Source organism: Orcinus orca, chromosome 16 (assembly GCF_937001465.1).
Source record: "Orcinus orca chromosome 16, mOrcOrc1.1, whole genome shotgun sequence".
NCBI lineage: Eukaryota > Metazoa > Chordata > Mammalia > Artiodactyla > Delphinidae > Orcinus > Orcinus orca.
Window position 1 is genome coordinate 22017228 of NC_064574.1, and position 71509 is coordinate 22088736.

A 71509-nucleotide genomic window follows, 5' to 3' on the forward strand; every position below is an offset into this window, starting at 1 on the left:
AAGACCTGGTATCGGGGAGCTCACTTAAACATCATGTTTCCCCTGCAAGAAGAGAAGGTCACTGAGGAAGAAAACCATGTCTTTTCTGTCTTTTTTCTTCCTACTATTTATGAAGTGGACAATGATCATCAAAGCTTTTGTTGGCTTAACCTGCATTTCCATCTCCCTCCTTCTGGTTTCTTCGAGAAGTTCTCCCCACTCCATGCAGTCCTGGTAGAGCTACCACTATGTGTTCCCACCTGAGGGGTGGGCACAAAATCTATTCTGGCCAATCAGATTATCCTTGTTATCCTGACCATAGTGATTGGTTCAGGAATAGACATGTGACCCAAGCAAGGCCAATCAGGATCTTCCCTAGATTTAGTATATAGATGTAGGGGGAAAAACTTGTTGTCATTGTACTAGGACCTGAGTAAGCCTGGAGATCCTGGAGGCCTTCTTCCTTGGCCACAGGGAAAAAAACCACCAGAAGAATGATGACAGAGCTCTGGCACCAGTTCTCACTTTTAAGACCCTAAATCCCTTTTTTATTTAAGCTAGGTTGAGTTGAAGTTCTGTCATTTACAATCAAGAGTCCTTGGTGGGTAAGGCCAATTTCATCCAGGGGAGGCCATGGGTTATGTTACTGTGCCCTTCAGCCTCCCTGATCTGAGTCGCTCTTGGCCCCCAGCCCTCACAATCATCTCTGTGCCACCCCCTACTGTCACCATCAGAGAAGAGGAGCAAACCACTCCTTTCCAGCCCAGACTTATGCAGCTCAGTGTTGTGTTAGTTGCAGCCTCTGAGAAACAGAAGCCAGAGACAGAGTTAGAAGTGCAAGAGATTCATTGGGGGTGATGCTTCTGAGGAGGATAAAGGGGAGAGGGAGCAGGGAGAGTCAAGGAAGAGCCTTCAAACCATGCCACAGGTTCGACATCTGTGAAAGGAAAGGGGGAGGAAAGGAGGATTGGGTAGAAAGAACTTCAGCCTGTGCTAGAGCACTGAGGACATCTCAGCCAGCCCGATGGGGGCTCTGGCACAGGCTGCTTATAGAAGAGTCCCATATCAGGCAGAAGGGGCAACCCTTGTACACAGTGTGCTCAACCAGGGGCTGCCCAGGAAGCACGTGGCCTCAGCCACAAGCTGTATCCTGAGTCATCCACAGCTTTCTGTTGAAGGGACATGTGAGAGGCACACTCCATGGCTGATACAATACCTTGGAACTTACTCATTTTAATAAGGGTGTGTAGGGGGCAAGATTCAAACCCAAGCCTTCTGTCTGCAGAGCCTGTGTCTTCTCCAGTGTCAATCTTCCGCGTACATTAGGGACCACAAGGTAAATAAGCCTTGTCTGTAATGCCAGCTCATATTGATTGGTAGCAGCTGCCTGGGCTCTGTGTTGAGGAGGATTCTGAGGCGGCTTTTAGGTTCAGCAGGAAGTTCCATGATTGATTAATGATGTCTACTGTGGGTAGGAGAGGGGTGAATGTACACACGTGTGCCAAGTATTTGCTATCCTGATAGCAGGAACAAATAAGTATTTATTGAATGAATAAATTCTGAACCCCATGACTTTTTTTTTTTTTTTTGCGGTATGTGGGCCTCTCACTGTTGTGGCCTCTCCCGTTGTGGAGCACAGGCTCCGGACGCGCAGGCTCAGCAGCCGTGGCTCACGGACCCAGCCGCTCCGCAGCATGTGGGATCTTCCCGGACCGGGGCACAAACCCGTGTCCCCTGCATCGGCAGGCGGACTCTCAACCACTGTGCCACCAGGGAAGCACACCCCCCCCCATGACATTTTTTAAAAATTAGGCAACTGTCTTCCCCCAAGTAAGACTGTCCCCTGATGAGATGTCCTGGCATCTGGCCCTGGGAATCTCAGAATCATAGTTAAGAGATGCCACTTGCCAGGGACCTATTATACGCCAGGCACTGTGTGAAGCCCTTTCAATGTATTATCTCATTGGATTCTCACCAAAATCTCATGAGGAGAGGATTATAACCTCCATTTTATGCTGAGGATACTGTGGCCTCAATCTGTGCAAGGCTACTCAGCACATCGATAGCAGAGCCCGTTTCCACATCCCTTCCCGGTTTTCTCCACTCTACCATACGTAAGACCGGCGATGGATTTTGTTATTTCTCCAAATTCAGTGTAGCAATTGGAGCAAGATTCAGTTATTCATTTACCAAAGAGAGAGGAAATGAATACTTGAATAGTCCTTGGAAAATCCTTTGGAAATTTCCTGAGAGATGAACCAAATCCAATCCAGCAGTTAAGTCCATGTATTTAGAGGCTGATTTCAAAACCATTCGTCCCTACCACAAACACCACCATTTTATGTGTTGTATATTAATTCTGCTGTGTACCAGACACAGTGCAAAGCACCTTACACTCATTAATTTACTTCATCCCCACCATGATCCTATGAGGAAGTAAATATTATTCTCTCTGGCTTACAAAGGATGAAGCTGAGGCTCAGGAAGGTGAACTTTTTTGAGGTCACACACAATACGAGGCCAAGGGTGTACGGATATGTATGTGTGTGTACAGTTTTGGTTGGATGTGGAATTGAGCCATCTAAGTAGAAAGTATTTTTGGAAGAACATGTGATAGTAATAAAGTTGCAAAGAATGTCAAGAGACCCAAGGAATGGACTTTATAATGAGAACTTGTGGTTTATATGCAATTTCAGATCCATTCCCACCCTTCATATGCAACCTAATTTCCTTTTGGATGACCAGCTGTTCCTGATATGTTCAGGGTTAGTGGAACCTTGGGCACATGGCCCAATGAGCATCTCTCTTTTAAGTCTTCGAACCTGTCAAGGAGAGACGCATAGCTTGGGATTCATTGTGGTAGCACAGGAAGGTAGTTTGTTCCATCATTTCTAGAAATGGATAGCCTTGTTCAATTTTGGACTCCACAGTTAACTCCTATCCAACTTTAGGCAAGCTACATAACCTCCCTGTACCTCAGTTTTTTTTCTTCATCTGCAAAATGAGGACAATAATAGAATCTTCATCATAACTCTGTATTACACACTTAGAGAAGTACCTGACACAAGGAAAGTTCTACTTTGGTGTGTTTGTCTGTCTTGATGTAATTCCATCGGTCATCAAGGGTTTACAACTCATTCCTGCCAATGAGACTCCTGGAGCCTCTCACTTATCTTGCGTCTTTCAGAGGATGGACCCGAGCCTTCTCACTGATTCTGTGAGCACCCGATACTCCACCAGTCCTTCATTTCTCTGCCTAACTAACTCACAGTCAGTCCTGCTGCCTGCAAACCCAGAACACTAGATGTCATGTCAATTCTGTCTCGCTGCAAAGCTGGAAATCTAGAACCTCCAAGTTACGATCCCCCCAACTCCCAGCGGAATTCTGCACCTGACATCGACAAGTCTGTTCTCTCGAAAACTCGGGTCTGGAGTAGTGATACCAAAACCATCCAGACCGGCTCCTGCAGGTTGGAGACGGTTTATTTGATTTCTGAATACATACCATCGACGGATTCCCCCAGGCTGAATGGCACGGTGGAGCTAGTGGGGATTCTTAGTCCCGAATTAACAATGAACAAATGGAGGTCCAGGGATGCGAAGGGACTTGTTAAAAGTTACATAGCAAGATGGAATGGCTCCTAGCTCGGGTTCTATCTGCTAAAAGACTGGTTAACCTGTGTGGGTTGGGAGATGGGCTGTGAATGTTGCTTGGACTCTGAACTTAAACCCTTACTACTATACTCTGTTTTCAGTTCTTCACTTACTCCCAATTTTTTTTAAGCTTAGTACCACCTCAGGGCCTTTGTACATGCTTTTTTTTTTTTTTTTTTTTTTGCCTGGAACTCTGATTCTCCCCCCTACCCCATCCCTCACTCTTCACCTAATTCCTTCCTCCTTTAGATCTAGGCTTCTCTCCTCCTTCCTAGACCACCAGCTCTAGACTGAGGCCCCTACTGTGCCCAATGCTAACATTTGTCTGTTTCCTTATTAGCAGTTCCCACACTCAGGTATTACTTTTTTCTGTTTTTCTGTTTCTTGCCAATCTTCCCCACTAGGTTGTACATTACCTGAGGGCAGGGGCTCTGTCTTGCCCTGGCTCAGTGCTTGGTACAATGTTTGATAAAGTAATGGGTGAATCCGAGAGTCATCCAACCAGAAATAACTTTAGTTATCGTCTAGTTTCCCAGTCTCCCTCCAAAGCTGAGGCCTAGCAGGGAACAATGGCTTGGCCACAATCACACAGCCAGTCGCTATTTGAAAGAAACAAGACCAGAACTCACAAACAGCCTCCATCATCTCTAAGCCACGAGTTGGGTGGTCATGGTGGGGTGTAGGTGGGCTTCACAGGGGAAGGGCGCTGGGACATATGCTTACTCCTCGCCACCAAATCTAAGAGGCAGGTACTATCATCACCATCATCACCATCCCCATCATCATCAGCATCCCCATCTTACAGATGAGGAAACTGAGACTTATGAGAGTTCGCGACTTGCTGGAATGCCCCAACGGGCAAATGCATGAGGAAGAGATTCGACCCCTGTTCTGAATCCGAAGTCAGTACGCGCTTCACCCAGTGTCTGGACTGCGCTGGAGCCTCGCTCTGTAAAATGGGCGCTTCCCGGGGATGGGCGGGCTGCGAGACAAGGGAGGCGGGAGCGCGGGGAAGGAGAGAGGAGCAGCGCCGGCTCGAGTTCCCCTTGGCAGCCGCGCGTCCCTGGGCAGGGAGGGGGCGTCTGGTTCTCATCACACGCCGCGGCGGGTGGGGTGGGGGAAAGGCGCCGGCTCCGAGGGGCGGCCATTGGCCGCCGCCGGGTCCCACGAGGGGAGCAGCCCCCGCCCCGCCCGCCCCGCCCCTGCGGCCGCCCTCGGTGATGGCCCGGCCGGCGCCGCCCACGGCTCTTCCAGTCTCTCCCTGTCCCCAGTCTCGGTCTCCGTGCGTCTCTCCCGCACCCCTTCTCTCTCACTCTCACAGTCTCCCCAGCTCCCTTCGGAGATGAGGCAGGGGTCGGCGCCCAGGGCCAGCCCGCTCCGCCCGCTCCAGGGCTAGGCGGGGGGGCCGGGGGCTGCACCGGACAGACCGACGCGCGGACCGGACCCAGTGAGCCGTCGCCCAGGAAAGGAGCAGCCGCCGCCGCCGCCGCCGCCACCGCTTGTACCCCGTCACCATGGTAACGCCTGCCAAGGCCTGGACCACCTTGCTCTGTCCCCTTTTGATGGGGCACAGCCCTCGAGGGGATGTCCAGGGCAGACCCCCTACCTTTGACACTGAGACAACCCTCAGTTCCTGACTAGGGGTCTGTGCTTAACTGCCTCCACCAGCAGGGGAAGGGTGGAGGGTGCAGGAATCCATCTCTGGCAACGATGTCCTCGCCATCTGTCCACGCGTGAAGTGGATGGAATAAGATTGGATGTCTGGTAAACTTTGATACGGCCCCATCCCATAGCACAGATCGGAGCTGGAAACCTACCTCTGGGCCTTGGACAAACTTGGGGTGGTGATGCATTTCAGACTTGGGGCTGAGGGTCAGATATGCCCACTGTTGCCACACGAGTTTGGATGGAGTTGGGGGTTAAAGTCCCCTCTCAGCCCAGTCAGGCAGCACAGGGCAAGGAGGGTTAGGGTACAGAGTGGAGAGGAGGGAATTGCTCACCAAAACTTGGGGTGGTGTTGATCCTTTAGACTCAGGGCAACAGTGTCAGATCTGCACATTGGCCCGGCATGAGGTGCTCCCATGGGAATTGGGTGGGGAGGTAGGCCTAGGGGAGGGGGAGGACAGAAGGCAATACCCCACACCGTGTCTTCCTGGGCTGGCACCTCAAGAAGGTTGCGGTGTTGTGTGTTTGTGTTTGTGTCAATATCTGGTAACAGAAAATGAAAGAAAAGCCTGTTAGCAGGGAATCTCAGCCCAGCTCCAGCCAGGCCGAGGAGCCCCAGGCCGGTTCACGGGAGCAATAGGGATTTGGAAAAGGGCTGTGGGGACAGGTCATGGCTTTAGCCCCTTGACTGTGATCGACCAGGTTGAATTTGTGTCGGTTGAACTTGTGCACACGCAGAATTCTCTACAGACATGTTCACACGTACACACAGAGAGCATCCAAACACTCACCCGGCTGAATACACGTGCCCTCTCACACACGAGCCGTGTCCACCTGCTCTCCCAGATCGCTGGAATATGAGCATACGCCTGCATACATACTACAGACATACTACAACACCAGGCTCCTAAATCCGTGTACTGCAGGGCAGGTGTACACACACGTCACTCTTGGAGCTCTTTGGCAGTAATCATAAGCTAATGGTTATTCACCTCTCACCACAGGCAAGGCGCTGAGCTGGGCAATTTACACGCGGGAGATCACGTAACTCACACCTGCTCTAACAGTAAACTTGCTGGTGTCTCCACCCAACAGATGGAGACCCAAGGCTCTGGGAACTTAACTGACTGCCCAAGGTCACTCTGCCAGGAAGTGGCAGTTAGGACAGCCTGAATTCTGAGCCTGACTCGGCTGTCACGGCCACCCCAGAGCCACCTGCACCAAGTAGTGTTTGCCAAACTTTGCCTGGCTTCAGACTTAACCCAATTATTAGTTTTCGAATCCAGAAATTCCTCGCTGAACCCCAGACCCCTCAGATCAAGGGTCAGGCACTGGGTGGCTCCTCTCAAAGGGTGAACAATTCTTTTCTGAATGGGAGTGAGACAAGTTTTCCTCCCACCTTTGTCTTTAAATATATTAAAGGTAGTCACCTGCCCATCTCTCTGGCATCACCTCTATACTCCAGCCACTCTGACTTTGGTTCAGAGCCTCTTGTGTTTCGTGCTCCCTCCTGCCACAGGGCCTTTGCACATCCTGTTCCTGCTAAGTGGAGCACCTTCCCCTAATGAATTCCTATTCATCCTGTGAATCTCCACCCAAATGTCACCTCCTCAGGAAAGCCTTTCCCGATTCCCCTGACTTTCACTCTAGCATGCTGTATATCTTTCCTTCGTGGTACCCATCACAGTTGTAATGTTTGTGGGGCAATTTGATTAATGGCTATTTAGTGTTCTGGGGCAGCCCAAGGTCAGAACATCTTATGACAGGGATGTAGGGTTTATCCCATCCCACATTTCTGAAGTTTCAGTATCGTCATAACAAATTTTGCATATCCACTTACTGGATGAGGTATTATAAAAAAATTATAAAATTTACTACTTATTATTTGCTTAATATTTTTCTTTAAATCAACTTACTTTATAAACTGAAAAATATATTTAAATAGGAAATTTTATATCATGACCATGAAAAATCAGTATTCATTGTCATAAATAGAAAGTAACTGTAAAAATACATACAATGAAGGCAAATATATGTTAGAAAATTCTGGCTCGATCAAGTTGGCCATGGATGATTCTAAGCCTGAGGACGATTTTCTTTTTCTTAAAAGGAGTAATAACTAAGTGTCTGAGAGGTGTTCAAGATATACTGGCACTGGGGCTTCCCTGGTGGCGCAGTGGTTGAGAGTCCGCCTGCCGATGCAGGGGACACAGGTTCATGCCCCGGTCCGGGAAGATCCCACATGCCGCAGAGCGGCTGGGCCCGTGAGCCATGGCCGCTGAGCCTGCGCGTCCGGAGCCTGTGCTCCGCAACGGGAGAGGCCACAACAGTGAGAGGCCCGCGTACCGCAAAAAAAAAAAAAAAGAAAAAGAAAGAAAAAAAGATATACTGGCCCTGAACTTTCTCTTTGGTGTCATCAAGAGGACTGGGAGAGAATTGGAGTAACTTTCTTACTGTGATTTCACGTCAAGTTCGTGTCCTCCCCACATCGTCTTGTGGGCTACCTGTGATCCCATCTCATGCTTTGAGAAAAACTGATTGAGTCCAATTCATTTCATTCAACATTGCCAAAGTACTTACCTCATGGTGGTCCCCCAAAGTACCTACTGTGTGCCAGGCCCCGTGTAAGGATCAGGGCCTGGAGATGAGTCAGCCCTGCTCCCTGCCTGGGGGGCTTGCAGTCGCTGGTGAAGGCAGACCATCCACTGAGAATTCTGTGCTGTATGATGGGTAGTGGGAGTCCGTCCCTTTGCCTAGAAGCACATGTATCGTGAAAAAGAGATGCGGGTCGAGCAGGGCTCTGAAGGGTGGGAAAGAGCTCACCCAGTCTGGGGAGGGGTGAGTGGGAGTTCAGGCAGTGCTTCCCAAAGTGAGGAACCCACCATGGGTCCTAGGAGGGGAGACTTTTGCTGGCGCTTAGATGAACATTTTTTATATAGCTTTTCATCTTAATGGGTGCTAGGAAGTGATTTAAACAGCACAGCCACATGATAATAAATACAAATAAATTTAAGTTGAAAATGAAGTGACAAAAAGACTAACATGAAGTAAATAGTTAATATTAAGGAAACAATAAATTAGGTTAGGTGAACAGCGAGAAAAACTCATGAATGCGACGCATGGGTCTTTGGGAAGCCCCGAGCTACAGTGTTGTGTGTATTAGACGTAGGAAGGGTGTGCTGGGTGTAGATTGATGGGCCACTGATGCCAGGCTGAGTTGCTCAGGCAATGGGGAGCCACTCAAGATCGTTGAGCAGTAGAGGGTCACGGTTGGATCTGTGTGTTAGAAAGGCTATTGTTGTGGCCAAAGGGGAGCCTGGCCTGGTGGCAGGGAGCCTGGGGAAGAGGCAGAGGAACTGGGAGTTATGTGGGCAGGTTCATACTCCAGCTCTACCATTTACTTGGGCTCAGTTTCTTAACCTGTAAAATGGGAATAAATATACCCCTCCCATAGAGTTGTTGGGAAGATGAAATAAAAGAATGTACAAAAGGTTCTTAGGATAAGGCATGCCACAGAAGCCTTGCTCAGTAAGAAGCTCTAGTAAAATTGTTATTATCCTTATGTGGTTTAGGTGGGGGATGGTGAACCCCAGGGCAGAGGCAAAAGGGATAAGAGGGAAAGGAACAAACACAAAACTAAGGCCCAAAGAGGTGAACTGACTTGCTCAAGGTCACACAGATGATACATAACAAAGCTGGACTTGAATGTGGGTCTTCTAATGCCCACTTGCTTCTCAGTTCACTGCGTCTGGGTTGTTTTTCCAGTTTCTGAAAGGTTTTATTAAGGAGCCAGTTCTCACTCATACTTCCACCCACACAAAAAAGGATTTAAAGCAGGAGAAGCCTTAGTTGGATGTGAGCAATAACTTCCTGGCAGCCAGAGCAACAGAACGCTGGGTTTAGACTCTCCAGCCTGGAGAAGTTCAAGAGGAGGCCCCCGGTAGTTGAGCCTTGTGGTCACAGCTTGACACCCACTGGGCTGCATCTGGCTTACAGATGTGTTTGGTTTGGCCAACCTTTAAAATTTGGGGAGGTTTTACTAAAATTTCAATAGACCTGGCAATGCTGGGCAAAGGCAACTCTCGGCTGGAGCTGATGAGATGCGGTGTGTGCCCCAGGCCCCACCACTCCCTATTGTTTCCCTGACACTGAGGCCGACTGTCAGGGGCCACTTACCAAGGGGCTAGAGGGGTTATTTTCTCACACTTGGACCAACTCCGTCTTCCATGTCAACTCTCAGGCCCCTGTAGGCATTTGTATTTGTGGCTGCTGGTTGAGACCCTCCCTGGACCTGAGTAGGGAAATGGATGAGACAGACCTTTGTAAACTTTCTCACCAACGGTGGGTTAACTGATCCCATTTGGGAACCATCCCAGTTCCAAACCTTCCTGAACCTGATTGTACCTTGAATTCTAGAAAGGCCCCACTTGGAAGGGCCCTTAGAGATAGATAAGCCCAATGGTCCCATTTTACAGATGGGGAAACTGAGGCTAAGATAACTCAGTGAGTCAAGGGTGGAATCTCACCTTTCCCAGGCGTTTCTGCCACGGAGGAGAGCAGGGGTTGAAGGTAGTAGCCCTAGGACACTGCCTACCTCAGCTTTTCTCAGTTCTCTCTCTTCCCAAGCTAGGAGGTGTCGATGCTAAGTGATGCTAAAATCTTTGCCTGTTGGAGTAAATGGATAAATCTGGACCTTTAAGAAGAGTTCAGCCCACCTCTCAGAAGGCCCAACTAACAACATCTGGTGAGACCATTTAAAAAGGGAACCAGACTTAAAAACACACACACACAATCACACTTTTATATCCCCACCCCCAATTATAAGAGCCCTACAGTCTGGTAACAGAACGTTTGGAAAATCCAGCAACTATGAGGAAAATTAAAACTGTGACTTACGAGGCCCCCGTCCCTCACAGCCCTCAGGGGTAACTGCAGTTAACACTTTATTTCATGGCCTCTCGGCTTACACACACTTTTACACAGTGGAGATCACACTGCATGGGAATTTTTTTTTCAATTCCAATGGTCAGAAGAGTAGTTACTGCTGGACTGGGGGCTTGGCCTGGGAGGGGGCTTCTTTCTGGGGTGGTGGAAATCTTGTCTGTCCATCCGGGTAGTGGTTCCAACGGTACATACAGAGGTAAAAATGCATCAACCTATGCACTTCATACTTGTTTATTTTACTTGATAAGACTTAAGATGGCAATAATAATAGAGGCTTATTGCAAAGACATTGATCAGAAATTTACAAACACCTGTACTCCGACTCCTCCCCTGCCCAGACAGGACTGCTGGGAACAGACACTCTTCTGTGCCCTTTGGCACCATACAAGGTTCCTTGGGTCAGTCCAGAAGGTCTGTGAGCATCGTATAGGTGCCAGCCCCCTTGGTGGGCTCCATCTCTGGCCCTGAGTCGCAGGGGAGGGGGCTGAAGGGCTTCAGACTGGCTCTGGCCTGTGACACCCACTTCTTTCTCAGCTTCACACCATCTCCTGCCTCAGCTCCTGTCGAGGAACAGTTAAAGGCCCGGCTGGGCTGCGCTCATGGGGGAGGAATGGAAACATGTCGATTAAGTTTCACGGAAATCATTTTGAGGGGCCCACGTCTGGCCGATGGTGTTTGGGTTCCTGTGGTCCCGGGCTGGGCTGCCCGTTTGATTTTGAGTGGAGAGTAGCCAGCTTTCCTCCCTGCAGCCGCCTGGGCCTCGTCACCGTGTGCTTCCCCCAATACTTGGACCGCTTATGAGCCCCTGGGGCTCAGGCCTGTAGCAGGTAATGCTCTGGCCAAGAGCTCGGAGTCCCGTTGACTTGGAACGTTCTTCCTTTTTACTGGCTGCCCCTTATATGGTTACAGTGTGCGGCCAGCTGAGCCAGTATGCGAAAGCCAAGGCGTTCCAGGCTGCAAGCCTTGGTCTGTGAGAGGTAAACATCATTATTGGGCCCCACTTGAAACAGTGCAGGATAGACAGCTGGGAAGGCCGCCTCCAAGGCTGGTGGCTGGTGGTGGCCCCAAGGCAGACACCCAGGGACAGAGGCAGAGGGTAGACTTGACCCGTCCAGACCTGCGTTGGGATCCTGGCTCTGTCTTTCTCCCCTTCTCTGTGATCTTGGACCAGATAAAGAGTCTTAGTTTCTTTATCTGTAGAATGGGATGTTCCTACTTTGCCCCTAGGATGGTTGTGTGGCCAAGAAGGAGAATGTGAGTAGAGGGCCTGGTGAATAGCAGACACCCCGAAACTGTCATTATTATGGGGGTCACCCTTGTGTCTGGGCTTACCAATGACGGTGCCAGGACCCTCTTTCCTTCAGAACGGGGGCTGTAGACATTCCTTCATTCCTTCATTCATATATTCATTCTATAGATAGCGATGCAGGGCCTACTGGTGCTCAGCTCTGTGTGGCTGCCGGGGACACAGCAGTGACACCAACATTTGTCTAAATGCCCTGGGCCAGCGTCTCCGATTTTACAGCCGCCTGGCATTAGAATCTTTCTGGGATGGAGTCAGGCTCTCTTCCTCTCCCTCCAAGTCTTTATTTTATTTCCCTGTCTCCAGGGGCCTCATTTATAAAACGTGATTTTTCTGTTCTAAGTAAGCTCCCTTTATGCCGGATTCTTGTTTATTCTCATCTTCCTTTACATCCTTCAGCGATAGATAGACTCAGAACTTGCAGCCAGTCTGGGGCAACCAGAATGGCTTTCATCAGGCTTTTTTAAGAGTCGAAAATCACAACCCTTGGATCCTAGCACCACACCTGGTTGGGACCCTCTGGCCTTGTCCCACTTGCCTATTTTATAGATGGAAAAGGTGTGGTTCAGAGAGGGACACTTTATTTATCCCTCCACATCACTGAGCACCTATATCGTGCCAGGCACTGAAAACCCTAGAAGAATAGGAGTCCCTGCCGGCTGTGTTAGTTTCCATTGCTGCTGAAATTAATGACCACAAATGTAGTAGCTTACAGCAGCGTGAATGTGTCATCTTGCAGCTCTATAGATCAGCTGTCCAACGTGGGCCTCGCTGGGCTCAAATCAAGGTGCCGATGGGCTGCCTTCTTTTCTGGAGGCTCTCAGTGAGAACCTGTTTGCCTTTCCCAGCTTCCAGGAGTCGCCCACATTCCTTGGCTTTGCCTCCATTTTCAAAGCCAGCAGCATTGCCTCTCTCTGATGCTTCTTCCACAGTCACCTTTCCTTCTGACTCTCACCCCTTCTGCATTCTCTTCTCCTTTTGAGGACACTTGTGATTGGATTGGACTCACTTGGATAATCCAGAATCATCTCCCTACTTTAAGGCCAGCTGACTAGCCACTTTTATTCCATCTGCAACCTTAATTCCTCTTTGCCATGTAAGGTTCCAGAGATTAGGATGTGGGCATTGGGCGGGGGGGAGCATTATTCTGCTTACCACTCCTGTCCTCAGGGAGCCCGGGGTCCACCGAGGGAGACAAAAATCAGCGTGGGATTTGCCATGGGAGCCCAGAAATGAGGACACCTGACCCAGCTAGGGTGGGAGTGGGAGATCAGAGAAAGTCTCCTAGAAGAGACGAGGGGTGACCTGATCTAGCAGAATGAGGAGTTAGCCTGGTGGGAATGGAAGTAGAAGGCGTCCCTGGAGGAAGGAACAGCATGTGCAAAGTCCTGGAGGCAAGGGAGGGAACGTGTGTGTCATAGTGGCAGAAGCCTAGGGAGAGCAGTGAGGCTGGAGGTGTGGCCAGGTGCTTTCTGAAGGCAGTGTGGAACCTCTGAGCAGGAGACTGACAAGGCCAGATTTGCATTTGAGAAAGATCACCCTGGGGTCCTGGTGGAGAAATGCTGGAGAGGAGGGAGACTAGAGAAGGGAAAACAGTGAGGAGGTGATTCGGTGGAAGAGGTGATGGGGGCCTGGATCTGGGCGGGGCAGGCGAACGGAGCAGAGAGAGTGGGCTGGTGAGCTGATGGAGGGGAGAAGACTGTATAGGATGTGGTGAGGGTTGTCTGTGGGCAGGGGAGGCAGGAGGAAGGGGCGGGATGATGAACAGATTTCTGGTTTAGGAGTCTGACTGGATGGGGAGGCAATCACTAAGGTAGGGATGTGGGGGGAAGGGTAAGCTTAGGAGGGTATTGAGTTAGATTTATGTATTGATGGTCTGTGCCCCGTAAACATCTAGAGGAGGCATCCTGGATGGATGAAGATGGAGCTCGCATCAATCGTATCAACTTGTATCAGTTAGTTACTGCTGTGTAATAAACCACCCCAACTGAGTGGTATAAAACAGCAATCACTCATGATCACTCATGTGTCTGCATGTGGACTGGGACTTGTCTCATCTAAGCTGGGCTTCGCTGGTAGCTCAGCTTCAAACTGCAGGTGTGTAGGTCTGCAGGTCAGCCAGGTGGCGACATTTGGGGATGCTGACCTCTCCTTTCCCTCTGGCCCTGACCTGGGTGCCTTCCCCTGTTCCTCTACTCCACCTTGGATCAGCAGATGACATTTGAGCAAAGATCTGCAGGAGGTGAGGGAGTGAGGATGTCTTAAGGAGGAGTATTCTAGGCAGAGGGAGCAGCCAGTGCAAAGGCCCTGAGATGGGATTGTGCCTGGTATGTTTGAAGAAAAGGAAAGAAGGCCAATGTGGCTGAAGGGGGTGTGTGAGTGGGAGGGTGTCGCAGAGGAGTTCAGAGTTAGCAGGAGCCTTAGTTATCTGAGGTCAGGAAGGTCAGAGGAAGTGGCCCCTACCCTTATTATTATCGCTACTGTCACTTTTCATCCTCTCCTCCTGTCCCCCACAGGACCCCCCCTCCTTGGATGCCGCCATCCAGCATGCCCTGGCGGGCCTCTATCCCCCTTTTGAGGCCACAGCACCCACCATCCTGGGTCAGGTGTTCCGTCTCCTGGATTCTGACTTCCGGGGCGATGGACTGAACTTCCTCCTGGATTTCCTGATCCCTGCCAAGCGCCTGTGTGAACAAGTGCGCGAAGCAGCCTGTGTAAGTCAGAGGGATGTGGGACCAGGGGACAAGCTCTCCCAGAAGGCCAGGGGCTGGAGGTGAGCAGAGAAGGAGGTGGGCTGGCGAGTGTGTTGTTGAAGGGCATGAACTGGGGACGTGGGATGGCTTTCAGGTGTCATTGCTTTCTCCAAAAAACACTTCAGCCCCACAAATGGACAGGAAGGTCACTTGGCCCTTTACGCTCTGACATCTAGGAGTCAATCACGTTTGCGCTTTGACTAACAGGGAGGGAGGCCAGCCTTGTGGTTCTCTGGCCCCCAGGAGCTGGCACTGTGGGCATCACCTGGCTGTATTGGCTGAAGTGCTGCAGCTCCAATGGAAATAGTAGAGAATGTCCTAGACCTTCCCTGGAGCCCTTGTGGCATCAGGACTCTCACTTTCTTCCCTGGAGACTCCTTCAACCCAGATCTCAGGGAGGCCTCTCCTGAGGCAAAGGGAAAAGAAAAGTGTTTTAGGCAGGACTCACTCGCTGCAAATGACAGATCCTTACTCAGACCAGGACAGGGTGATTCGGACCAAGGCCCGAGATGTTCTGCTGATCAAACTCCTCCAGGACTCTTTCTGTCTCTTGTCTCTGCTTCTACTGCTTGCCAGAATCATGCTTACAGGCTAGGTGTTTCCCAAGGCTGGAGCCCAGGGCAGCACTAGGATCAAAATCCTACTCTGGAGAGGAAAATGAACTCCTCCCCATCGGCTGCAGATAGAAAAATCACAAGGAAGGATCCTGATTGGCCAGGCTCGGCTCCTGTGTCCCTGCTTGGACCAATCACTGTGGCAAGAGGAATGGGGTACCAGGATTGGCCAGGCTTGGATCCTGTGTCCATGCTTGGACCAATTATTGCAGCCAGAGGAATGGGATACCAGGATTGGCCACGCTTGAGTCATACGCCTACCTCTAAGCTCAGAGGGTGGAGACTGTTTTAAGAAAGGGTGGGGAGAGGCCTTTGGAGACCAAAGCCTCAGATGTCCACTGCTAGAACTCACCCACACCCTTCACAGAGTTGCTGACTCTGCCCTACTCTTCTGTTATTCAGTGCCCACCCCTACTGCCCCAGCGTCAAGAATCGCTAACAGCATCTTAGGTCCTACTAGCCTTTCCTGAGTTGCTCATGCCTGTCGGGGACCTGGCACATCAGGAGGACAGATAAGCAGAGGGACCGTGTGCGTCATTTCAGTGATAGAAAGAAATTGAATGTAGCAGCTAAAAGTTCAGGCTTAGGAGCCAGAATTAGAGATGGTTGGAACTGGAAGGAAATAGATCATTCATTTAAGCTACTTAGCACAGTGCCTGACACACAGAAATAGCTCCATACACATTTGCTGTTCTTTTAGGAGAAGGAAGAGTCTCACTGAAACATTGCAGCCAATTTCCACATATCCATGTTGACATCATTTAAGCCATATCCTCCCCATCCTTATTTCTTCTCCCTGACAAGCTGTACAACTGCCTGCTTCCTTTATTTCGCCATTAAAACTGCATTTGCACTGTCTCTTTCCCCATTTCTTCTAGGGACAAGGGTCACAACATTTAGATTTCTTTATTTCCAATTATCTTTAACTTTAATCGTAATTATAGGTGAATTCGTGTCGTCTCAGAGCAGGGGGTAGTAGCGTGGGATTCATGTATGCCCTCAGGAGTCAGATGCCCCAAGTTCAAATCCAGTCTCCATCACTATGAAGTTGGGGGATCTATGTCACCTCTCTGAGCTTCAGTTTTCTTATGTAGGAAGTGGGAATGTTAATAACACAGGATGTATGTACCTCACTGAGATGATACACACAGCTTAGCCCAGAGCCTGGCATGAAGTAATTGCTCAGTAGCTGCTGGCTGTTACTTTCCCACTGTCTCCTTTCTCCCTCTGAAATAAGAATGGGCCAGCCTCAAAGTCTGCCTTTATAACCACCAGCACCCAGACAGACAGCCACCATCAATGAGGTCTGGAGGGACTAAGGACAGATACAGCCGACTCCAAATGTGAAAGTCTAGGCACAAGTCCTGCTTTCGCTACTTTTCAGCTGTGTGACCATGAGGCAATTCTTTAGCCTCGGTTTCCTCATCTGTAAAGTTGAGGAACTTTCCTGAACTGCCTGCACCACTGAGTTACTGAGTGTCAAATAAGATGATCGTAACAGTCATTTCTATGGTGCTTTGCTATTTGCAAAATACCTCTGGACTGTTTCATCTCGTTCACTGAGAAGGTGACGGAAAGGATGTTGTAAACAGCAGAAGGCTATGTGGAAAGGCTGGAGTAACACAGACTCGTGGGGTTTATGGATATGAAGCTTCTTGGAGACAGCCGAATCTGCAGTGTAACTGAAATGAACTGTTTTATCAACATGGTAGGTACAAGTATGGTCAGATCACATTATTTCCCCAATTAATAATTCCAGGAAGCACCTGCTTAATTAACAGGAAGTTTAGTGTCACCCCCTGGAGGTCTCCTATATACACATGCAAATTATATGAGATTATCCAGGGCTTATTCAATCTGTAGGAATCAGATCAGACTCTTCCAAAAGTCAGGTAGAGAAAGACCTGTTGGCAGTCTGGTGGAGCTGTCGTTTCTGTTGTTGCCACGTGGTGTCACTGTTGAACACTGGGTCTGCACAGCCCTGACAGCCCCCTGGAGAGGCCCCAGGATGACTTGCTGTGTCTACCTGTGTAGAGAATTGCTGGCACCCTCTGTTTAAATTTTTTTTATTGTTTAGCCTCACCTGCCGTGTTGTTAACTGCTAATGGGAAATAAATAAATAATAAACAAACAGATAAATATTCTGGGTCTGACTTTCAGACCCAGAAGAGCAGAATGATTTTTCAGGGCCATCCAGCAAGTTTGTGGCAGGGTCAGATTTCCTAACTTCTCACTTAGTAGTGTTTCTACTTCACTCTGTAATCTCTCTACTTTACAAATTAGAGAATGGAATAAAGGCAGTACGTAACGTTTTTTAAAGATTGAAAATCCTACAGTTTTTCAAAAGGTAAATATTGTCAAAGGGAGAGGGAAATAATATTTATTGAACGTCTACTTATTATATGTTATGCATTGTGTTGGTTTTTAAAAAAACATAAATGTATTTATAATCTAACTTGATCCTCATACCAACCCAATAATACCACTATGTATCATTATTCCTATTTGCAAATAGGGAAATTGAGACTCAAAGAAGTTAAGTCATTTGCACAGATTAGTGATTCAGACCTTGGAAGCCATGTCTCCCTGGCCCTAAAGGGGAGGGTTTAGCTTGAGCTGGCTTGAGAGAAGTTTTGATAGGTGGAGAGGAGAAGGGAGCCAGCAGGACGATCCTCGTGGGAAAGGTGCTTGCTAACTGGCGCCTGGCACTCAGAGCTTTTCTCCTTTGGCCCAGTAGGCTAGCAAGTATTTTCAAGGTCAGGGCCAGGACTAAGGTGAGCAAGAGGCGTGGGAGACACAACATTGAAGGAGGCGCTGCCTCTTGGGGCTGTGTGACTTGCAGGATGCTGAGAGTGGAGCCTCCTTGGATGCTGTGTCCTAGGCACCTTTCTTGCCTCACCTGAGTCCCCGACCCGTTCAGGGTTCCTTCTGGGAGAGGGAAGGAAGCAAACCCGTGGGCGGGGTTTTCAGGGCCAGGTTCTCTGATGCCAGCCCCTTCTCTTTGCAGACCCCCTACTCACACCACCTCTTCCTGCATGAAGGCTGGCCTCTGTGCCTGCGGGATGAGGTTGTGGTCCACCTGGCATCCCTCAATCCCCTCTTATTGCGCCAAGGTGACTTCTACCTCCAAGTTGAGCCCCGGGAGGAGCAGTCCGTCTGCATCATGATCAAGTGCCTCTCTGTGGACCTCCACACAGTGGACATGAAGCCTGTTCCTGAGTCATCCTACCCTATACTTTTCACCCAAGCCTGGCTGGAGGCCATCAACAGTGACCTTGAGGGCAGTCCCCTACACAACTGCCTGGTAGCTTCAGAAGACGGGATTGCCCCTGTGCCCTGGACCAAAATAACCAGCCCAGAGTTTGTGGATGACAGACCCCACGCAGTAAATGTCCTCTCCCCAGCCTGGAGATCCCTTCAATTAGAGGCACTGGATTTGAACAGCCCCCAAGAGCTGCACCAGGCCAGGTCCCCAGGCAGCCAGGTGCTGCTTGCCCAGAGTTTGGCCAAGGGCAAGGGCAGGACACATGGGGACAAGTATCCAGGACTCATCAAAGTGGAGCAAGCTGGGCCTGGGGAGGTGGGCTTCGGGGTGGACGAAGTGGCCAGCCAGGACTTGGAGGGAGATTATGTGGCTCTCCTGGACTTTTCCCAAGAGAACCAAGGAGGGTCTCCCAGTAAGGAGGTGGAGACATCCAGTGGGTTTCCTTTTGGCGCACAGGAGGAGCTATCTGGAACTAAGGAAATCCCTTTCTCTCAAAGGATACTGCCTCTCTCAGGGGCCAATGGGGGGCCTTCCTTGGAAAAATGGACTTGTGAGAAGCCAGCAAGTTCGGGGGAGAAACCCTGTGTTTGCGACTTGAGGAGAAAGGTTAATCATAAAGTTCCCACCCAAGACTCAGAACACCAGCCCCAAGAGCCCTACCTCAGCGTCCTTGTAAACCCACTGCATGGTGCCTCTGGCCTCGGGCCAGGTGTCTCAGAAGAGTCAGCTCCCTCCAAGACACAGGGACCTCTGGGAGACTCAGAGAATATAGTCCAGCTCAATCCGGGACCAAAACAAGCAACCTCTGCCCAGCTGCGCCCAGCTTCCCCTCCTGCTTCTCCAGCCCCTGCAACCAAGATGGAAGAGAGGACCCAACAGGAAAATGCGAGACTTCCCAAGCCTGTGGCCAGGCCCTGTCAAAACACTTCCCCCACTCCTGGGCTCAAATTCTCTTTCTTAAAGTGGCAGAGGCAAGGCCCTGTGACTCAGGAGAAAGCCTCGTTCCAGCATGACGGGCCCTGGAAAGTCTTGTGTTCACTCTACTCTCCCAAACCCAACCGAGGCAAGTGCTTGGGGAAAGGTAAGTTGCCCACTCACTCAGCTGGACAGGGGAACTGTTCTCTGCATGTGATCAGGTGACAAGGTGGCACAGGCTGTCAGGGGCAGAGACCCACCTGGGCTGGCTCAGTCTCAGGGATTTAGAGCATGGGGTGGCATGTCAAAAGGCTTGAGGTCTCATGGGCCTGGAATTGAGCAAGGTTCTGTGATTGTGTTGAGATGGCCTGAGTCTACACCCCAACTTGGCCACGCACTGGCTGGGTGACCTTGATCGAGGACATAACCTCTCTAAGTCCAGGTGTCCCTGTCTATACAATGGGGATCTGTCTGCCTCCTCAAGTTGTTTTGAGGGTCAAAGACACACCAGAATTAAGGAGCTTAGCACAATGCCTGCCCCATAGAAGGAGATCAATATTGTAAGCTGTTACTATTAGAATGTGAAAAAGAAAACATTTTCCCTGGGAAAATCCATCTTCTGCTTAACACTCTTTGTTGTTTTTTTTCTCCAGCTGGAACAACTCAGACCAAAACATCTGGCCCAGACGCTGACTCAGACCCACTGACCGAGGAAAAGGCTGGCTTCCCAGAAGCTTCTGAAGGCCCTGCAGAAAAAGGCCCCGCTCTGAAGGAGGAGCCCCCAGGGCCCGAGCCCAGGTTTGGGGCTCTGAGCATGGACATCTTCCATTCCAGGATAGCATGCCTGCCAGGTCCTCAGGGATTGTAGGGGCAAGTGGAGGTGGAGGGGAGAGAGCTGTGGGGATGGGGAATGGGGCTGGGGTCCCTGAGTACCCTCAGATGCGGGTGGGTATAGGGGAGGCAGGGAAAGTCCTAGAGGCCTGTGTGCTGGATCAAGCCTCCCTGGGACTCAGATTCCATAAGTTTCCAATGAAGGAGGTTAAAGCAGTTTCTAGCAATCCATCCATCCATCCATCCTTCCATCCTACTTTCAGCGAGGCCATCAAGGTGGATGGCCATCTTAGGTCAGGTTCCCTAGAAGCAGAGCCTAAGACAGGGATCCGTGAAAAAGTGATTTATTTTACTGAGGGTTGCTCTCAGGGGAAGGGGAGTAAGGGAAGCAAGGCAGGGCAAGGGAGGAGCTAAGCCTGCATGTGGCCTGATTCCCCGGGGCGGGGGATGGGGGATGGGGGGGCGGTTCCTGGAGCATGAATTCCATCACAGAGATGGTTCCATCTTAAGGTTCAGGGGCTGACTTTCGTACCCCTGGATCTGTCAGTCATCAACAGCAGCCTGATCCTGGGATGGGGATGCAGGTGAGCCCATGATCCAGTTCAGCCGAGGGCAATTCTTCAGACAAGGGGGCACCTCTAAGCCAATTTACAGCCAATAATTACAGTCTCTGGGGGATGGGTGCTCTGGCCTGATGAAGGGGTCCGGTTGGGCATTAACATCATCCAATACTGAGAGCATTATCACTCCTGTTTAATATTTATTCATCTTTGCAATTAATATTTATTGAGCACCACTGTGTGCCACGCCCTGGGCTTAGCACTGAGGATTCAGCAGGGAACAAAGCCTGCCCTCAGGAAGCCTATATTCTAGTGGTGGAGAAAATTCAACAGGTTATTACAATACAGTGTAAAGAAATTGTGACTGTGGGGCAGTACAGGGGGCTGTGGGAGGACAGATGAGGCCCCTGGCCCAGGCTTGGGGTGGAGGAAGTAATGTGAAGCTCAGTCCTGTAGTATGAGTAGGTGTTATCCGTGTAAAGTGGTGGGAATGGTGTTCCAAGCTGAGGGAACAGCATGTGCAAAGTCCTGGCAGCAAGAGAAACCACTGTGCTTTCTGGGAACTGACTGTTCTGCAATTCTCTTTTACTTCATAGACTTCTAAATCTCTGCAGGACACGTCTGTGGGGACATTGCTCTGTCATTTCGAAGCTCCTGGGGAGCATCGTCTGTCATCTTCTTGGTCATCATTGTTGAAGCTCATGCTGTTTATTCCCATATTAATGTACACAGAATCTCACGATCCTTTTAGGGCTGTCATGTTACAGGAGCTCAGGTTTTATACGTCAAAGTCCCTGTTCTTAGAGGCTGGAGACCTTCATTCCAGTTCCAGCTCTACCCCTAGCTCCCTGTGTGACCTTGGAAGAGTCACTTGCCGTCTCTGAGCCTCATGCTCCTCCTTGTGTAAGAGGAGAAGGAGAGGAAGCAGATTGGACTTGACTCGCTGTCACTCTTTCCACAATTACTCTCTTGTAATTTGTTTGGCTTGCAACATATACTGATGGGTCCCAAGTGCCCGAACAGTGCCTGGCACATAGTCGCTGCTCAAAAATATCGGAGTGAATGAACATTCTCCACATGGACGTTCTTTCCATTCCCTTCCTCGACCTCCTCTTCATCAGCGATCTTGTCCTCATTACCCCAGCTACTCCTCCCACGGCCGTCCCCCATAACTCACTGCTCCCTCCCTCATTACAATGTCTCTCTTCCCAGATCGCACATTACCTCAATTTTAATAGCCCTTTTGTCCCCCAGAACTCTCAACCCATTGATCCAACCACCCTTTCACTGTCCCTCCCCACCCTCCATCATGTCCCCACTTCCTTTTAAACACTCTTATCTCCCTTGCCTTTCTCTTCTGCCTTCGTACTTTCCTGGAGAAATCCCAACCTCAGTTAAATCCAACTCTCTGCCTGCTTTCCCGCCTTGCACCTTTACAGCTGAACGAAGCCAGAAAGTCCGCATAACCACACCGACTGGTTGCCCATTTGATTCCTGATCACTGGCCTCCAGTGGGTACCACTGGTGCCCATGGATCCTGTTACTCTTCCAGAGTCTTGAAAGGTGCCCCCACTGTCCTTCCTGAATGACGATTTCACACCTGCTCCCTCCTCTGACCTTCACCACCATCTCCCTCAGCCTTACTCTCAGCTGATGACCTTCCTTCTTGTTTCACTGAGCAAGTAGAAACAATCAAAAGGAAGTCCACAAACTCCTGCCACCCCATTTAGCTACCTACCTGCATCGGTACCCACCCCCTCAGCATCCTATTCCAGATACAGGGAACAATCCCTCCAGTGGTGCACTACACCTCCCCACCTACTCAAAGACATCCCTCTGGCAAGATTCTCCTCTCTTCTCTACATAATCACCTTTCCTCCTCTCCATTGGACCATTTCCATCAGCACAGGAGCATGCCCAGCTTGGAATGACCCATTCTAGGCCCCTATTCTCATCTTTCTTTTACATCAAAACCCCACATAGGAGTTGTCTGTGCTCCGTGTCTCAGTACCTCCTCTCCTCTTAGTCTCTCTTCAACTCACTCTAATCAGAGTATTTGCTCCACCTTGACATTGGAGCAGGTCTTTTCAAGGTCACCAATGACTTCCATGTTTCTAGATCCAATCGTCAATTCTCAGTCCTCATCATCCTTGACCCATCAGCAGCATTTGACACAGATGACTGCTCCCTCCTTACTGAAAGGCCTTCTCAACTTGTCTTTCAATCTTTACTCTCACCTGGGTTTCTTCCTATTTCACCGGCCACAGCTTCTCAGCCTCCTTTGCTGCCTCCTCCTCATGTCTCAACCTGGAAACCTTGGAGGCTCCCCAAAGTTCAGTCCTTGGACCCCTTCTCCTCTCCCCCAGACTCACTTCCTTGGCGATCTCATCCCATCTCACTGGTGAATATTTGTTTTAAGTGTTGTCTCTACACTGATAACCCCCACATTTATTTTTCCAGCCTGGACTCTGCCCATGAACTCCATACTCATCTATCCATCCGTGTACTTGATGTTTCTACTTAGATGTCTAACAGGCATCTCTAACTTAACATGACCAAAGATGGACTCCTGATTTCACACCCCCCTGTACCCTTCCCAGCCTTGTAATCTTTCCTAGAACACTAGATCCTGGAGGATTTTCTCTTACACCCTACATCCAATTTGTTAGCAAGTCCTGTCAACTCTTCCATCAAATTATATACAGAATTTGATGACTTCACACCACCCAGGGCCAAACCAGCATAGTTGCTTGCCTATTACAGTAGTATCCTCACTGGTCTCTTTGCTTCCATTGGAGTTTCCTTGTAGCGGAAACAGTCCCCAAAGTCTGTGCTCCAAGATCAAGATCTGCTCCAGGCCAGTCCGTGTGAAGCAGGCATCCCAGGCTCCCTATTAGGATCTTTCCCTCACCTCCTTGCCTCCTTTCTTCTCCTCAGGTCTCTTCAGCTCCAAACTTTCCACAAAGATCTGTTCTCCGGAAAGAGACTAATCAGCACTAAGGTGTGAATGACTGCTCCCATTCTGAGGGTGGGAGTTACATATTCCTTTCCAATTGTGGTCATAGCAAATTACCAGAAACTCAGTGGCTTTAAAAAACATAAATGTAATATCTTACAGCTCTATAGGTTAGAAAGCCCAGATCTCGCTGGGCTGAGATCAAGGTGTCAGTGGACTGTGTTCTTTTCTGGATACTCTAGGGGAGAATCCATACCTTGTCTTTTCCAGCTTTTAGAAGCTGCCTACCTTCCTTGGCTTGTGGTCCCTTCCTTCACCTTCACATCCAGCAACAGCACATCCCTCTGACCCTTCATCTATCTTGATATCTTTCTCGGACTGGCTGAAGCCAGGAAAGGGCCTCTACTTTTAAGGATCATGTGATTCGATTGGGCCCACTTAGATAATCTAGGCCTAGATTATCTCCCCCATCTCAAGGTCCTACCTTAGTGACATCTGCGAAGTCCCTTTGCCAGGTAAGCTAGCACATCCATGGCTCTGGGGATTCCAGAATGGACATCTCTGGAGCCATGAGTCTGCCAACCACAGGCACAGAGCCTCTGGAGAGGGCTTTTCACAAAAAGCCCCTGATGCAGAAGAGAGGGAACAGGGTCCCAGGGGTTGAGACCTCACCCTGAGCTTTCAGTTGCTCTGTACATATCTTTAAAATCTTTGTCTTTAAAATTTCTATACATTATTATAATTCTTATAATTAAGAATTATATTTACACTTTCATATAAAAATGTATATTTCAATATTTTAAAATTGCTTGCCAGTTAAATTACTAGCATTCCCCCCACCCCAAGACTTGGAGGGAGTGCTTTAGAAGGTACAACAAGTTTTTCAGTGCCTTTGGGTAACACCACCCACCACCTCCCAACCTGCTGTCTCCATTTCTTCCTGAGATCATAACCCAATGTGAACAGCGCAGCTTCCAGCCAGGCTCTGAGGCGCTAACGATGGTATTCCTGGCACCAGCTGTCAGACGGGGTAGCATCTGGGGCAAGGGGGCCTTCCAGGTGTAAGCAGATCAGGTGGACAGCTGTCCATCACTGCAGTGCACTCAGACGGCATCTTGCGTGCTCAGCCGGCCCTGGCTGTGTGCAGAGCCCTGTGCCAGGCAGAGCTTGGCGGGGGGACCAGACACTTGAACTGGTCACTGTGTCCCAGTATGGAATGTCCTGAGTGCTTGAACCCTTTGCTACTCTAAGTGTGGTCTGGGGATCAGATACATCAGCATCACATGGAGCTAGAGAGAGATGAAGAATCTCAGGCTTGCTGGACCACAGTGTGCATTGTAGCAAGATCCCTAGCACAACAAAGTTTGAGAGGCCCCACTCTGACCATTTATTCATTGGTCAATTCCTGACATTGATTATTGGCTCCTGTCCTGTGCTGAGCACTGGGATATAAAGAGTTTGAGCCAGTGAACACCCTTAAGGAGCCCTCAGTCTTGCAGGATCTAAAAGAGGCCTAGGTTTGCTGGGGGAACCTGGGGTGGGAGAAAGGTCTCTCTAGAGGGCAGGGAGGATGTCTTCCTGGAGGAGGTGGCATCTCAGCTGGACTTTGAAAGCTGGGGAGAGTTTCACCAGATGGAGAGGGGACAGGGAAGGGAACCTCTGGCAGAAGGAACAGTGTGAACAAAGGTGGGGAGGTGGGAAAGGGTCAGGCTAATTTACGCAGTGACAGATGACCCATTCCAGCTGAGCCATTGGTGACAAGGAGAGACATAGTGTATTAGTCTGCTAGAGCCGCCCTAACAAAGTGTCATAGACTGGCGGGCTTAAACAACAGGAATTTATTTTTTCACAGTTCTGGAGGCTAGAGGTCCAAGATCAAGGTGTTGGCAGGGCTGGTTTCTTCTGAGCCTCTCTCCTTGGCTTGTAGATGGCCATCTTCTCCCTGTGTCCTCACATGGTCTTCCCAATGTGTGTCTGTGTCCAAATTTCCTCTTCTTATAAGGACACCAGTCATATTAGATTAGGGCCCACCCTAATGGCCTCATTTTAACGTAATCACCTCTTTAAAGACCTTATCTCCAAATGCAGTCACATTTTGAGGTATTAGGGGGTTAAGATTTCGATATATGAATTTGGGGGGAGAAGACACAATTCAGGTCAAAACCCAAAGTATATGAAATGAGGCTGGAAGAGTGTGCAGATCCTGGGGAGACTTAAGTGCCAGGTTGAGAAATCTGTGCTTTCTGCATGAGGCCATGAGGAGCCATGGAAGGTTCTAGAGCAGGGGAGTAGCACCACTGGAACTGTGATTGAGCTCCAATACAGCAGACAAAAGCTCATCTCTCGGTGTGGTCCAGGGTCAAGGGCTGAATCAGGCATGACCCCCACCTTAACTGGCAAGTTGGGTACTGTGGCAGACGGGGAAGCTGCTTCCTCTCTCCAGGCCTCAGTCTCCTCATCAATCAAATGGGCCCAGGGACATAATGCAGCATTTCCTGACCTGAGGGACCCAATGGCTCTGAGAGGATTTCAGAGGAATATGTGCAAACATCTCTAACTTTGCAAGTTATGTAATTTTTTTCATGGTTTAATTATTTCACTTTTTAAAAACTTTCTTTTATGAATAATTTCAAACATAGAGAAAAGTAGCGACTATAGGATAATGAAAACCCACATACCCATTACTCAGATTTAATAAATCTTAACATTTTGGCATGTTTCATCTTTTTTTTTCCCTGAAGTATTTTAAAGTAAATTACAGATCTTCATAGTTTACCTGTAAATATTTTAATGTGCATCTCTTAACTACAAGGACATTTTGCCTAATAACCACAGTGTCGTTAAGCACACCTAAAAAAATTAAAAATAATTCCTAATACTACTCAATACCCAGCTCATATTCAAATTTCCCATATTGTCCCCAACAAAAAGTTTTCCTTTTGGAATTTAGTATAAATGAATATTAGGAAAAATCAAACCCATGATATCAAGAGGATATAAAAATATATATATACATATATATGCACATATATGTACAAATATATTTGTGTGTATATACAAATGTATATATTAATGTATATATTTTTGCATAAAATGTATATACAAATGTAGATTTTTTAATTTTTAAATTTTAACATTTTCAAACATGTGAAAGAAAGAATGCTCTAGATGGCTTCACCCCTGTGTAAGGCAGCACTTGTGAAGGTGGTTAAGTTTGTCCAAGGCTTCATGAGCTACATAGGGTCTCACACACTTACACACTGTGGAGGGTTGTACCCACATGCAGTAGATCCTGCTCATCGCAGGGTGGCCTTGAATGAGGTGACTCTGGGGGGCAGGGCTCCGAGCCCAGGGTGCAGGACAGGCTCAGTTTCCAGAAGCCTGGGACTCTTTCCCCCTGTACTTCCCCTTCCCCGCAGCGTAGACAGGCTGTGCTGACCCCCTGGGACTCAGACTCTTGACCCCTGTGGGGAACACGGAGCACCCTGTCCTGATTCCTGGAACAGGAAATAGTCGGTGGAGAACTCATGGCTGGAAGTCAGCAAGAATAAATAGTGAGCTGGCAGCCACGGGCTGCACACGGGGGGCTGAGATGAGGACAGAAATGATGATCGTTCTAACAACTGCTTTTTATTAGGCCCTTGCCCTGTGTCAAGCGCTTCTCAGGAACTGTTTCATTTAGTCTTCAAAATACCTTCATAAGTTCAGTATTGTATCCTCCCCACTTAACAGATGACGAAACTGAGACTCAGAGACACACTGACTTGCCTAAGGGCACACAGCCAGTCAGTGTGTCCCTTAAACATGGGTTTAAGCTGGGACTTAAACCCATGTCTGTGTGACCCCAAAGCTCATTCCGTGAGCTTCGTTTCCCAGGGTGCCCAGTACAGAGGGTGACCAGAGGAGGGTGAGGCTGCCTCTGCATGGAGGAGTGTTTCAGGGATGACTTTTCTGAGGAAGTGGCTTTTGAGCTGGGTCTTGAGGGATGAATAAGAGTTCAGAGTTCACAGGGGGAGGAGAGAAAGGGTATTCCAGGCAGAGGGACCAGTACAGGCAAAGGCTTGGAGGCCACAGAGCAGGTTCCCGTAGAGGGGCTCCACCAAAATTCTCAGTGTTTGTGCTTTCTCCTGTAGGAGGTCGAGACAGGGCAGGGCGGCCCCTGCTTCTGGTGTCAACCACCAAGGGGCCCTGGGAGGCACCATGGTGCACGGCCTCAGAGGTCACCAAGCTGTTCTCCTACCTGTGCACCATCCCCAGGTAAGGGGCTGGGCTAGCCTGACCACCCCATCCCCCCTCGACCTCTCAGTCCAGAGCCCAGCACCAGGTAGCAGATGGAGAGATCCTTCCAGCCAGTCATCTGTTTCCAGAGCTGGTCCTGAGCCAGATGCTGGGGGGAAAGCAGGACAGACTTGGTCCCTGCCATCAGGGCGTTCACAGGCTGGTGGGGGAGGTGGATGGTGTGCAAGAAACAGACATGGACAAGCAGCTCTCAGGGGTGTTAATGTGGTGAAGAAAACAGGGATGTTGTAGATCAGTGGTTCTCAAAGTCAACAGGCATCAGAATCATCCAGAGGTCTGTAAAAACAGATGGCTGGGCCCTACCCCCAGAGTTTTTCTGATTCACTAAGTCTGGATAAGGACTGAGAACATGTATTTCTAACAAGTTTCCTGATGCTGATGCTGCTGGGCTGAGGACACATTTTGAGAGCCACTGTTGTAGAGTGAGAAGAGGGTGGGGGGGGCAACTAATTTCAATTGAGAAATCAGGGAAGGCTTCTCTGAGGAGGTGATAATTGAGCTGGCATATGAATTATAAATATTTTTGAACAAATGAAGGAAAAGGTGAATGGATGAATGAATGAATAAGTGAGAGAGTAAAAGAATGAATGAGTGATGAGTGACCAGGCTGATTTCTAACACCTCGCCTTCCCTCCACCCCCCCCATTCGGACTTCATGTTTCACTGGCTGGGGAAGAGGCACCATCTTTCCTCTGAGTCCCAGCCCCCAGCCAGAGCGGTCTCAGAGGTGGTGTTTGCTTGGGACTGTGGCTATAGATCCCAACCTAGAGGTTCTGCTGCTGGGGTAGGGGGTGGAGGGACTGATGGAACCCTTTGGAACCTTCTCCACCCCATAGGAGCCATCACCACCACCTGCTGGTCACTGAGATTTTTCTTCTTGTCCAAAGTGGAGTGGCTTTTCTGGTCTGAGGAGGAGATGGAAACCCCCATTCTGTGCTAAGTGTCATGGTAGACAGAATGCTGGAATCCCACCAACTTGCTGTGTTACCTGTAGGAGGTAACCTCCCCTCTCTGAGGCTTCCCTGAAAAAGGGGGATGACTAAGTGGGCTCTGAGGACCAAGCGTGGTCACAAGAGGTGGGGGTGAGGTGCAGCGTGAACTGTGCATGGGGTTCTCGTATGCTGGGCTGGCTTCTCCACTCCATTGCTGGGCACCTGCCCTGGGCCAGACTTCATGCTGGGCCATGCTAGGGACCCAGATACTCCTATATTGGGCCTTGACCTCTAGGGGCATCCAGGCTGGTAGTGGAGGTAGGTGGGGAAATAAACCTCTCTCCCAGCATGGGCACAGCGAGAGGCAGGTGAGGTGTGGAGCACGAAGTCGGAGCCCTGGCCTCACCTCCGAGAGCCTCCTCTCACTGTCTGCTATAGCACCGCCGTGTACCTCAGTTTCCCCCCCAGGATAGGGATGACAGCAGACATTGACATGCCTGTTACTCTGCGCAGTCCCTGAGTACTTTACAGTAATGAATCCATCAGTCCTCAGCACAGCCTCCTGAGGCCCGCACGATTATTATCCTCCCAGACAGGTGAAACAGCGTGCCCGGGTGACTGCCATAGCTCCACCCCCGCACTGGCCACCTCTGGTTTCGTCTGTGAACTGGGTGGTTGTAAGGCTTGAAGGCCGTTGGGGGTTATTTTCCCAACTTGGCTGAATGGTCAGGGCACTTGGAAGCATAGACTCCCTGGCTCCACCCCCAGCCTGCTGGACAGATTTCTTGGGGGGGGTGGAGTGGGGGTGGGGGTGAGGAATTGGTATTTTAACAAGTCCTGCAATTGGGCCACTTTGGAAAATCCTAAGGTAATCACTGAAAAGTGCACTGTGAACCCATGAGGGTGTTTTGGCTGCAAGTAACTAATTCCAATTCAAAATGTCTTACCTGCTAAGGAAATGTATCAGTCTATATCTCTGCCTTATGTCTCTTTGTAAGAACTTTTTTACGGAGAGGATATCTTTCCCAAAAGCCCCCAGCAAACATCCCCTCACAGCTCATTGGCCAGAAAATGTCACATGTTCCCTATCTAAACCAATCATTGGCCAGGGGAATTGGGTCTACTGTGGGCCTCAACCAATCAGAAACCAGCCCCTGGCAGAGGGGGGACGTGATTATATGGAGGGAATTGGATTCTTGAACAAAGTGAACCTTCTGCCCACACAAAAGGGGTGGATGAAGGTTAGGTGACTCCTACTGCAACTGGGATAGTAACTTATAGTTCATGATTATTAGGGTGTAAGAGAGAGCTGTGTGAGGTACTGTGGGAGTGCCGAAGAGGGAATAACGGACTCTGCCTGGAGAAGAATCATGGAGGGCTTCCTGGAAGTGGTGTGTGTCAGGGGCACAGGGAGGCACTGGAACTTTGTCCCATGGGATGAAGAGTTCACCAGTAAATCCAGGCTTCTAGCAGCCAGTTTCCCTCACCTTCCACTAGGTCCTTCCCCCTCGAGGGCCCTAGTTCATCCAGCAAGACTGTCAATTCTGTTTACCACCCACAGGCCTGAAGATAAAACCAAGGGGCTGGCGGTCGTGATTGATGCCAGGAAACAGCCCCCACATCCTGGTCTGGTCAGTGCCTTGCAGGCCACCCAGGTGAGTGGGAGGCGGACAGCCTCAGCCTCGCAAGTCTTGCGAGCACCGGGGGCCTTAGGATATTCACAGATCCTGAGAGGCTCAGAGCTGAGACCAGGAACCCAGGTAGGGAGTCTTAGCTGCACATAACAGAAACCCCAGCCCAGCCACGCTTAAAGACAAAGGTCATTCATTGGTTTATCTGACTCGACTGTCCGGGAGTTAAACCCAACTTCAAGTATGGCTTGATTCAGGGGCTCAAATATTGCCACCAAGATCGGGTTTCTATCTCCCTATTTCTGGCCCCATTCTCCTGGGAGAGTGCCCTTCTCAGCCAGGTCCCCCTCTTGGTGGCAGTGTGGTTCCCTGCAGCTCTAACTTCATATGGGCTTTCATTTAAGTCCGGTAGGAAAGAGTGATTCTTTTCCCAGAAGTCTCAGTTTCTTTGTGTCTCCTTAGCCCAGATTCGCTCAGCTGTCCATCCATCAGCCGATCTCTGTGTCAGGGGAATGTGACATACTGATTGGCTTAGGCTTAGCCAATGAACTGAGAATGGGGGAGGGAAGAGATTGCTAACTCACCAGCATGGGCAGCAGCGTAAATGGAAGTTTGGCATATGCTCACCTCATGACCTCCACGCCCAAGTCCTTCTCCCTTTACAGATGGGGAAACTGAGACCCAGAGTGGGTGGGGCACCTGGGAAGTTTGCAGTCCAGCTTGGACCTGCTGTTCTCTTGACTTCCAGTGACTCCCAATAAGTCATTTGACTCACCCTCCAAATACGGATCCAAGCCCTCCATACCGCATAAGGGTCCCAGCCATGGGGGACCCTCACCCCATCCCTGTGGCCCATTTGCCTACGTCTTAGCCGGGAGGCTCAGTGAAAGCCTAGGCGGATCAGCTCTGAAATGATTCTCTCCAACAGACTCTGGTCCCAACCTCCATCCGTGCTGTGCTCTTCCTGGGGGAGCAGGAGGCCGCTCTCCAGCTGGAGGCATCTGACATCCAGGTGAGGGCTGCGGCGGAGGGTAGGTGGGCTGGAGCTGAGCTGGGGTGAAGAATGGCAGAATTCACAAGCTAGGAGAGGCCCTGAAATAATCAAGGGTAGGTCCATTAGATACGAGTCCAGGATGCTACAACTCTACTGCCCAGCCCCCATGGCAAGCATTGCCAAATCAGCCCCAGAATTATTTCTCCCTGGCAACCCTAGCAGCTCCCGGTGGGCACGACCACGTGATTGAGAGCTGCGCGCAGCATGAAACCCACTTGAAAGCTTCATCTTGTCAACCCCTCCTCCCTTCTTCTCAGATGGGGAAACTGAGGTCCAAGGCCATACAGCAAGCTAGAGGGGCCGTTTCCACACCTCACCTTGCCCTTCCTGTATCTCTCTCCCTAGTTTCTCTCAGCATCTCCAACTTAGATGCTAAGTTGATTCAGGGCTTCACGGGAAAGAACACTGCAGCTCCCTTTAATCACTGCCATGTACCACGGTCACGAGCGTGGGCACCCTGCCCTCTGCCCTGTTTCAGGAAATTATTTTATTTTATTTATTTATATATATATTTTTTGCGGTACGCGGGCCTCTCACTGTTGTGGCCTCTCCCGTTGCGGAGCACAGGCTCCGGACACGCAGGCTCAGCGGCCATGGCTCATGGGCGCAGCCGCTCCGCGGCACGTGGGATCTTCCCGGACTGGGGCACGAACCCATGTCCGCTGCATCGGCAGGCGGACTCTCAACCACTGCACCACCAGGGAAGCCCCAGGAAATGATTCTAAAGGTCTCCTTCTACCTCCTGGTTAACAAAGAGGCACATTGTAAACTAGAGATGTACTTTTCAAGCTTTTAGGTGCCTATGAATTTCTTGGGGATTGTCCAAGTGCAGGTTCTGATTAAGTAGCTCTGGATGGGAGCTGGGATTCTGCATTCTAACGTGTTCCTAAGTCATGCTGGTGCTGCTGGTCCGTGGACCACACTTTAAATACCAGGCATGAAAAATGGGCTCCAAAACGCCACAGAATTCTCCCCATCCCAAGCTTAGGTATCTGGAGCCATTCATAGCATAAAGCCTCAAGCATCACTGCCTGGGGAGATGCAGTCACCTAGTCCCTGCTCCACGTCTTAGGGGATACTGTTAGGATTTGGTGACCTTTCTCAACAACCCCAAGAAGATAGTACCTTGATGGGTCTCCAGAGAACAGTACAATGATTACAAAGAAGTTACAAGACATGGGCCAGCTTCAGTCTATTTGTTTGATTGCCTGGACACCTGTGCTGGGAAGGAGCCCAGCTCAGAAGGAAGGAGTTCCGTCATTGATTAATGTCTGCCTCGGGCACAGGCTAGGACAGTGGCAGTACGAATCCTGTTTATTTGCCATTTCTTACCCAGGGTGTGGTTCTCAATTTTGATTTGTCAGAGTTTCCGGAGAAGATTCCTTGCCCAGAAACCATCTCTTAAAGCCAAGGCCAGTCTTACCCATGGGAAGTGCAGTGGTGCTGGGGCGTGGGTCTGGGCAGGACCTTCTCAAGCATCTGTCTCTACATTGAGTCCCCTGGTCCTTCTGACTTGCTTCTTTGTCTGCAGGTAGAGGTGCTGACCTCACTGAAGGCCCTCAGCCGCCACGTGGACCCCAGCCAGCTGCCCATGGCCCTGGAAGGCCCCTTCCCCTACTGCCACGGTGAATGGGTGCAATTCTTCCAGGTATCTACCATCACAGCCTTCACCCCCCACCCTCACCCCTTCTGTTTCTCCCTTCACCGTCCTGCCCCATGGATCCACTGAACTTATCAGGTTCAAAGACAGTCATTCAACAAGTGTTTACAATGAGGGTGCAGAGTGGAGTGACTAAGAGCTCAAGCTCTGGGGCCAGGAGTCCTGGGTTTCAATCCCAGCTCTGCTGTGTGACCTTGGGTAAGTTACACACCTTCTTGGAGCCCTCTTCCTCAGTGACGAAATGGGGCTGATGTGAGGCTTGAGTTCATGTGTGTAAAGAGCTTAGAAGAGTGTCTGGCACATGCTAAGAGTGATGTTAGTGTTAACTGCAAATACATTTACAGACATCTGCTTTGTGGACACACAAAACTCGGGAAGCTTGGGGTCTGGTGAGGGAGGCAGATGTGCTCCCTTCTGTAAGAGGGAGGAAGTAAGGAAACTTCCAGGGCTGGGCTCCTTTCCTGTGTGACCTCAATCCTTCCTCACCGCAACCCTGCGAGGGGGCACCTCATGCCCAGTTTAACACATGAGGATGCATAGGATGGGCACAACTTCCACAGTCACACACAGGAGCTTATGGGCTTAAACCGCACCAGGACCAGTGCCCATAGTTGCCCGCCCAGGGCTTTCTCTAGACCAGGGCAGCCCGACTGCGGCACTATTCACATTTGGGGTCAGATAATTCTTTTCTGGGGGAGCTGTTTGTGCACTGTCATGTGATTAGCACCATCCTTGGCCCCTACCCACTCTGACAACAGCATCCTCCAAATTATGACAACCAAAAGTGTCTCCAGACATTGCCAAATGTCCCCTGGGGTACGCAACCATCACGCATGGAGAACCACTGGTCTATAGTCTAACGCGGCTGTTTGCTTATTTGCTTTCGGCCTGGTCCTCTTCTTTTTAAGATTGGGTCTATTTTTGAATAGACCCTGTGTTCAAAATTCAAATGGTACAAAAGGGTATATACTGAAAAAAATCTCTTTTCCTATTTGTCCCACAGGCCCCCAGTTCCCCTCTCCAGAGGCCTCCAATTAATCCAGGGGCCTTTGAACTATATTTTTGCTTTAAAACCTTCCCTTTAAATGAAATCTTACCTATAGAGCCAGCATATAAAACTGGTAATGATGATGAATATCGGTGCTATTCTAAGTGCCTGGCACAAATAAACCCATTTAGTCCTCCCGTAAGCCTCTAAGGCAGGAAATGGGGAAATGATCCCATTTTGCAGAAGAGGAAGTAGAGGCACAAAGAGGTTAAGAAACTTGCCCAAGGCCTCAGAGATAGTAAGTGGTGGAGCTGGGCTGAAGTGGGACCCGGAGAGGATGTCCTCTACCCCTGCCCTCTCACCCCCTCCTACCATTCCCTCTCCCACAGGCCTGGGAGTAGGTCAGGCCTGTCTTCTCTTTTTCTCTCTCATTCCCAGCATGAGTGGTTCTCAAACTGTGGTCCCTGGACCAGCAGCATCAGGGCCACCTGGGAACCTGTTAGAAATGCACACTCTCAGGCCCCACCCCAGAGAAACTAAACCAGAAACTCAGGAGGAAGGCTCAGCAGCCTGCTTTATAACTGACTTTCCAGGGGATTCTGATGCAGCTAAAGTTTGAGAACCACCACCCGCGTGTCCTCCTGGTGGGAGGAGGGGAGAGGCACCCTCTCCACTGGCCCAGGCTAACATCCCCACTCTGGCCTCCTTTCCTGCAGAAGCTGGACCCTTTCCTTGCTGACCTCCGCCAGGCCTCCTCGCTGCTAAAGGCTTCCATCAGGGAGTTTGAGAAGGGTGACCCCCCTGGAGGGGTGCAGGTGAGACAAGAGCCTGAGGTGGGGAAACCACACCACATCCCTTATTTCATGGACCAAGGGCTCAGTGAAGGGGCTTTGTTTTCATTCATTCATTCAACCGATATTTACTGGGCAGTCACCATGTGTCACGGCCTGGAGACCCAGCCTGGGGCAAATCGACTTGTCCCTGCCCTCGTGGGGCTCATGGTACAGTGCGAAAGGTCATAATTTAAAAAATAAACAGAAATGGACATGTCATTACAAGTGATGCTGAATGCTGTGAAAGTAAGATTGAGAAAAATGGGGAAGGAGGGTATAGAAGTTGAGCCTTGAAGGATGGGACGGAGCCATGGGACTTGGTCTGTGCTTGGTCTGTTCAGGAAGAGCAAGGAGGCCAGTGTGGAACAGAGTGGGGGAGGGGAGGATAGAACGAGAGGATCTTCTGGATCCACGGGGCTGTATCAGGGAGGAGTTGGGTTGGGATTTGATTCTAAATGGGCAGAGAAGCCGCTGGAGAGTTCTAAGCAGCGGCACTGGGATGATCAGATTGGCACTTTGAGATCCATCCGGTTTTCATTCAGAGAACAGACTGCAGGGGGGGCCAGAGTGCCACAGAGAGATCAGTAAAGAGGCTGGGATGGGCGTCCCAGCAAGAGATGATGGTGCTTGGACCAGTGAGGTTGCCACGGTGATGAGAGGAAGCTCGGCTTGAGGAGATGTTTTAGAGATAGAAAGGAGAGACTTTCTGTAGAAACTTGAACGCCAAACTAGGGGAGTCAGGCGTGATTGGGGTGTGGGGAGCCCTGGAAGGTTATAGAAGGAAAGTGGGGATTGAGCCGCAGGCTACCTCCCTACCCTGGCAGGAGGCCTCCAGGTGTCTGAGCAAGTCCAAGGAGCTGATGGAGGCTGTGCTGAGGGACCCAGGCCTGTTGGGCCTCCAGCGGGAAGGCGGAGCCACCCTGGCCAGGCTGCGACAGGAAGGCAGCAGGCTGAACTTCAACCCAGACATCAGGTACGGACACCAGGCTTTTCCTTCCCTGCCCCATCCTATTCCCCAGACTAGGACTCGGGGCTGGGGTCACTTCGCTGAGAGGACACATAGGGTGGGCTCTGAAGATGCCCAGGATGGGGTGTTTGCCAGGCCCATATCCTGGACTGAGGCCTGATCACGGGCCCCCAGCCTATACCTTGGCAAGTCCCTTCTCTGCGGCCCCTCCTCAGTCCAGGCATCAGAGGACAGCACCCCCATTTCTGGTCACTGTCATGGACCAGGGATGCTCTCTGACCCAGACACTGGGCTGAGCCCCTTTAAGAGCCCACCTCTTATTCCTCAAAAGACCATGTGAGGCTCACATCCTCCTGTCTGGCTGATAAATACCTGAGGCTAAGCGAAGGGAAGTAACAGCCGGACCAGCTGAGCACTAACCCCTGCACTGCCCTACCCTTCGTGGCAGAGGCCAGGGGAACCTCGTGCTGTGCCAGGGTCACAGAACCACAGAGCAAGAAATACGCATTCCTAGAAAGAACCAATTTTCTTAAATTTAAGAGTGGGGTGGAGGAGAGGTGCAAGTCAGGAATTAAATCAGCCGGTAGTTGTATATATTTTATCTCTGTTAGAATGAACACTACTACAAAGTTTGCGTAATCCAAGAACATTTTATTTATTTAACCTCCTCCTCTCAACAGCACTTAGTGTGAACACAGCATTGTTCTGAGGGCTTTAAGAATATTAATGTGGTTAATTCCCACCCACGAAGGGGCTCCGAGTATTACCCTCATTTTACAGTGGAGGAGCCTGAGGTTCAGAGAGAGGTTAAGTGACTTGCCCAGGGCCACACAGCTGGGATGTGGTGGGGCTGAGACTTGAACCCAGGCAGCCTAGCCCAGAATCTTGAACACACCACCCTGACCTCTGCCCACAGAGATTCATGCTGATGTGAGCGCTGGGCGGCAGTGGACCTTGGTGCTCGGTGTGGAGTTATCCTCACTGCCCCTCACACAGCCTGGTGGGGCTGGCACTGCCTTTCCCAGTATGCCCCTGCCTCACTGACTGGGCCCCCAAGCCCTTTTGGTCCAACATAGGCCCCTCCAGACCGTTGGCCACCAGCAGCTCCACCAGGGAGCGCTGTGGTCCCGCGTGAGCCGCTGCGTGTTTCTTAGGCAGCTCCTGCCTGCCCGCCCATTTCTCCCTCCCTTTGCCAGACAGACTGGCATTTTCCATCCCGTTCACGCACCCTGGGTGCTCACCCCTTCCATGGAAGGGCAGTGACCTGTGGGAAGCTACAGTCAGATAAGGAGGCTTAGGGCAAGGCTCCCTCCAGGAAAACGGGCTCTCCTTCCGTCTCCTCTTTTTCCTTTTCCTTCTAAAGGACCCCAAGGGCAGAGGAGGGTGGGGTGGGATTTGAGGGGTGTTGGGAAAGCCCTGAGATTCCTCCTTTCACCCAACTGCATCCCTTCATTTATGTCTTGCTGGCTTTGATCATTTTTTAAAATCATGTGCAGAAAAGGCCGTGGACTGAGTTCCAATTCAGACTGCCATGCGTGTGAGTGAGAACCTCTCTCTGGAGGATCAGTTTTCCTATGTGTAAATGTTTTCCTATCTGTAAAATAGAGGCCAGAGTGGAGAGGTGTGTTACAGCCACTTGTCATCATTACAATAGAAATAACAAGCGCTTTGTAAATAAGTTCATTTGTACCATTTTTTTAGATTCCACATATAAGCAAATGAACTTATTTACAAAACAGAAATAGAGTCACAGAAGTAGAAAATAAACCTGTGGTTACCAGGAGGAAGGGGGAGGGAGGGATAAATTGAGAGATCGGGCTTGACATATACACACTATTGTATATAAAATAGATAACTAATAAGGACCTACTCTATAGCACAGGGACCTCTACTCAATACTCTGTAATGACCTATATGGGAAAAGAATCTAAAAAAGAGTGGATATACGTATATGTATAACTGATTCACTTTGCTGTTCAGCAGAAACGAATGCAACATTTTAAATCAACTATACTCCAATAAAAATTAATTAACAAAAATAAAAGAAATAACAAGCGCTAACAGCACCATGGGCCAGGCACTGTGTTGTTTTGAGTGCGTGAGGGCGGGTTTGCCGGAGGAGCTTCGGAAAGCGCTGAGGTCCAGGCCACTCTCCGAGCAGGACTCCGGTGGGTCGGGGAGGGGCCTGGGCATTGAGATTTTTAAAGCTCCCAGAGCAGGTTCTAATTGTGTTGCCAGGGTTGAGAGCCAAGGGGTTAGATCCTTTAATTCTCACAACCCCCCTGTGAAATGGGTTCTGTTATCCCCATTTTTTATAGCTGAAGAAACGGAGACAGAAAGGTTGAGAAGTTTGCACAAGGTTCTGTTACTAGAAGGTAGCAGGGCTGGGATTTGAACCCAGATCTCTCCAGCTCGGTTCATACCCTCCTGGAGAAAGGGAGGGTCATTTGGTTTCTCGCTGTGTCCTCTGGTCCTCCCAGTCCCACGCAAGGCCAAGGCTGAGGCCCAGAGAGGTGTAGGGACCTGCCCAAGCTCACACAGCAAGTCAGCAGCTGAAATACCCAGGCCAGGGCCACAGAGCTGGTGGGAGCCGCGGAGGCATGCCTATGCTAGGCAGGAGTGCTGGGGCTCCGGGGCAGGGGGTCAGCATCTTGGGTTTTCTCTCACACTCCTCGGCCTCCCAGGAGCCATCTGGCCGAAGCTGCTGCCCTGTACAGCCTCGTGGATGAACAGCTGCATGTCCTCGTCACTGTGTCCAACCACCTCCTGAGGAGGCTGGAGCTCCGCGTCCGCCTGGGCCGCCTGGAAGCTGCCATCCACCAGGTGAGAGAGGAGGAAGCTGGCCCTGGGACGTGACGGGTTGGTGGTGGGCGGCTCCGGCCTCTCCAGGCCCCACCCCAGCCAGACGCTTTGCTCTCATAAAACGACAGCAGGCAGGCATTCTTGGAGCACATGACATGCACTCCATAGTGCTTGATAGGTGAAGACATAACTCCAGAAGCTGCATTTTTTAAACACCAACTTTGCGCCAAGCCCTGGGCCAGAGCCTTTGTGTCCATCACCGCTTTCCAACCTCATCCCTTACCAGTGATGTGGGCAAGATGCTAGGATTTCTCCTACTCATCGATAAGGACACTGAGACTGGGAGACATTATGTCATCTGCCCGTGGCCGCACACCTAAGGGTCTGATCCTGGAGCCCACACCTGGCACCACTCTGTCCAACTGTTGATGCCTAGAACCAACGCATCCCTTCGTGCTCTGGGCCGTGGAACAGAGTGTGCCTGGAACCAGACGGCCTGGTTCCAATGCTGGCTCTAGCACTTACTAGCGGTGTGACAAGGTATTTAACTATTCAGTGCCTCGGTTTCCTCACCTGTTAAATGGGGGATAATATCAGTGCCTGCCGCATGGGGCTTTGTGAGGATAAAGTGGGTGATGCTCTTTTAAGACACCCCAGAATACGAAGAAGACTTCTGCTTATGGGATCGAGAGCCATTTTACCCCCTCTGTCCTTCCTTGAATCCTCACGTCTACCCCATTTTGCCACTGAATAAACTGAAGCCCAGAAAGGAGAAGTGACTTGCGCAGTTCACACAGGGAGCTCATGGCAGGGCCGTGCACCTTCCTCTGGCGCTGTTTGGATGGTGAGAACCATGCCCCACCCCCACCCCAAGCTGTCTCTTCTCCTCCCCAGAATTGGGAGGGTTTCAGTCCAGGCTGGTGGCATAGGCCCAGCCCCCAGATGACTGAGGACAAGACTTCAGCTTCCCAGGAAGGTGGCAAACTGGCCTAAGGATGTCTCCTCAGCAGCCCCTCATGTCCAAACCTCCCTCCCCTGCCCCAGGTCAGCAACTGGATGGAGCAGGAAGGAAGCCAGTGCCTGCAAGTGCTGACCCCCAAGGACGGAAGCTTGGAGACAGTGGAGAAAGCCCACGCAGAGTTTGAGGACTTCTTCCTTCAGGCTGCGGTGTGTTTCTAAAACTGAGGGGCGGGGGGAGCAGATAGAGAGGGCAGGAGATGGGGGTGGCACTGCTGGGGAAAAGTTGCGGAGGCGGGAAAGTGGAAGAAAGCTTCCCAAGACAGTGAGGAGAGCAACTTGGAACACAAAGCATTCAGCTTAGATATTGTCTCCTCCAGGAAGCCTTCCCTGACTACCAAGTACAAAGATGACCCATCTCAGAATGCCTGGAGGGCTTCTTAAAATACACATTCCAGGGTCCTACCCTAGCCCTACTGAGTCAGCCTCAGAGCTGGGGTGGGGGGAGAGAATCTGCATCCTTGATGTGCTGGGTCCTGGGGCACAGGGTGATTCAGCCTCTGTTTCAGCCCTCGGGGAACTTCCAGGCCAGTGGAGGGCGGAGACAAGATGGGGGGCTGGGGGCAACAGGGAAATAGCCAGAAAAGGAGAACTGTGGGGACACAGGTGAGGAGCCTGTAACCCAGACTCTGGGGTTGGAGAATTTTGCCAGAAGAGGGTGACGCTAAGCAGAATCCCAGCAGGCAAAGTAAACCCTGGGTTCCCATTTTATAGATGAGGAAACTGAGGCTCAGGAAGTCTCATAACCCGGTAGTAAGGCTGGAGCTGAGTAGACACCCCTCCCCTCCCTGCTCAGGCCCAGTACCGCCGTGGCCTGGAGCTGTGCAAGCAGGCGGCCCAGCTGGGAGCTGCAGCCAGGGCCAGGGAGGCGGGAGGAACAGAGCTCCCGGAGCTGGCAGGCTTCACCTTCACCCAGCGGGCCTTCCAGGCTAAGCTGACCCACTTCTACATGGCAGCTGAGCGGCAACGCACAGACCTGGAGACGCTGCTCCACCTCCACCACTTCTGCAAGAAGGTGAGCCTGGCGGCCCACTTGCATAAACTCCCCGCCGCTCCCCCAACACCTAGGACGTAGGGTGGGGGCAGGGAACAGCCTAGACACAGCACTAGGCTCTTTTCATTCCATAGTCCCGTGAGGGGGAAAACGCATTACCTGCATTTTCCAGAAGGGAAACAAGGTTTGCAACGTTAAGTTACCCTCCTTAAACCAGGTCCAGCTAATCCCTGACCCCAGCTTGTCCCACTACACAGGCAGTCTCCCAGTGACCCAGATATCATCTCTCAAAGGAAATCACCTGCTTCTTAAACGTTGGGATTAGGGGAAGGATCCTGGGGATTTCTGAGAATCTGATCAAAGCCATAGACTTTCCCTCCACACATAGACCTCTGCAGGCAACTTCACAGGGTCAGGACCAGGCTCAGAACCTTGATCTCGTCCCACCCCTCTATTACAGTGTTAGGGAAACAGGATCAGAGAAGTACCATCACTTAGCCAAGGTCACACAGCAAGCCATGGCACCATTGTGCTCTTTCCCATGCCCCACCTTGCCCTGCACAGATGGGTTGGAGGGGGCAGCTGGGGAAGGAAGGAAGGAAGGGACAGTTGGCTGAGGGTGGGCCCAGAGGCTGCTCTGAGCATCCTCAGAACAGAGGCCTCAGTCCTCACCAGGAACCCAGCGTTTGGCCAGGAGGGAGGAGGAGGGGGTAGGGCTACTGGGCAAGGGTCGGGGGCCTGGGCAGAGGTGAGTTAGGAAGCAAGAATAACTCCATTACTTTGCATCTGTCATCTCTTGGAACCCAATGTGGCAAGGTTGACCAGCTCCATTGTACAGATGAGGAAACTGAGGGCCCAGAGAGGGGCAGCACCTTGCCCAAGGCCACACAGCTAGAGAAAAGAAGAGCTGGAATTTGAACCCAGATGTGTCCATGTGCTATGTTCTTCTGCAAAGGAGAGCGAAATGACAAGCAGTTCTTGTGTCCAAGCAGATGTGATGACGATGGTGATGAGGGTTAGATGACTATTATGGGGTAGCCCACATTATTGACTGTGTTCACCACGCCAGACCCTCCTAAAAGCACTTTGCATACCTAGCCCGATTTAATTCTCATCCTATCTTTGTGAGGGAGGGGCACCGACATTGCTTCCATTTTACAGATGAGGAAAGTAAGGTCCAAAGAGGAAAGTGGCTTTCTCAGCATCCGCTAGCCCGGTTGGTCAAGCAGGATTTGACTTCAGAGTCTCTGCGCCTCTTAAATCCATTTAGCCAAATCCCTCGTTTTTCTGATGGGGAAACTGAGGCCTAGGGGGAGCAAGGGAGCAGCCTGAGAGAGCTGTAACCCAGATGAGACAAGAACCCACACGTCTGGCCTGGGCCCAGTGCCCTCAGCTGCCCCTCGCACTGGCCACTGACGATGGAGCATGGGAAGAGCCTGACCCCAGCCTCCCAGCTGTCAGGCCAGCCCAGCACACAGGGCACCAAGAACGCAGAGGCTTCGGGGGCAGCGGGAGGGACTTGGTCAACTCACACCTGGGGCACTGGGAGGACAGGCCGCTCTCTGTCTCCCTCAGGCAAGGGAGGTAGATGTGGGCAGAGGCAGCGAAGGGATCCCCCGCGCCCAGCTGTTCAGAAGTTAGAGAGCGAGACAGCAGGAGGATCTGAGACTTAGAGTCAGGGATATGCCTGCATGGGCTCTGTGACCTCAACAGTGGCCTTCACTGCTCTGGGCCTCAGCTTCTTGTCAAGAATAATGATGATAATAATAACAACCAATGCTTAGGTACGGAGTTCTTATTGTCTGCAGGCCCTGTTCTAGTCATTTCACATATGGTATTATGGTCACACCAACCCTGTGAGGCAGGAAGCCCAGAGAAATCAAGTCACTGACCCAGGGTCACACAGCTAGGAAGTGGCATAGTTGAGATTCGAACCCAGGTCATCTGGCTCTCGTGCAGAGAAGTGAGAATTAAATTAAATGTAAGTAACCCCTCCCCTGCCCCTACACCCGACTTTGCTCAAATCTGGAATTATTATTTTTAACACCGATGTTAAATTATTGTTTTTAACACGGATGTACTGTTAATGTTGTCATTAGCAGTAGTGGTAGGAGGAGTAATGCCTCATAGATTAAGGGGATCTGGAAGCTTCTCTCTCTTGTTTACTAATTTTAGCGGATTTCAGCCCCATCGGCCTTCCCTGGAGAAAGCAAACTGGCTCCAGCACTGAGGCCTTTGCACTGGCTGTTCCCTCAGCCTGGAAAGCCCTTCCCCTCGACAGCACCTTCTCCTCTCTGGCCCTGAATTTTAATCCGCACAGCAAGGGGTGGGGCAAGATGATTTCTGAGTTGTTCTCCACCTCTGTCCAGCTTGGCCTGGAATATCTGGTTCCAGACAGACAGACGGACAGACAGTACGGCTCAGTGCTGAGCTCAGCCCCAGGTGGAGAGCAGGCATGCGGCAGCTTTAGCACTAAATAATAATAACATGATTGTGTCGCTAACGGAGATTTATGGAGCCCTTTCCCAGCCATGAGCTCAATGTGCTTCTGCAAATATGAAGCCATTTATCTAAAGACAAGTTCCCTTAATCCGCGGAAAGATGGTTTCCTCGGAGAAAATTGTTCTCCAATCCCCACTGCCTAACAGCTTGCTGTTGGCTTCTAAATTAATGGAGAGAAAGATTATGTTTTTCACGAGCTGCTGGGAACATGTTGGCTCCTTTGCAACCTGCAGACATTTTGTGGGTGAAGTGGGTACAGGCAGGATCCTAAAATGCGGCAGAGGCCCGGCCAGAGCGAGGGGGCCTCCGGGCCTGGGCTGGCTGACAGTCTCACTGTGTGACTGCAAGGGCAGGGCCCTGCCTGGGCCAGTTTCTCCTGTGCAAGGAGGTGCTTGGAAGATACCCTCTTGAGGGCTGGACAGGGCTGAGTTTGAATCCCAGCTCCTCCCTGACTTGCAGCGTGACCTGGGACAAGTGATTTCACGTGTGTGAGCCTCAGTCTCCTCCTCTGTAAAATGGGCTGCTGGTTCAGTGTGATCCTACATGAGATGCACAGAGCCTGGCAAACAGTCAGTGTTCAATAAATATTAGCCAGACTCCTCCCTCAGCACCACTTATGAGGGGTTCATACAACCTGAGAATCCAAATTTCCATGATTATCTATCACAACCTCTACTTTACTGAGGGGGAAACTGAGCCCCAGAGGGGGGTGAGTCCTTGCTGGCCCCTAAGTCTGTAAGGCTGTGCCTGAAGATCCCAAGGGTGCTGGGGACTGTTTCCCGGTGGGTAACGGAAGGTGGTGTTCCCTGGGGAAGAAAGGGAAATATTGTCGTCATCAGCAGTGGAGAAAATCACAGCTGTGCTAAGAGAGGCCCTAACACTGATTGGACATTTTTGTATTAATTCAGTCTAGCTGTATTTGTTCTTTAAGCCTCCTCTTGGCTCAGAGAGGCCTATCCCTGTCCTCACGGAACCCCCATCTCCCTCTCTTCTTGTCTCCCAGATGACCTGGTTCCACATGGACTGCCAGGACCTGATGGCCCAGCTCAGGCTGGGCAAGGCCCAAAGGGCCAGCCCTGGGGACCAGCGCCGCCTCCACCGCTACCTGCAGCGCCTGGCGTCCGAGTTCCCTGCCGAGAAGCTCACGGCCATGCGGCTGCAGGTGGCCTCTCTGAGCTGGGAGGGCCTGGGCCAGGACCTGTGGGAGGAGGCCCAGGAGAGGCACGAGGAGATCCAGACCCTCCTGAAGAAGGCACTGGGGCACTGTCCATGCCTGGCAGGTCCCCCTTCCCACCCGGCGGGCCGGGAACTCAGAGGGGCGGCCGCCAAGGGCCAGGACCTGAATGGAGAAGTCACTTACAAGGGAAGATGGGACCTGCCCCTCCAGGACTCACTGGGTCTGGATCGTTCGCCAAAATCCTGTTGGCCTCCTTGGGGCCCCAGACGTGTACAGAACAGAAGTTTCCAAGCAGCCCCTCCACCCCAGGAAGCTGGCCAGGCTTTTGAAGCTGATGACGGCAGAAGCCCGCATGGGCCCCTGGATCCTGCCCCTGAGCGTTATCTCACCACCTTCCTCTCCTGGCAGCAGCTCCCCAGGCAGAGTCAGATCCCCCGGCCCACTGGGGGCAGCTTCTCCTCGGAGGGGACAGACTCACAGACGTCTCTGGAGGACTCACCCCACACAAGTCCCCCTGCATCCCTCTAGCTGGGAGTTCCCGTCAATCACACCAGGCTCCGGCAGGGATGGGTATGGTTCGGGTGGGGCCCAGCTAAAGACAGCTGGGGAGCCCTGGACCATCCATCAGGACGTGGCTACTGAGTTTGGCTCGTGCTCTGTAGACAAGAACTCACACCTGCTCCCGGCCCCAGGAAGCTCTGGGAAGACGCGACTCTCACACATTCAGAATAGTAAGAGTGGAGGGCAGGGCAGGACGCGGAAGAGCGTGAGATTGGCTCCAAAACCCTGGAGTCTCATCGTGGAAAGAGCTGTTGGTACAGATCCTTCCAGAGACCTCCGACTTAGGCAGAACCCCACCTGGGGTTCAGGGGTATGTAAGCTTCCCCTTGGGGCACAAGGGGCAAAGTTGCCCTCATAATAGAGCCCAGGGTGGGGAGATTAGGGGAGTGGCTTCTTGTCTTAGGGTCCTAGAAACAGACCACACAAGGATTGAAGTGCGGATTTACTTGGCGGAGGAGCGGGGGAGCGAGTCTGAGAAGGGAATAAAGGGGGTGCTGTCAAGTGAATTACCACATGTAATTTATCCACTGGCGCCACTGGCCTCGGACAAAGAGAATCACCTGCTGGAGGCCAGTTAGTGCGCAAGGAAGGGGTAAGGGAGGGGGACTGTCTGCTGCACCTCTACTCTGTCACTTGGCTTCTCCAACAGACATGAGCATCAGTCTCAAGTTCAAGGAACCCCAAAGAGGACCACCTCCCTCTCCCATGATCTCTGCCTTCTTCTGCTCCCCACCACAGCTCCTCAGACCCCCCCCGAAGCCCGACCCCTCTTTAGGCACAGCCTCTGGTGCCTGGCGTCATCAGATTCTGCTATGGTTGGGGCTGGAGGGTAGGGAGCCTTGTCCCCATCCAGCAGGTGGTGCGGGAGGACAGTGGGAAGAGGCTTGAGATGCTCTGATTTCAGATAGAGCATCTAGAAGACAGCCCAGAGTGACCATGGCTATCGCCTCCCCTGAATGTCATTATCCTGAGAATGTGCGCCCATCTCTGCCCTAGGATGCATCACCAAGATGGCCTCTGGTAGCCCAGCTCTGGAATTTTCCTGGCTCCAGGAAGAGGGTAGGGTGTACTTCCTCCCACAAGATGAGGCTGTGGAAGGAGAGGGAGGCAGGACTGGAGCGGGCCTGGGAGGACAAACAGGGTTTCTCAAGGGTAATCTCAGGCTTCCCTGGTGGCGCAGTGGTTAAGCATCCGCCTGCCAGTGCAGGGGACACGGGTTCAAGCCCTGGTCCGGGAAGATCCCACATGCCGTGGAGCAACTAAGCCTGTGCGCCACAACTACTGAGCCTGTGCTCTAGAGCCCATGAGCCACAACCACTGAGCCCACGCGCCACAACTACTGAAGCCCGTGCGCCTAGAGCCCGTGCTCCGCCACAAGAGAGGCCACCGCAATGAGAAGCCCGCGCACTGCAACAAAGAGTAGCAGCCCCCGTTCGCTGCAACTAGAGAAAGCCCGCGCGCAGCAACGAAGACCCAACGCAGCCAAAAATAAATAAAATAAGTAAATTTAAAAAAATTATTAAAAAAAAGAGTAATCTCAGCAGAGAGATCCACACAAACCTCAATGCCCAAAATCTTCCAGGACTCAAGATTTCATCAAGAGTGGTCTGGGGCCTGTCTGCCTCAGAACCACGAGCAGAGCTGATCAAAGGCAGCGTCTTAGGGGATCTCACCCCAGATAGTTAAAACTAGACCCTTGGGGCAGTGGTGGCTGGAGTCTGCATGTGTAACCAAGTGCTCATGCAACACAGTGAGGTGGGGTGCTGTTGGGAAACCCTTGGGGCTAAGGCCTGAGCCGCCCCCAACCCCCACCCCAAGCCAGCTCTGATTCTTGCATTCCAGTCTCCTGCCTTCTGTCCAGACAGGCCTGAGGATGCAGGAGGCATTTGATCAGTCCAGCTCCATCCAGGCCTGTTGCCTCAGAGGGGGGCCGAAGGCTCTTAAAATGCTGTTGCCATAGCAACAGCATCCAGCCAGTAGGGACCACAGGCAGGGAGCCAGGGCACCCGGGGTGCAAGGATGAAAACTGACTTCTGAGAGACTACAGTTACGGCTAGTGCTCAGGGGGGCTGAGGAGGGGTATGGATAATCCAAGAATCCTTGGGAGGGAGGGGCCCCCAAAGCCATCTTGTGCATCCCTCTGTCTCCAGGAAGAGCCGAAAGCCCACAATTTGTCTACTCACAGCAGCCCAAAGGGGAGAAGGGGATGCAGAAATGAAATATAATAATGAATAATAATATTACTAGCCAACATTTATTCTGCATTTTCTTTGTGCCTGACTTGGTGCTAAGCCCTTTAAAAGCTTTGCGGGGCTTGTTGAAATGTTCACAACAATCCAATGAAGCCAATACTAGTTTCACCCCATTTTACTGAGGAGGAAACTGCTTTTCAAGCTCCAGGGGTTGGTGGGCAAGAGGTGATAGGAGGAGCATGGCCTGGGAGTCAGGGACCTCACCTGGCACTTCTGTCCTGCTGCCAGCTGCCTGTGTGACCCTGGGCAGGTTGCTTCCCCTTTCTGGCCCTTGGTTTACCCTATCTGTACAATCAGGTCATTGAATGGATAAGGATCTTTCTTGTCTTTGTAATCAGAGAACCCAGTCTTTGAATCCAGGCTTAATAGCCTGGTGACTCTGAGCAGATGGCCGCCTCTCAGTTTTCCCATCTGTCCAATGGGTTTTGTCAAGCCTGCTAGGCCAGGATAATAAGATCCTGGGATCTCTGAGCTCCACACTAGGCCTCTTCCTCTCCAGAGGGGTGACCATCTTGTAAAGTCTGAGAAACCCACTGGGGCAGTGGTAGGACTGAACCCAAATTGTAGTTTAGGCACTTTACAGTTTACGGTGTATTTTTTGTCCATCCATTTCTTCATCCAATATTCCCTACAACCCTGAGGGCACAAAAGTTACACTGTAGGATGTCTCCATTTTACAGATGAGAAGACTGAGGAGAGGGGAGGTGACTGGCCCAAGGTCACACAGCAAGGAAAGGAAGGACTAGAGAAGGTGAAACCTCAGAATCTGGACCTAGTTCTTGTCCATGCCTAATCCAGGAGAGCAAATGTCAGCCACTCTGAGGTGAGCACCCCACACCCTCATGCCTTCAAGTTACCCACATCAGACCCTGACAGGGTAGCAGGCAGCACAGGCTGCCCTCCTGAAACAGAGATGTCCTGTTCTCTGCGAGCTGTGAACTGGCTTCCAGCTCAGGACAAACCCATCAGGCCCTAAACCCCACCCACTCCCAGCTGCAAAATAGCTGTCTGAGGCCAGAGCCAGTGGGCCTCCTGGAGAATAAATAAGCCCTCTGGCTGGGCGGCAGGATCCTTGGATCCCATCCCCTTCAGTCTGGGGCATGACAGGGACCTGGGTGAATCACCGCACTTCCTCAGGCCTCATTTTCTCCATCTGTGAAGTGGGGGGATTGGGCAAGACCAGGGATGGCAAACAGGTGTCGTCTGGCCGGTGGAACTGCTGATCTGCCCTCCGAAGCCTGCCTCCCTCTCTGTGTACTGACCATGCATCCAGGCACCCAGGCTGAAAACCTGCAAGATGTCCTTGAACTTCCCCAGAGCCCCCAGATCCACCCCCCTCATCTCTCTCTAATCTTCTTCTTCTTTCTCCCTCCACCTTCCCATCCTCATCCCAGTCTCCATCCTCTCTCCCCCTGGACAGTTGTAACAGTATCCTCAGTGGTCCTCCTGCAGCCACTTGGGCCCTTTTATCCATCCTCCACAGAGAGGCTAGAGGGACCTTTGCAAAATGTAAAATAATGCCAGTCCCTGCTTAACAGAGCCCAGTGGCATCCCATGACTCTCCAGATAACCCCATCCTGCCCATCGCTGGAATCTACAAAGCTCTGTGGGGTCAGGCCTCTGCCCACCACTCTAGCCTCACCTTACTCCCCAGTCTCCATGTTCTCTGAGTTCCAACAACACTGACTTCCTTTTAGTTCCTCGGCCATTCCAAACACTTTCAAGTTCCCCTAGAAGCACGCCTGGCCACAAGGATTCAGGTACAGGTGATTTGCTGAAGAAGAGATCATGAGAGAAACCACAGGAAGGGGAAACAGGACAGAGAAGGGAAGGAAACCAATGTACAATTTCAGATCAAGGCTCAGCCTCTGCCTGATCACATGGGGAATGCTGGAGGGTATTTTTACACATCCTGAGGCACTGCAGCCCTCTGCAAAAGCCTGCCACAAAAAGCAGGGTCCAGGAACCCTAGGGCAGTGCTTGCTTGGAGGAGGGTTGCTGGGGTGGGCCCACAGAAGATAATATTCTATATTACAAATATATAGAATGCTCTCACCACTAAATTATAAATTTTTAAACCTCCAACTTAGAAATAGGTAAAGGATCTGAATGAGCATTTCTCCAAATAAGATGCACAAAATTCTAATAAGGACATGAAAAAATGCTCAACCTCATTAGCCATCAAGGAAATACAAATTACAACCACAATGAGATCTCACTACACATTTACTAGAATGGCTAAAATTTAAAAGTCCAATAATAAACGTTGGCGGGATGTGGAGAAATTGGAACCCTCATGCATTGCTGGGGGAATGTAAAATAACGCAGCTGCTTTGGGAAACAGTTGGGCAGGCCTTCAAATGGTTAAACATCCAGTTACGATATGACCCAGCAATTCCACTCCTAGATATACACCCCAAAGAAACAAAACCATATGTCCACACAAGAATTTCTACATAAATGCTTATAGCAGAATTATTCATCATAGTTAAAAGAAAGAAGCAACCCAAATATTGGTCAACCAATGAATGAATAAACAAAATGTAGTATATCCATACAAAAGGATGTGCTTCAGCCATAAAAAGGAATGAAGTCACTTCCTAACTTATTCTCTGAAGCAAGCATTATCTTGATACCAAAGCCAGATAAATATATCACAAGAAAAGAAAACTACAGGACAATATACCTTGTGAGTATAGATGTAAAAATCCTCAACAAGATACTAGCAAACCAAAGACAATAGCACATTAAAAGAATTATGCAGTGTGACCAAGTGGGATTTATCCCAGGTATGCAAGGGTAAAGATAAGAAAATCAATCAATGTAATATACCACATTAATAGCATGAAGGGAGAAAAACACGATCATCTCAGTTGTCTCAGAAAAGACATTTGACAAAATCCAACAGCTTTCATGATTAAAAACAAAACAAACAAACAAACAAAAAAAAACAAGAACAACAAGAAAAAATACTACTCTGAAAACAAGGAATAAAAGGGAACTTATTCAACATGATAAATGGCATTCATGAAAAACTCACAACTAAGATCAAACTCAATGGTGAAATACTGAAAGCTTTCTCCCTAAGGTCAGGAGCAAAACAGGATGACTATTTTCACCACTGCTATTCAGCATTGTACTGGAAGTTCTAGACAAGAAAATTAGATAAGAAAAACAAATAAAAGGAATCCAATTAGACAAGAAAAAGAGCAGTTACCCTGCAAAAGAAAGAAAAGGCATCCAAACTGGAAAGGAAGGAATAAAGTTGTTTCTATTCACAGATGGCACGATTCTGTGTATAGAAAATAAGAAATAATCCCCAAGAAAGATACTAGAGCTAATAAACAAATTCAGCAAAGTTGTGGGTTACAAGATCAACACACAAAAATCTGTGTTTTTACACACCAGCAATGAACAATCTGAAAAGGAAATTAAGAAAGCAATTTCATTTCCAAAAGCATCTGAAAGAATAAAATACTTAGTAATAAATTTAACCAAGGAGGTGAAAGACATTGTATTCATAGGTAGGAAGACTTAATATTGTTAAAATGTCAATACTATCCAAAGGGATCCTCAGATTCAACATAATCCCTATCAAAATCCAACAGCCTTTTTTTGGGGCAGAAATAGAAAAGCCGATCCTCAAATTCTTATAGAATTTCAAGAGGCCCCCCAAGTAGCCAAAACAACTTGAGAAAGAAAAACAAACTTGGAGGACTCTCAGTTTCCAATTTCAAAACTTACTACAAACCTACAGTAATCAAAAGAGTGTGGTACTGCCATGAGAATGGACATCTAGACACATGGAATCAAAATAAACCCATAGGTCTACAGTCAATTGATTTTCAACAAGGCTGCCAAGTCCGTTCAATGGGGAAAGAGTAAGTTCTTAAACAAATGGTGCTGGAACAACCGGATTTCTTCAGGTAAAAGAATGAAGTTGGACCTCTGCTTCATGCCATATACAGAAATTAACTCAAAACGGATCAACAACCTAGATTTAAGAGATAAAACTATAAAACTCTTAGAAGAAAACATAAGGGTAGATCTTCATGAGCTTAGATTTGGCAGTGGGTTCTTAGATATGATACCAAAAGCATGAGCAACAAAAGTAAAAGTTGATAAATAGGACTTCATCAAAATTAAAAACTGTACATCAAAGGACATTATCAAGAAAATGAAAAGGCAACCTACAGAATGGGAGAAAATATTTACAGATCTTATATTTGATGAGGGTTTAATATCCAGAATATATAAAGCATGGCTACAACTCAGCAAAAAAAGACAAGCAACCCAATTTTAAAATGGGTAAAGAACTTGAATAGACATTGCCCCAAAGAAGATATACAAATGGCTAACAAGCACATAAAAAGATGCTCAACATAATTAGTCATTAGGGAAATGCAAGTCAAAACCACAATGAGACACCACCTCACACCTACTCACACCTACTAGGATGTGTATAATCAAAAAAGCAGAAACTAACAAATATTGGTGAGGATGTAGAGATTTGGAACCCTTGTACTTTGCTGGTGGGAATGTAAAATGGTGCAGCCCCTGTGGAAACGATTTTGGTGGTTCCTCAAAAAGGTAAACATAGAATGACCCAGCAATTCCACTCCTAGGTATATACCCAAAAGAATTGAAAACAGGGCCTCAAACAGATACTTGCACACCAATGTTCACAGGAGCATTATTCATAATAGCCAAAAGGTGGAAATAATCCAAATGCCTATCAGCCTGTGGTATAGACATACAATGGAATATTTTCCAGCTGTAAAAAGAATGATGTTCTGGTACATGCTACAGTATGGATGATCCTTGAAAACATTCTGCTAAATGAAATAAATCAGACAAAAAGGACCAATGTTGTATGATTCCATGAAATATCTAGAATAGGCAAATTCATAGAGACATAAAGTAGGTTAGAGTATATCAGGGGCTGGGAGGAGGAAGGAATAAAGAATGAGTATTTAATGGGTCCAGAACAGGCAAATCTATAGAAACAGAAATTAGATTAGTGGTTGCTTAGGGCTGGGAGTGTGGGGTGGGAGGAGATGAATCCCTAAAGAGCAAAGGGTTTCTTTTTGAGGTCATGAAAATGTTCCCAAATTGACTATGGTAGAGGTTGCACGTATCTGTGAATATAGTAAAACTATTGATTTGTATACTTTAAATGGGTGAATTGTATGGTATGTGAACTATATCTCAATAAAGCTTTTTCTTTTCTTTAAACAAACAAACAAACAAAAACAGATAGAAGCCAGAGGAGGGACGAACAGAAACAAAAAATGATCATAGGGAATCTAGTGTAGCACTGACAATTTCTGCTTACAAGCTCTTTCTTGTCTCAATACCTGGAATGTCCTTCCCCTTTTTTTTCAATTAGTTAAGCCCTCTTTATCCTTCAGATATCAGCAACAGGGTCAGGCTTTCCCGGTGACTCTGAAGGAGTCAAAATTCCCTTTTATAAAGACCATGTAGTTCTCTTTCATAGCACTTATCTCAATTGCCATTTTGCAATATTTTGTTAATGCTCATATCCCCCACTAAACTGTGAGTTTCACAAGAGCAGGAACTGAACCTGCCTGTTCAATGTATCCTTGGCACAGGGAAGAAAATCAACAAAATTTGTTAGACGAATTGATGAATGAATGAATGAATGAAGGCCAACTTTGATTGATTAGTAGGGTCTGCCTAGAGCACCTGGTTGACTCAGTAAGAAGGAATTCTAAGACTGATTAATGATGTCTGCCATGGAGGAGGGCCGCTATAGAGATACTAGCTTTGTCCCAAATTTGCCATCCCTGAATTACAGAGGGCCATCCCTCAGGGTCCCCCAACAGAGGGCACTCTAGAAACAGTCTCATCTCCGCCAGCTCCCAGGAGGAGAGTGCAGTTGTCATCCCAGCTGGCCTTGATAATCAATCACACAGCCATGCGGTGCCATTAGGATTTGTCACTGAGCCACATCCAGGTGCACCAGGCAGGAGCAAGCAAGCTCATTTGCATTTCATCTGCATGGAAATTTGCATACGCCTCCACAGCTCTGTCTCCTTGCAATTTTCAAGTTAAAATGTCATTATTACTCCTGTGAAGCCTGTTATTTCTGGATTTCATTCTCCCTGCTCCTCTAACCTGACTCCCTCGTAAGCCTCAGACACTCAAGCCTGGGCTGGAGAAGGAAATGGTTTGAGCTTTGGTTCTGCTGCTGATTCACTTGTGATTTCCCTCTGTGGGCCATGTCTGTGCCACTAGGCACAGGGACAGGGATGGTCCTATGGGAGCTGCCGTTTAAGCAGTCACAGGAGGGCTGCCACAAACTTAGCCACTCAGGACTGTCCCCATGAAGCCTCCAATTCCCCACCTCTAAGCCTTTGACCTTGCTGTGCCCTCCTCCTGGAAAAGCCTTCTCCCTTTCCTACAGGGTGAATATCCAACATCCGCCCCTTTCGTTCTCTGCTTACACCGTGCCACAGCCCCTCAGTCGTAAACCGGTTGGATAAAAAGATAGACATGTGACCCAAGCTCACCAATAAGCTTCCTTTTCCAGGGTTTGGATTTGGGAATCAGAGATGCTAGGCAGTTTCTGAACTGAGCATATGTAAACTTGAGTTCAGAGGGCCACTGTGTCCAGCTGTGTACATAGAAAGCAGAAAAGTCGTCCTGGGGGTGGAGGACCAAAGCTGATGCACCCAGAGCCAGCCTCAAGAGACCGAGAGGTAGCAAAGGCCCTGGCTCCCGGTCTAGCCCCCATCCCTAAGCCCCAACCCTGAGGCCTGGCTGCCCTGCTCAGTACTGCTTCCAGCACTCACCACCTCTGCTCCCTGTCTCTTTTCATGCTTCAGCAAGCCCTAGGGCCTTGTGTTCCTTGAAACTGGGATGAAACAATAGAAGATGAAATGTGAGCTCAAGGATCCCAAAAGGAAGTTTTTTAAAAATAAATTTATTTATTTGTTTATTTATTTAATAAATAAATTTTATTTATTTATTTATTAATTTAGCCTGCGCCAGGTCTTAGTTGTGGCACGCGGACTCTTAGTTGCCGCATGTGGGATCTAGTTTCCTGACCAGGGATCGAACCTGGGCCCTCTGCATTAAGAGCACAGAGTCTTACCCACTGGACTACCAGGGAAGTCCCCCAAAAGGAACTTTTGAGGGAAAAGAATTTGATACTTGATGTCTCAAAAAAAGAGCATAGAAGTTGTTGTGAAGATAGAGAGCAGAACTTAAATGAACTTTCTTTTTTGGTGTTTATACCGAGAAAAGGGGTATTAATTAATTTAATACCCCTTAAATTAATTAATTCTTTAGAAACAGGAGGTATGACTTTTTCTTTCTTTTTTAAAAATTTTTATTGAGGTATCATTGATTTACAATATTATATGTTTCAGGTGTATAACATAGCTGTTCACAATTTTTAAAGATTGTACTCCATTTATAGTCAGTATAAAATATTGGTTATATACCCTGTGCTGTACAATATATCCTTGTAGCTTATTTATTTATACATAGTAGTTTGTACCTCTTAATCCTCTATGCCTATCTTGCCCCTCATCCCTTCCCTCTTCCCACTGGTAACTGCTTGTTCTCTACATCTGTGAGCCTGTTTCTTTTTTGTTATATCACTAGTTCGTACATCTTTTAGATTCCACTTCAATAATATCATACAGTATTTGTCCTCTGTCTGACTTATTTCACTTGCATAATACCCTCCAAGTCCGTCCACGTTGTTGCAAATGGCAAAATTTCATTTTATTTATGGCTGAGTAGTATTCCAGAGATGCATGTGTTGCTCAGCATCGGAGGGCTGTAAATGGGAGGTGGCATCGTTATTGATGATCCATTTGCAAGGGACTCTGAACCCTGAGAGACCTCTGCTGGACCACCTCAGTGGAAGGAGATGGGGCCCCAGGTTCAAGTCCCAGCTTGGCCACTGGTTTACCGTGAGACCCCAGGCAAGTCCCTCCCATTCTCTGGGCCCCAGATTCTCCTCTGGTTACTGGGGAGAGTATCAGATGGTGGAGGAGGTGGAAGTCTGGAATCATCTGGATCAGGGAGCTGTTGCTAATCTACCTGGAGGCTGGCCTGGTTCTCACATCTTGCCCCTGAATCTCAGCAACCCTGATCTCAATGATTCTTCCTCTGAAATCTGTTCATGACCATGTAACCCAGGGGTGCCCTTGGCCTCTTAAAGGGGCCCTATTTCTACCATCTGCTCTCCAAGGGTCTCTGCTCTGTGGGTCCAGCCCAGGATCCCAGCTCCACCCTCCAGCCCTCAACACATAACCACATTCTGTGGCTCAAGGAAGCATTTCCCAGCTGGTTTTGTCTCAACATTTCCCTACCTGCTTGGCCAACCATCCTGCAAAGCTGGGGTCACCAGGGCTGTTGTGTGCGTGGAGGTGGTTGCTCTTGTTTCCTTCGTTGTTTGTAAGAAAAAGGCTTAGCAGCTCTGGCTGTTAATACGTTCCCGCTGAGGAAGAGACCCAGGATTAGCTCTGGAAGAAGATATAAGACTGAGCATGAGCTGGGTTTGACCAGAATAGGCATGATGTCGTCTGAGGGAGGGGTCTGAGCCATATGGGCTCCCAGTGACCGCACCGATGCTGCCTTGAACCAGGAGATCTTGGGCCCAACCCCACTAGGGGGCCCTCACACCACGTGTATGGGGCGGGTTGCATTTCCCAAAGGCGGCTGCGAGAGCCTCTACCATCTCATATGCTTTTCTTTTCTTTCTTTTTTTTTTAAAAAAATATGGAAATAAAAAAAAAAATTATTTATTTTTGGCTGCATTGGGTCTTCGTTGCTGTGCGCGGGCTTTCTCTAGTTGCAGCGAGCGGGAGCTACTCTTTGTTGCGGTGCACAGGCTTCTCATTGCGGTGGCTTCTCTTGTTGTGGAGCATGGGCTCCAGGCAGGCAGGCTTCAGTAGTTGTGGCACGTGGGCTTCAGTAGTTGTGGCTCGCGGGCTCTAGAGTGCAGGCTCCGTAGTTGTGGCTTGCGGACTTAGTTGCTCCACGGCATGTGGGATCTTCCCGGACCAGGGCTCGAACCCACATCCCCTGCATTGGCAGGCGGATTCTTAACCACTGCACCACCAGTGATACAAGGTTTACTCTAGGTTGACAAAATCAAGGCACTTAGTTGAGTGAAATCACGAGGGTCAGCAAAGGTCAGTATCTTCATTCCTTAGGCTCCAGTTAGTCTGGTGGTTGAGTGCTCCAGGGGGTTGGATCCTGCAAACCAACTCAAAAATGTGCTTCAAGCTGATCTCTACCTTTGAAACAGAACCGGGAGTCTTCACGATTGACTTATTACCTTTGCTATAGTTACTTCTTTTGCCCGATCACTGTCATTTGTTGCTGCATTCTTTGTTCTTTTTAAAATCATTAATTACTGAGACCTATTCTTTGTTTCCACGTGAAGACCTATGGGAGGCTACAGTTCACCTTTCTCCCAATCATCAGTAAAGAGAACACAGAGGGGCTCTGAAATTCACACTCTGATTCTTAATTTAAGCTGTTTCAGCGCATGTTACACTTTCTCTTATTGCCTCGTATTCTACTTCCGCAAAATACCATGTAGTCTGGTTTAACCCCATCCTTTCCTTATAACTGTCTTGCTAACGTCTTGGAACTCAGCGACCATACTGTAATGCAGTCCACGACTGTCCACATAGAAGGGACCACCGGGAGGGGCCCTATGTAGGTGCTTTGGCGACAGCCCCGCTAAGCCTCTAGCTGACAGCCAGCATCAACCTCCAGACGTGCAAGTGAGGATGCTTCCGGGTGAGTCCAGCCTCAAGCCACTGAATCAGCCTTCGAGTATTCCCAGCTGATAACATGGATGGGGACAAACTGTCCCTAATTGTGCCAAGTCCAAATTCCTGGCCCACAGAACGAGGGAGCATCATAAAATGCTTGAATTAGACCATGAAGTTTTGGGTGGTTTGTAATGCTGAGAGTGTACGAGAGCAGTGGCCTTGCTAGAGGGTGCCCACCCAAAGTCCTGAGACCTCCACCAACCGTGTGGGTCTCATCTCCCTCTCCTTACTGAACCTCACCCAGAACATCCCCTCTTATTCAGGTGAAGAAACAGGTGCAGGAGGACCAGGGACTTGCCCAGGGTACAACAGACTTCAGTGGCTAGCTGCCCTGCTGCGGGGAAGCTCTGATTAAACAAGGTCTCTTAGAGCAATTGCAAATGACAGCCATGGGGTTGGTCCACTGCCTGTTTTTATAAATAAAGTTTTATTGTACCACAGCCATGTCCATTTATTTACATATCTCCTGTGGCTGCTTTAACACTGCAAGGGCACAATAAAGTATGAGCCACAAAACCTGAAATATTGACTGAGCTCTGCCCACCAAAGCAACAGCCAGCTGAACCCACCACCAGTCCCTCCCATCAGGAAACTTGCACAAGGCACATAGATAGCCTCATTCACCAGAGGGCAGACAGCAGAAGCAAGAAGAACTACCATCCTGCAGCCTGTGGAACAAAAACCACATTCATAGAAAGATAGACAAGATGAAAAGGCAGAGGGCTATGTACCAGATGAAGGAACAAGATAAAACCCCAGAAAAACAACTAAATGAAGTGGAGATAGGCAACCTTCCAGAAAAAGAATTCAGAATAATGATAGTGAAGATTATCCAGGACCTCGGAAAAGCAATGGAGACAAAGATCAAGAAGATGCAAGAAATGTTTAACAAAGACCTAGAAGAATTAAAGAACAAACAGAGATGAACAATACAATAACTGAAATGAAAAATACACTAGAAGGAATCAATAGCAGAATAACTGAGGCAGAAAAACAGATAAGTGACCTGGAAGACAGAATGGTGGAATTCACTGCCGTGGAACAGAATAAAGAAAAAATAATGAAAAAAAATGAAGACAGCCTAAGAGACCTCTGGGACAGCATTAAATGCAACAACATTTGCATTATAGGGGTCCCAGAAGGAGGAGAGAGAGAGAAAGGACCAGAGAAAATAATTGAAGAGATTATAGTCAAAAACTTCCCTAACAGGGGAAAGAAGATAGCCACCCAAGTCCAGGAAGTGCAGAGAGTCCCATACAGGATAAACCGAAGGAGAAACACACTGAGACACATAGCAATCAAATTAGCAAAAATTAAAGACAAAGAAAAATTATTGAAAGCAGCAAGGGAAAAACAACAAATAACATTCAAGGGAACTCCCATAACATTAACAGCTGATTTCTCAGAAGAAACTCTACGAGCCAGAAGGGAGTGGCATAATATACTTAAAGTGATGAAAGGGAAGAACCTACAGCCAAGAGTACTCTACCCGGCAAGGATCTCATTCATATTCGACAGAGAAATCAAAAGCTTTACAGACAAGCAAAAGCTAAGAGAATTCAGCACCAGCAAACCAGCTCTACAACAAATGCTAAAGGAACTTCTCTAAGTGGGAGACACAAGAGAAGAAAAGGACCTACAAAAACAAACCCAAAACAATTAAGAAAATGGTAATAAGAACATATATATTGATAATTACCTTAAACGTGAATGGATTAAATGCTCCAACCAAAAGACACAGGCTCACTGAATGGATACAAAAACAAGACCCATATATATGCTGGCTACAAGACACCCACTTCAGACCTAGGGACACATTCAGACTGAAAATGAAGAGATGGAAAAAGATATTCCATGCAAATGGAAATCAAAAGAAAGCTGGAGTAGCAATAAAATACTCTCAGATAAAATAGACTTAAAAATAAAGAATGTTACAAGAGACAAGGGAGGACACTACACAATGATCAAGGGATCAATCCAAGAAGAATATATAACAATTATAAATATATATGCACCCAACATAGGAGCACCTCAATACATAAGGCAACGGCTAACAGCGATAAAAGAGGAAATAGTAGCACAATAATAGTGGGGGACTTTAACACCTCACTTATACCAATGGATAGATCATCCAAACAGAAAAGTAATAAGGAAACACAAGCTTTAAATGACACAATAGGCCAGATAGACTTAATTGATATTTATAGAACATTCCACCCGAAAACAGCAGATTACACTTTCTTCTCAAGTGCGCTCGGAACATTCTCCAGGATAGATCACATCTTGGGTCACAAATCAAGCCTCAGTAAATTTAAGAAAATTGAAATCATATCAAGCATCTATTCTGACCACAACAGTATGAGATTAGAAATCAATTACAGGGAAAAAGACGTAAAAACCACAAACACATGGAGGTTAAACAATACGTTACTAAATAACCAAGAGATGACTAAAGAAATCAAAGAGGAAATCAAAACATACCTAGAGACAAATTACAATGAAAACACGATGATCCAAAACCTATGGAATGCAGCAAAAGCAGCTGTAATAGGGAAGTCTTTAGCAATACAAGCCTACCTCAAGAAACAAGAAAAATCTCAAACAATCTAACTTTACACCTAAAGGAACTAGAGAAAGAAGAATAAACAAAACCCAAAGTTAGCAGAAGGAAAGAAATCATAAAGATCAGAGCAGAAATAAATGAAATAGAAACAAAGAAAACAATAACAAAGATCAATAAAACTAAAAGCTGGTTCTTTGAGAAGATAAACAAAATTGATAAACCATTAGGCAGACTCATCAAGAAAAAGAGGGAGAGGACTCAAATCAAGAAAATTAGAAACAAAAAAGGAGAAGTTACAACAGACACTGCAGAAATACAAAGCATCCTAAGAGACTACTACAAGCAACTCCATTCCAATAAAATGGACAACCTGGAAGAAATGGACACATTCTTAGAAAGGTATAAGCTTCCAAGACTGAACCAGGAAGAAATAGAAAATATGAACAGACCAATCACAAGTAATGAAATTGAAACTCTGATTAAAAATCTTCCAACAAACAAAAGTCTAGGACCAGATGCCTTCACAGGTAAATTCTATCAAACATTTAGAGAAGAGCTAACACCCATACTTCTCAAACTCTTCCAAAAAATTGCAGAGGAAGGAACACTGCCAAACTCATTCTATGAGGCCACCATCACCCTGATACCAAAACCAGACAAAGATACTACAAAAAAACAAAATTACAGACCAATATCACTGATGAATAGAGATGCAAAAATCCTCAACAAAATACTAACAAACAGAATCCAACAACACATTAAAAGGATCATACATTATGATCAAGTGGGATTTATCCCAAGGATACCAGCATTCTTCAATATATACAAATCAATCAATGTGATACACCATATTAACAAACTGAAGAATGAAAACCATATGATCACCTCAATAGATGCAGAAAATGCTTTTGACATAATTCAACACCCATTTATGATAAAAACTCTCCAGAAAGTGGGCATAGAGGGAACCTACCTCAACATAATAAAGGCCATAAACGACAAACCCACAGCAAACATCATTCTCAGTGGTGAAAAACTGAAAGCATTTCCTCTAAGATCAGGAACAGGACAAGATGTCCACTCTCGCCACTCTTATTCAACATAGTTTTGGAAGTCCTAGCCATGGCAATCAGAGAAGAAAAAGAAATAAAAGGAATACAAATTGGAAAAGAAGTAAAACTGTCACTGTTTGCAGATGACATGATACTATACATAGAGAATCCTAAAGATGCCACCAGAAAACTACTAGAGCTAATCAATGAATTTGGTAAAGTTGCAGGATACAAAATTAATGCATAGAAATCTCTTGCATTCCTATACACTAATGATGAAAAATCTGAAAGAGGAATTAAGGAAACACTCCCATTTACCATTGCAACAAAAAGAATAAAATACCTAGGAATAAACCTGCCTAGGGAGACAAAAGACCTGTATGCAGAAAACTATAAGACACTGATGAAAGAAATTAAAGATGATACCAACAGGTGGAGAGATATACCATGTTCTTGGATTGGAAGAATCAATAATGTGAAAATGACTATACTACCCAAAGCAATCTACACATTCAATGCAATCCCTATCAAACTACCAATGGCATTTTTCACAGAACTAGAACAAAAAATCTTAACATTTGTATGGAGACACAAAAGACCCCGAACAGCAAAGCAGTCTTGAGGGAAAAAACGGAGCTGGAGGAATCAGACTCCCTGACTTCAGACTATACTACAAAGCTACAGTAATCAAGACAGTATGGTACTGGCACAAAAACAGAAATATAGATCAATGGAACAGGATAGAAAGCCCAGAGATAAACCCACGCACCTTAGGTCAACTAATCTATGACAAAGGATGCAAGGATATACAATGGAGAAAAGACAGTCTCTTCAATAAGTGATGCTGGGGAAACTGGACAGCTACATGTAAAAGCATGAAATTAGATCACTCCCTAACACCATACACAAAAATAAATTCAAAATGGATTAGAGACCTAAATGTAAGGCCAGAACTATAAAACTCTTAGAGGAAAACCTAGGAAGAACACTCTTTGACATAAATCACAGCAAGATCTTTTTTGATCCACCTCCTAGAGTAATGGAAATAAAAACAAAAATGAACAAATGGGACCTAATGAAACTTAAAACCTTTTGCAAAGCAAAGGTAACTACAAACAAGACGAAAAGATAGCCCTCAGAATGGGAAAAAATATTTGCAAACGAATCAAAGGACAAAGGATTAATCTCCAAAATATATAAACAGCTCATGCAGCTCAATATTAAATAAACAAACAACCCAATCCAAAAATGGGCAGAAGACCTAAATAGACATTTCTCCAAAGAAGACATACAAATGGCCAAGAAACACATGAAAAGCTGCTCAACATCACTAATTATTAGAGAAATGCAAATCAAAACTACAATGAAGTATCACCTCACACCAGTTAGAATGGCCATCATCAGAAAGTCTACAAACAACAAATGCTGGAGAGGGTGTGGAGAAAAGGGAACCCTCTTGCACTGTTGATGGGAATGTAAATTGATACAGCCACTATGGAGAACAGTATGGAGGTTCCTTAAAAAACTAGAAACAGAATTACCATATAACCCAGCAATCCCACTACTGGGCATATACCCAGAGGAAACCATAATTCAAAAAGACACATGTACCCCAATGTTCATTGCAGCACTATTTACAATAGCCAGGTCATGGAAGCAACCTAGATGCCCATTGACAGGCGAATGGATAAAGAAGATATGGTACCTATATTACAATGGAATATTACTCAGCCATAAAAAGGAACGAAATTGGGTCATTTGTAGAGACATGGATGAAGCTAGTGACTTTCATACAGAGTGAAGTAAGTCAGAAAGTGAAAAAGAAATATCGCATATTAACACATATATGTGGAACCTAGAAAAATGGTACAGATGAACTGGTTTGCAGGGCAGAAATTGAGACACAGATGTAGGGAACAAATGTATAGTCACCAAGGGGGGAAAGCGGCGGGGGGTCGTGGTGGTGGTGTGATGAATTGGGAGATTGGGATTGACATGTATATACTGATGTGTATAAAATGGATGACAAATAAGAACCTACTGTACAAAAAATAAAATAAGATTCAAAAATTCAAAAAAAATACCAAAAAATCTGAAATATTTGCTAACTGGTCCTTCACTGAACGTTTGCCTTCCTTAAAGGCCTGAGGAAACTGCAGTCCCTCCCAGAAGCTCAAACCTCCCCACGGGATGAAACGGAAAATTTTCAGCCAAAAGCTCTAAGTTTAACCCCAGCAGACCTGGGTTCTAATCTCCTCTTCTCTGCAGACCTCACTTTTTTCTTTTACAGCATAGAGCAATAACTGTCCCTGCTCCTGACAGGTGCAGGGAGGATGGAGGAAAAAGGAAGGTAAAGACCCTTTGCCTACAAGCCCAGCACACGGCGCACGGCAGGCCCTCAGTCCTGTGAGCGGCTGCCCATCCTCTTCCCTTCCACCCTGAGAAGTTTCTGGCTTGCAGGGAGGGGCAAGAATGGAGTTGGAGCTCCCAGAGAAATTAGTTCCTTGGCCCCCGTGGCTTCACCTCATTTGTGATGTTAATTGCATAGATTTGCATAATGTGCTCACTGAGGTGTTATTTTACTTGCACATTTAAATCATTTAATCATCTGTCTTTTCCCCCCTCTTAATCTTGAGATGCCAAGATGAAGAGGGAGGTGAAAGAAAGACAGGAGACTGTGAGTCTCTAGGTTTCTCTTTCTCTGACTGCATCTCTGTCTCTGTCTCTGTCTCTCTCTCTCTCACACACACACACACACACACACACACACACACAGACAGACAAAGTGAACTCCCAGATGCAACCCTGATGTTTTAACATTCTCTGTCTCCATCACTGGACTCCAGCCACACTGCCTCTTGCCCTTCCTCATACACTAAGTACATTCCAGCCTCAGGACCTTTGCACTTGCCTTCTCCTCTGCTTGGAGGAGATATCCTTTCTCCAGACAGCCGCACAGCTCTCTCTCACTTTATTCACATCTTGCCGCTTCAGGTAATACTTCCTTGACCTCCTTGTCTTATTTAGTAGCTTCTATCCTTTTTGCATTTTTCTGCAAAGCACTTGTCGCCACTCAACATTGTGGTCCATTTTTTGTCAACTCCTTTAACAGGATGTGAGCTTCACAAGGGCAAGGGTTTTATTTGTTTGTTTTGGCCCTGCAGCAAGGCATGTGGGATCCTAGTTCCCCGACCAGAGATCGAACCCATGCCCCCTGCTGTGGAAGCATGGAATCTTAACCACTGGACCGCCAGGGAAGTCCCAGGGCAAGGGTTTTGTTTTTGTTTTTCTGCTTGGTTTTTGTTTACTGCTGTCTCTCCAAGTGCCTAGGACAGTGCCTGGCACATAGTAGGTACGCAGTAAATATTTGTCAAATTAAGAAACATACACTGAAGGTTTAAAAGCCCTAAAAGGATAAGATGTGATGACTGTACAGTCACAGGCTTCTAGGCCGTTGTCGGCTCTGAGTCCAGGACCCAGGTTTGCTAACACTGAGGCCAGGCTTGCTCCAGAAATGGAGCTGTTTCTGGAAGGTCCCTTAAAGCAATGACCCCAGGTCAGCCTCCCCTGGGGGCTGACATTTCCTGGGAAGTAAGAACAGCTGTCTGGGGTCTGGGCAGAGTGAGTCTGAACTGGCAGCCTTCCAGAGAACTGGGCAGTTGTTTCACAACTCCAGGCGTCATATGTGGCGGAACTCAGCAGTCAGACTGATAAGTCCAGAGCTCACGGTCTAACCATAGCGGGCACAGGGAGGAAGGCTGAGGGTCACAGGGAGAGAGGTCACTGAGAGTCCTGAGAAGACTGCTGTTCCCACTTCGCAGTGGATGTTTTGAGTCAAGGATCAGAGCTGGATATCCAAGCCTCCTCTGCACCATTGTACAGATGAGGAAACTGAGGCTCAGCCTAGGGAATTGGCTTGTCCAAGTGTCCTGAGCAGGGCCCATCTCCCGCAGGAGCTCCTGCGTGGAAAGGCCCTGATCTGGGAAGTGCCAGGCACGGTTCCCACCGCCTGTGTTGTGCCCCTTCCTCCTCCAGATCCTCCTCAGTGTCACTTCCTCCAGAAAGCCCTCACTGATACCCTCAGTTTAGGTCAAGTTCCTCTGTTCTCAGAGAGTCACACACTCTCCCTTCAGAGCCCACATCTATTTGCAGTGACAGTCTGGTGTCTGTGTCCCCAGCCAGGCTCTAACCTCCACCAGGCAGGGACCATGAGGTGCTATTCCAGTCACCTCCGTTTTCAGAGCCTAGCACACGGTGGGTATGTTACAGGGACTCGATGCCCATTGGTTGACTGAACACACACAACACGTGCAGACACTTAGTGCAGGAGCATATTATAGATGACAAGGCGGACACAGGGGCTGGCCCAGGGACTGGGACCGTGGCTCTGCTCCCTCAGAAGCTCTCGGGCTGTGCTCTGCCCACATCCTTGGATCTCTTTCCTGTTTCCTGCACACCAGCTTCTGGTGTGCGCTCATTTCCACAGCCTGCTCCTGGGTCTGTGTCCTGGGCTGCCTCGGGCTGCCAGAAGTCCCATCGCCTATGCCGGGGTTGGGGCGGGGGGAGCTGGAAGTGCCTGGGAACTGAGGCCCCCTGCGCACTCCTGGGGTGTGCCTCCTGCGTGCAGGGTAATAAAGACTCCGGCTCTTCGCCCCATCCGCCCGGCAGGGCACTTACCTGGCTGACGCCCATTTACTTGACCTCCTGCCTTGCCCTGTCCCACTTCCCCACTCAGCCTCTGGTGTTTCCTGGAGACACTCCCTAATAAACCACCTGCACGCAATCCTGTCCCGGGCTCTGCTTCATCTCCCTCAGGACCCTGTTCACACCTGGCAGAAGCTCGAGTCAGACACTCCTGGGTCCAGCCCCGACTCTGCTTCTGACCAACTGTGCAGCCCTGGGCACCTTCATCCGCCTCCCCAGCCTCCTCTGTAATACGCAGCAGCAAGAATTAGAAATGGTGTTTGTGGGGTGCCTGATCCAGGCCAAGTCCGTCCTGGGTCTCAGTGACAGTAAGTGTTCATCTCTGTCACCAGCAAGTTCTAACTCTAAACATCCTGGATCCCACCACCTGTTGAAGCCTCAAATGGGATATACAAGTTCAGAAAAGCAGCCACCCTGGCCCTGAGCTGTGCATGTGTCAGGAGCTCAGAGGTGTGTTCTATAAATTTCCAAAGAAACTGCCTGGCCTGCAGCTTCCTGTCTCTGCTGAGTGTCGTTGGCCCAGTCTCCAGCACACCCACAACATCCTCCTGCCCCTTGTCTAGGTCAGAGCAGGTCTTAAAGTACTCAGAGACCTAAGCATCAGGGATCTGCATGGGTTCCCCAAGCCTCACTTCAGGATGCCTGGCCTCCTACCTGTTCTTTAAAAAGCTGCACTCTCCTGCTCCTCCAGGTCTTTGCACCTACTGTTATCATTTGCCTGTCCAGTGAACTCCTACACATCCTTTAAAGCCCAGCTCTGATGTCACCTCCTGCAGGAAGCCTTCCCTGACCATGCGGTTCCCCAGGTGGGGTTTAACGTCTTCTCTGGGCACCCACATCTCCTGTCCTGACCCAATACAGAGCTGGCCACATATGTGCCTTTTTGTAAATGCCTCTTGACTTGTCTGCCTCCAGGAGAATTGGGACTGGTTTGCTCATTACTGAATCCCAAACGCCCAGCACAGGGCCTGGAATACAGTAGGTAGTCAAACAAATGTTTGGTGAATGAATGAATGAATGAAGACATCAAGCCACCCCCAGATTTATCATCTAAGTTTGTAGCTCAAATGTCAGGGCTGGGGGTGGGTCTAACAGCTCATCGTGGGTTTGTCTGGTTTTGGATTTCATTTCATTTAACTTTTGGTTTTTCCTTTTCTAAGGAAACGGTTTCAGTCCCGAGCGGCCCTGTCTTAACTCTCTCATTTCCAGGAAATCGTGGGCCCTGGCATCACGGGAGCATCTGGCAAGTAGCTACTAACACCTTCCCCTTTGGGGTGCCCACACACACTGTACCCGCCCAGCCTCTTCCCACCTCCTCTGGGAGGCCCTGCGGTGTGTGGAGAGCTGGACTGGAGGGTCAGACAGACAGATGTCTGGCTCCTTTGCTAGCTAACTGACCTTGGGGAAGTCACTTCCACACTCACTGCCTCAATCTCTCCAGTTGTAGAAGTCCTTGTGGGCGTTCTGGGGCTCCTCTCCCTGTCTCTTGGCCCTGGGGGAAATGAAGGGCCAAAACATGTGCTCAGGGAGAGAACAGGAGTCTGTTTTCAGAAGAGGAAGCCGGAGCTCAGGGCAGGGCAGGGAGCCTCAAACTCTTGGGGCTGAAAGTCCCGCCAAGCGCAGCCTCCGCCCAGGGGAGGGCAGCTTTGCCACCAGGCCCCCAGCGGGGCTCGGCAGGCTGAGCCGGCAGAGGGAGGAGGCTTGTTTTTCAGGGCCTGGCCTTCCCTGGGGGCGGCCTGTCCTTAGCCTCAGGGCTCAGCCCAGCCCCTGGCACAGCCAGGCCTCAGCTGGGCGGGAGGTACTAGGGGGCAAAGCTGGCCTGGCCCCACGTCAGCATTTCCTGCTTTTCAGCCTGGGCATATCTCCCCTGGAAGCCACCTTCGGGGGCCTGGCTCTCCCACACCAGAGGCCAGCAACAGTGAGGGCCAAGGGGGCTGCCTGTAGCAGTGACCATAGGGCTCGACCATGGTGAGATTTCTGGACAAGCATAGCATAGTGGTTAAGGGCCTGATGGTTGCTTTTTAAAATCCCAGCTCTGGGCTTCCCTGGTGGTGCAGTGGTTGAGAGTCCGCCTGCCGATGCAGGGGACGCGGGTTTGTGTCCCGGTCTGGGAAGATCCCACATGCCGCGGAGCGGCTGGGCCCGTGAGCCATGGCCACTGAGCCTGCGCGTCTGGAGTCTGTGCTCCGCAACGGGAGAGGCCACAACAGTGAGAGGTCCGTGTACCGCAGAAAAATAAAAAATAAAAATAAAATAAAATAAAATCCCAGCTCTGCCTTCTGACTTTGCTAGGCCTCAGTTTACTCATCTGTAAAATGGGACTAAGAATAGTTTCCATCTCTTGGTGTTGCTAAGAAGATTGGATAAGCGATATTATATTCACTTGGCACACACCATAATAAGTTTGTACTTAGATTCAGGGACCTGTGGGAGACCCGAAGTTCAGACCCTTCCCTGAAAGTCTAGTTCCTGGAGACCTGAGCAATGCCAAACAGATGGGCAGCAGGACAGACAGGGAGAGCGTCAAGGGAGGGAGGGAGAAGAGAGGGAGGCTCCAGGGCAAGGTAGAACGTGTGGCAGGTGGAGCCCATCTTTCTTTGACTGGGAGGATGGACTGCTTTACTTTAGGTTAAGAGACCCTGAGCGTGTGTGCATATGGAGTGGTGGGGGTGCGGGGTAGGCTGGGGTAAGGGCAATGCCCTGGACTGGGGTCAGGAGAGCCGGGGTCCCAGCTCCAGTTCAGGCCTGTGCTGCTGAGTGACATAAGAAAGCCACTGCCCATTTGTAGGTCCTAGATTTTCTTAGAGGCTGGGAGCTAGAACCACATGGTCTTGAAGGGTTGCTTCCAGTGCAATTGACGGTTGGGGCTGAATCCCAGAATCCTAGCTCAGGAGGCTGTCTAACTCTGAGCTAGTGACAGGAAGACACGGTTCTGAACCTCACTGTGATTATTTCTTCCCTTCCACCCAGGAAAGGACATTATGGCCATTTTACAGATGAGGAAACAGGCTCAGAGACTCAGCAGCTCACTAATAATTCCTCACCTTTCACCAGCAGGAATGGGTTCCAGAGCCCTTCTGCATGCACTACAGCCCACTTAAATAAATTGTCTGTTACCATATCACACGGAAACAACTGAGTGGATTTTCACACACCAGGGAGGGTATGTTTGGGACAATCTGATGTTAAATATAGGCCACACTAGAGTGTTCAGAACTCACGTTGGGGTTTCCAGGTCTACTTGGGGCATCTCAGGGAGAAAGCAGCTACCATCTAGTGGGGCTGGACCTGAGGCACAGGAAGAGACTGGTGGGAATTAAGGCAAGTGTATCCAGACGCCAAGCAAAGAGAGCAAACAAGCAGGGGTGGAGGGGTGAATGCTCCACATACAGACACCAATTTTTGACCAAGCTACCATCACAAAATCAAGTGCACACTGTCAGAGTCAAGTGCCTCTCTGGGAGAAGCATCAGAGCTTACTTATACAATGGTGATCAACTCGATATTCCCACTCGAAGCAACTCAAACTTCCCACGTCCCAAATCAAACTTCTGGCCAGCTCCTCCCACAGCCGTCCCATCGCAGACAGTGAAAACTTCCTCCTTCCTTAGGTCAGAACCCTTGGAATCATCTTTTCTTTTTTTTTTTTTTTGGCTGCACTACGCGGCATGTAGAATTTTAGCTCCCTCCAACCAGCGATCAAACCCGTGCCCCCTGCAGTGGAAGCATCTTAACCACTGGACCGCCAGGGAAGTCCCCCTTGGAATCATCTTTGATGCCTGTCTCTCACAATCTGTTAGCAAATCCTACTGGCACTACTTCAAGTTATATCCAGATAGGGACTTCCCTGGTGGTCCAGTGGTTAGGACGCCACGCTTCCATTGCAGGGGTCACAGGTTCAATCCCGGGTCAGGGAAATAAGATCCTGTAAGCCGCGTGGTGTGGCCAAAAAAAAAAAAAAAAAAAAAAGATATATCCGAATATATCCAAGATATATCCAGATATATCACCACCTCCCGGACTACCGCCATCACTTCTCACCCAGATGTTGTGGCAGCCCCCTCACACATCTATCGACTTCAAACTTTCACCCCTGCAGAATCCAGAGCACCTGTTAAAACCTAAGTCAGATCACTTGTCTCCTCTGCTCAAATCCCTTCAATGGCTCCCATCAAACCCAGAGTAAAAGACAATGTCTTCGGAATGTTCTAGAAGGCCTAAACAGTCTGGTCCTCCTTGTTGGCTCTTTCTAATACCCCTGGGAGGTAAGCAAGGGAGGAGGGATTGCTCTCACTTTACAGATAGGGAAATAAAGGACTGGAGGACGGAGCCTCTGCTTGGATCACCTGTCCTGGGACTCTGTCCACCACTCCGTCCCGGATGCCTGAGCAGGCGGCTGTTGGTGTCTGTAATCTGATGAGTGCTCACCCCACACTCTCCATGGAACACTGGCTCCCTGCCCATTCTCCAGAGATGCCAAAATACACTTGTGGACACGGTGCTCTTGGCTGGGAGAGGCCCCTGGATTCCACCCCTTTTTAGGCCAGATCAGAGCAGTGCACAGTCCACTCTGGGCTGCTTAGTAGACATCAGAGGAATGTAGATCTTCTGGAGCCTGGAGTGGGGCAGCCCTGGGGCAGCCAGCTGTATGCCGGCTCTGACCCTCATTCGCCAAGTGACCTTGGGCAAGTCAATTCTCTGTTCTGAGTTGTGCTCTTTCCACTCCTACGAAGTTGTAAAATTTAAACATTCTAAGAAGAAACTGATGCAATGTGGGTTGCATCCTGTGAGACCACAAATAACCAGCGGCCAGAAGATGTCAAATATCAGCTCACCGCTGGCCCGAGGAGAGGATTAGAGTAGATTGTCACAGGGCTCTGTCCCAACCCCATCCCGTTCAACTATCTATCCATCATTTTAAGATGGAAAGGTGGCCCTTTACAGTGTGGCTGGGAAGGGCAATAGGACAGAGTATCAGAACCAGAGTGTCCAAAGACCTTGATAAGCAGGACCAACGGGCTGAATATAAGAAGATGAAATATAATAAGGGTGAATGTCAAACCCTGTACTTGAACCCAAATACCAACAAATGAGTTTGGGATGAAGAGGACAGGATTGAGAGGAAGCAGATTTAAGCCAGTAGTTCTCTAGGGGGCATTTTACAAATTCATGGGGTCATTTGGGGCTGCCACTAACAATTGGGGGGCCCTTGTGACATTTAGGGGCAAGGTCCAGGGATCCTGGACATCTCACAACGCACAGAACAGTCTCACCCTGTTGATAATTGCCCTGCATCCTTCACAACTTTCAAATGTCCACCCGATGAAAACTCAAGACAAATATAAATAGGTCAGGCTTTAGTGCATCACAATACTGAAAGGTTTTCATGAGACATCATGTGAAAAACTCAGTAACGTAGGAGAAGGTTGTTATTGACAGGGAAGCATAAATGGAATAAGGACAGTCACCCAATTATTGAATAATTTTCTCTTTCTGCAGTCTGTCTAGTCAATGTATTAGACTATCACCAATTACATATTGAGAGGAAAATTTTCCAGGGCATGGATGCAATTACAGCAAAGACAGTGAAACCAACTGTAAATATTGAATAGAAGAGATATGTAGCTCTTTTTGTTTTTTACAGGTTTAGAGCCAAATATTAATAAATTAGAGATGCAAGAAATCTGGGTTTCTTTAGGGACGGTTGCTTTGAATCTATGTTGTGAAAATTACACATTGAGCTGATTTATTTGGGGGTTACCTGTTGGTTTTCAGTCTTACTCAGAAACTGTCCCCATGGCTGCACCACATGGTTTCTTGATAGCATTGAATGGAAAGCTTCCTCTTGTGATCCATCTGCTAATCCTTAATGAGGGATGTGGTAGTAAAAGGCTTTTTTTTTTTAAAGTTTTTTTTTAAATCTTACTCCTCTGTTGAGGAGTGAGATTCTAAGGAAGATGTGTTTTCTGCGTGGTCACACCACTCACCTGTCATATGCCATAAAATGGGAATTATTTATCACTACACTCAGATGCTCACCCTCCTTTTTCTCTCCACCTGACAGGTTGCGATGTGTCTTAGTGTGTTCTCCCTACTTCAATTAAGGTTATTTCTCCCTTTCTCTTGTCGTATACAAATGAGTTGGGTCTGTTGTGTCTTGCCCTAACAACCGTTTTTATTTTAATTTTCACCTGCACCTCCTGCCCTGTCATTTTCCTGCACTTCTTGTGTTTATGGATGTCTGATCTGCTTACATCT

At 48.9% G+C, this 71509-nt stretch overlaps 1 protein-coding gene and 1 non-coding gene across 2 annotated transcripts; one reads left to right on the forward strand and one right to left on the reverse strand.

The window, feature by feature from the left end:
* The first annotated feature begins 13857 nt into the window (after nucleotides 1-13857).
* Nucleotides 13858-49095, forward strand: KIAA1755 (KIAA1755 ortholog). The gene is made up of 14 exons (XM_004272979.3): nucleotides 13858-13872; nucleotides 14062-14259; nucleotides 17920-19258; nucleotides 19746-19943; nucleotides 27573-27696; nucleotides 30232-30325; nucleotides 31230-31313; nucleotides 32887-33003; nucleotides 34720-34818; nucleotides 35661-35809; nucleotides 38488-38626; nucleotides 39650-39772; nucleotides 40419-40637; nucleotides 44122-49095. The coding sequence occupies exons 1-14, from the start codon at nucleotides 13858-13860 to the stop codon at nucleotides 44821-44823; spliced, it is 3600 nt and encodes a 1199-aa protein (XP_004273027.1). The 3' UTR covers nucleotides 44824-49095.
* Nucleotides 49096-54170: 5075 nt separating this feature from the next.
* TRNAK-CUU (transfer RNA lysine (anticodon CUU)) lies at nucleotides 54171-54243 on the reverse strand. Its single transcript has one exon. It is a non-coding gene; the product is annotated as a tRNA-Lys (tRNA).
* Nucleotides 54244-71509: the final 17266 nt, after the last annotated feature.

Coding starts and splice junctions, on each gene's coding strand:
- KIAA1755 (XM_004272979.3), top strand. Junction 27,697..30,231: donor TACCTGTGCACCATCCCCAG/GTAAGGGGCTGG, acceptor TACCACCCACAG/GCCTGAAGATAAAACCAAGG. Junction 39,773..40,418: donor ACTTCTTCCTTCAGGCTGCG/GTGTGTTTCTAA, acceptor CTCCCTGCTCAG/GCCCAGTACCGCCGTGGCCT.